The 70,717-nt window shown below is 45.7% G+C and overlaps 4 protein-coding genes and 1 long non-coding RNA gene across 5 annotated transcripts; 1 reads left to right on the top strand and 4 right to left on the bottom strand.

Moving 5' to 3' along the window:
- Window positions 1-11,650: 11,650 nt before the first annotated feature.
- On the bottom strand, window positions 11,651-24,409 carry LOC115317730 (gastrula zinc finger protein XlCGF49.1). Its single transcript, XM_029977431.4, has 2 exons — window positions 24,130-24,409; window positions 11,651-14,801 (listed from the first exon to the last, which is right to left on the bottom strand). The coding sequence occupies exons 1-2, from the start codon at window positions 24,155-24,157 to the stop codon at window positions 14,131-14,133; spliced, it is 699 nt and encodes a 232-aa protein (XP_029833291.3). The 5' UTR covers window positions 24,158-24,409; the 3' UTR covers window positions 11,651-14,130.
- A 3,163-nt stretch (window positions 24,410-27,572) lies between these two features.
- LOC8033024 lies at window positions 27,573-37,473 on the bottom strand. Its single transcript, XM_042286697.1, has 6 exons — window positions 37,346-37,473; window positions 33,808-33,883; window positions 33,622-33,697; window positions 32,689-32,871; window positions 31,494-31,987; window positions 27,573-29,126 (listed from the first exon to the last, which is right to left on the bottom strand). Exons 4-6 carry the CDS (start codon window positions 32,850-32,852, stop codon window positions 28,897-28,899), a joined length of 888 nt encoding a protein of 295 aa, XP_042142631.1. The 5' UTR covers window positions 32,853-32,871; window positions 33,622-33,697; window positions 33,808-33,883; window positions 37,346-37,473; the 3' UTR covers window positions 27,573-28,896.
- Window positions 37,474-37,733: 260 nt separating this feature from the next.
- Window positions 37,734-40,238, top strand: LOC115317734. The gene is made up of 3 exons (XR_005715510.2): window positions 37,734-37,941; window positions 38,636-38,698; window positions 39,711-40,238. It is a non-coding gene; the product is annotated as an uncharacterized LOC115317734 (long non-coding RNA).
- A 1,712-nt stretch (window positions 40,239-41,950) lies between these two features.
- LOC115317729 lies at window positions 41,951-51,021 on the bottom strand. The gene is made up of 5 exons (XM_029977428.4): window positions 50,957-51,021; window positions 50,278-50,924; window positions 49,260-49,445; window positions 46,503-46,628; window positions 41,951-43,479 (listed from the first exon to the last, which is right to left on the bottom strand). The coding sequence occupies exons 2-5, from the start codon at window positions 50,879-50,881 to the stop codon at window positions 43,241-43,243; spliced, it is 1,155 nt and encodes a 384-aa protein (XP_029833288.3). The 5' UTR covers window positions 50,882-50,924; window positions 50,957-51,021; the 3' UTR covers window positions 41,951-43,240.
- A 7,767-nt stretch (window positions 51,022-58,788) lies between these two features.
- Window positions 58,789-69,520, bottom strand: LOC115317728 (translation initiation factor IF-2). Its single transcript, XM_042286665.1, has 5 exons — window positions 69,099-69,520; window positions 66,426-66,608; window positions 62,676-63,143; window positions 61,003-61,140; window positions 58,789-59,816 (listed from the first exon to the last, which is right to left on the bottom strand). The coding sequence occupies exons 1-5, from the start codon at window positions 69,346-69,348 to the stop codon at window positions 59,596-59,598; spliced, it is 1,260 nt and encodes a 419-aa protein (XP_042142599.1). The 5' UTR covers window positions 69,349-69,520; the 3' UTR covers window positions 58,789-59,595.
- Between the last annotated feature and the right edge of the window lie 1,197 nt (window positions 69,521-70,717).

The following is a 70,717-nucleotide window of genomic DNA, read 5'->3' as shown; positions in this document are numbered from 1 at the left end:
TTTTTGAAAACCGGAGACGACGGACGAAGAAGGGGACAACACACAAAACGTCTCAACGTGAGAGTTATCCATTTCAGCGAAACCTTGATTTCGCAAAACTATTGTGGCTCGAGTCGTGGCTTCCAGTACTTGGAAGCCACGAGCGAGAAATAAATGACAGTTGATTTTGAAGGACAATCGCGACGTGGAAACCCATAAAAGAGAGTTCCAATAAGACGAGAGCTTCCCCTTCTCTTCAAGTGCGTGGGTTACGCTCTCAATCCTGCACCTGTGGTAACACTGCAGGCTCCTAAAATCGCTTTGAAAACGTTCCTGATCGCAACAAGTTTTTTTTTGTCGAGGCGCTATTTCATTTTTTTCTTCTTTTTGTCTACCTTGATACCCCATGAGCGCAAAAACTACCATAAACTAAAAAAAAAAAAATAGTGGGCATACAACGACAACGCACCCACTGGGACCCGAGTCAAGGCAAGAACAACTAACTACTAAAAGGGGAAAAAATCATGTTCGCATACACAGACAGAACACCTCCATCGAAAGAAATGAATCATGCGCTTGTTCTGCCAGTCTCGTTGTGCGTCTGTCAAAAGCCACAAAGGAGGAAGACAATCAGCGCCTACACCACTCCCCCCCCCCCCCCCCCCCACCACTACCACCCCTTAAAAAAATAAAAAAAAATAGGTTTCTTGGGCGCGCGCGCGGTCGCCCAAGCGATGACCTTGGAAGGGTATGCGATTGTAGCACGTTTGTCCCCCGGTTGTGCCCCTGTTTCAAATCCCACGGTCCGTTTCTCCCAAGTGCCCGTCTTATCTTCCCGAGTATCAACTCCGCAGTGATTCTGAATCATTCCGATGCTTTCCAACGTTGCAAAACTGTTAGACTGTTCGCAGAACTATCTAAGGCGCTAAAATTCAAAAGCGCCGTGTTGGATTCGGGAACTCGTGTAGGTTTAGCTCATTGTTGGGACATTCTTATTCGCTCGATGAACTCCACAAAACATGTAAATATTAGAATGAACTTTCCAGAGAACGATAGTTGTCGGGGTTCCAGGCGACCGGACAGGTCGCAAGTATTGGCTGATTAAAAATTTTATTTCATAATCACAATCGTATCATCACTTCTTCTACGAAAAGAGTTGCTGTATTCGTAGCACACACTGACGGAAACGGTTGAGACTGTGCCCAAATAATATCTTCTTTTGGCAGGTACTGCGCAGCGATTACACACAGTGCCTCTAACATAAACATGCTGCTCCACATGTCTATTCACAAGATGCAATACATCGTTCTACCAACTTTGTCGAAATGGGCATGAAAGCGCGTAACCGTCACTTTTTTGAAGTTCTACTTAGAGGTGAAGTGTTTACCGTAAAAAGTCGTTAATTATTTATTTTTTTCCGTTCCACTACAAAGCTCGATTCACTTAAATTTTTGTTTTTATATCGTCTCTACAGCGCTTTTACGTCGGTACTTTCGTGTTAGAGGACATCACATAATGTGCGAAAAAAAAACAAAAAAAAAACGGTAGGATCGATGCTGCATAGCCTTTTTTTTTTTTGTGGACATCAAGAAAAAAAAAAAGATAGTAGTTGTCTTCACTTCGCACTGCATGTTTTAGCACGGAAGTTCTTATTTGGTTATGATGTCTTTACTTTCTTAAAAATTGTATACAGTAATTTAAATTACCGAATTACAAAAACATCGAAATTGTATAATTGCTTTTCGTTGGGACGCCATGACGACAGCGACACTCGTGTTCCCTCGTGGTTTTCGCCAGCATTTCTACGATGAATTGCCAGGATCGCGAGATGCAACAGCGTGACACTCCGTCTTCTGTGACGTCATTTGCTGCACTTCGGGACCACTTTTGATGTATGGCCAGCATAAGACGCTAAACACACCAGTCGGAGACGCGCTGCAGGTGCCATAGTACAGCTCCTAAAAGTAGCTGTCACGTGCTTTGCTCCGCGACTGTGATTCCCTCACAGCAGCTCTGACTGAGGGTTGCCAAATTACGGTGAAACGGAGTATAGACAAAACAGACCGTAAACGAGCTGCCAGCATACGATAGTCCAACTCCAACAAAAAGGATTAGTTTCTTCCCAAGCTGGACGACATTTACCGGGCATCTTTAGAGCTGCGAAGCTCAAAATCACGCGTACTCATAAGATTTTTTTTTTCTCGCGTGTTTGTGATTTTTATGATGTCCTGCAAGCAAGAAAAAAATATATATGGTGAAGTCACTCCGAGGGGGTACCGATAACTGCGAGCCACGAACATGAAGGATTCGCTAACATCCGTCAGGAGTGTGAACGGTAAATCGTCACGCAAATATATTCTCACAAGCTGCAAATATTTATTTGGCTTAGCAAGTAGAACACTAGTATACTAACGACATGTGATTATTGTACACAAGATACCATTTCTCGGTTCTTCAAAACCATTTCCCTAGTCTGAACGGTCGCGCTACGGGCCGCGGCTAGCCGTGCCCTCGATAGACTACGGAGCTGCGTTGTGTCGTCTGCTACTGTACCGCCAACAGGAGAGCGATAGCTCTGTGTGCTCCACAGATGCGTGTTGCGGTATAACTCTGTACGTCTGTCCTAGAGGAAGACAAAAAGATAGGCTCTGTGACCCCCTCCTAAGCTAACAAAAACAAACAGAAGTATACTCGTTTGGACTGAAAGGTTTACAAAATAGTGACCAGGCATTGGAAAAGCATATGTCACAGAACTTGGTTTATGAAATGGCATCATTGTTTCGAGCAAGAAATCACCTGCTCACCACTGGGACGATGAAATCGTCACTATTTATTGCGTCAGGTATATTTGCGCTCATGAAGAAAAATCTGAACACATCCTTCTCCCAAAGTCCTGTGTCGAATAATAAACACTTTTTTAAACATCTATGCACAACTCATTTTTTTCTACACTTCTATATACACGTTAATTAAACGACGTCAAACCGCATTTTTGATTAGATCTTGATGTCTACACCAACTACATTCATATTTTTAGGGCTTTATTGAACGATAACTTCAACTATAGTTACTGGAACACGATGGCTCGATCTCAACAAAAACCTCAACGTGCGAAGCTTCCACAGACGGTCGGTCGCTTGCGAATATTCTCATTGTGAGATTTCAGAAGCTTTCGCTTGCCATAGGGAGCTTGCTTTCGACTACAGCACTGCACGGGCCCGGAAAGCGCGGAGCGCGCTGCTGTGGGGAGAGGTTGACTTACAAGATGACGCGTTACGTGGTCACGTAAGATGGCGTCATTTCGTGCAGCGTGATCACGTAAGATCACGTCATTTCGTGTAACGAGATCATGTAAGATGACGTGTTTGTGTCACGTGATCACGTAAGATGACGTCAGTTCGTATGAACTGACGTCACCTTACGACAACGCCAACAACATTAGTGCCGTCCGGAACCATTGACCTTAGAAACGCGCCTCTTCGCTTGAAGAGCTGATATGCGTTGATTGTTATTTGTTTCTTTTGCCTACTACAGACCATTCAAAAACTCGCCTTCTGGGTGCCACCAACTTCGTCTACTGGGCTGTAAAGCGCGTTCGAGCGTGCGCAATACCTCTCTAGGCCGAAAGATTGTACACTGAGTATGCGTTCACAGCTCAATGACTTAGGCATTTTTCGTCAGGATAGATGCTCCCACGAGAAGAGCGTAATGGATATGTGAATAGAATTGGAAATTTGAAATGTTCTTGTCCAATCGCATTTTTCTTTGGTTATCAACGCTTTTTAGCGTCATCACAAGACGTTCAACCCATAATACACTGGTGATTAAAAAATAAGCACCGAAAAACATGCACCGATTTTCGCTCAAAAATAAACACCGGAAAAAACATACCGTAATCATTCCCCATGTCACCTTTTTGGGTGATATGTGAATTTCCAGAAGAACAGCGAGTTATCACCCTCACCTAGGAATACCCTGACTACAGAGCAGGCGACCCGTTTTTCCCCGCGTTAGATTGCGGTGACCACGAACCGTACGGAGGTCACAGGACGTCCGTGAAAAATAAAAAGGAGGCAAACAACGATCTACTCTGTGCACGCTTCATCCCCGATTTCCACGACCCCAAGGCCGAAGGACGTTTGTGTGAAGGATAACGATAAAATAAAACTTTGCGTAAAAAAAAAAGCCAGTTTTTAGAAGAAAAAAAAAAAGTAGAAACAAGCACAACGCGTTGACGGACCGCGAGGTTGTGGAACACCTCGCGGTCCGCTTGCCACAGGACGGTTGTCTTCGACCCATAGCTCCAAGGTGAATTTGCCACTTGCGAAAACACGGAGACCTACCCAGCGAGAACCAGGAAAGCGAGACACGCACACTGACGCCTCGACGTGCAGAATGAAACAGGATACGGGCGCGGAATACGGCCGCGGAAGAACACCTCGCACAGTGCCGATCCGGCCGATCTCCGAACGGACGATTTCGCATTTCGTGGACAGCGAGCGCCACCGCACGGGAGAGAGAGGTACCTTAAAAACGACGAAAACAAGCACCGACACCTTGGTTCTTTATATTTGCTGTAGTTACGGAACAAATCGACTTACATGAATAATTTGAATATTATTCGATTCCGTAATAAATTTAGAAGATACTAAGCGCAATACCTCTTATGTTTGAATTTATATAATTTTGTAAATTTGCTCCGAACGCAAGAGTGCCGAATTAGCCGATTTTGACCATTTTCATGATTTTTTAAAGAATATAATTAAATTTATGATGAAACATTTGTTGCGCTTAGTGTCTCGATGATGACTCAATGTCTTTAAAGCCGAAATTTTCAAGAAGATCCGCGCAGCCTTTATTATGTGAGAATTTTTTTAATTTGGTGAAAAACCTCATGTATTCTCTATGGGGCTCTGAGGTGCGCCCCCTTTTAAGTTTGCATTATTTGAAGTTGATTGAATATATTTATTTTCCTCCTGCGTCAACATTGTAGGGTAAATTCGTCGATGGTACTGGATGCCGGCTACCTTGGACGCAACTGCAGGTAAGCGTAGTCAGACATATTATTTTGATGTTCTTGTTCGCATTTGGGCACTTGAAATCAAGTTCTTCATTTTTATATTTTCTTTGTGTGTGTGGTGTTCGTTCATTTTCCAGAGAAAATTGAGGGTGTATTTCGAGTAAATAAATTAGAGTAAGACACACAAGGCGCTTGAGTGTCATTTTCGGTCTGTTCTTTTTGTGTTTTCGTCCTTGTGTGTTGTTCTTCTCATGTCTAAATAAAACATAAATCAATTTCAATCTGGCACAGCACTTCAGCAAAAATATTTGCATATTTGCCGAAGTTCGGCAGTTAGGGTAGGCGGTCATGGGAGTCTGCTGTGGTACTGAATAGCTAATGTGGTGTAGCGCTCTGTGGTGTATGTTCTTCCTCTGTGCTTGTCTTAAAACGCAATCGTGTTTTTTTTTTCACGTACAATATCAACTCGCCCAACAATGAGCACTTGTATATACTAACCTGCTACAGTAGTTGTACCCCCTTGACTAAGATTTGCTAGTCACCTAAGTACATCGGGGTGACAAATTTAAACATGACCGGTGTATACAAAGTGCTTACTAATCTACGATTACCACCCGCCACGTGATATTTTTAGTCAATGGTGGTTAGTCAACAGTTAAACTGGTCACGTCTGGTATGGTCGAGGCTATACGCAGGCTGCACCTATCGAAATCAGTCAACTCGGTTAGGGTTAGGAGGGACGCCGGTGAGGGTCTAGCCTCAAACCTAGTGACTGGGCTTAAAAACAGTTTGCTGCCCCTGGGGTCGAGTGTTTCTTGGAAAAGTGTATCATGAAACTACAGTGGCTTAAAGGGGGTAGTGTAACGAACGAAGCCGGAGAAGCGGCACAGCGTTGGAAGACGGCCGCGGGTGGCGCTGGCGCTTGCAGCACCATCGTTCCGGCTATGGCTCCGGCTTGGACGCTTGGTCAGCTTGGCTCCGGCCAGCTCCGGCCGATTCGCAGCGGACGACTACACTGTCGTCTGTTAGTTTCACATTTTTGTTCACCTTCAAACACAAATCATGTCGTTGGAAGTTCACCGGAAACAATTGTTTTTGAGGTATTTATATTAGTTATAAGCGTGTTAGGGTGCCTCTATCTGCCGGCCGATGGAGGCACCCTAACGGTGCTACGGATCAAAGCGACACCTACACCGTCTTCCAAGGAGCGGCCGTTCCCGATGCATGGTGGAGGCTACGCGGTAACCACACTACCCCCTTTAAAGGGCAACGACGCTTCATTTATGATATTTAGAAAACTATGTAGCCCTCTTCAGTATCATATAGGAAGACCCCATGTCAAATATTACGATCTAATTCCGTTCATAAATTTAATAAACTGGCCAGCAAACTTTCAAGCGAGCCAAGTCGCCGAAATCTGCCAACTCTAGCGTGCGGCGCGAGGCGCAATCACCAGCGCAGTCAATGCCACGGAGTTGGAGCAGCCGACATTGAGCCACTACGTCAGAGGCATGACTACGTCATTCTCACGTTTTGCTTGTTTTTACTTCTCAGAGCGAAAGTGAACGATGACGTCATGAGTTTCTCTTCCCGCTGTTGGCTGACCGGGCGTTCACGTGATCACCGTAACGCGGATGCCCTAGTTTGCGCTGCCCTGCGCGCTTATCGGTCTGTGTCTCCGCTCCCCTTCTCCTCTTTCGTCTTCTCCCCTTTTCCCTCTCCTCCGGGCCATCACCGTCCACGCAATGCAAAGCGACCTGCCCGCGTCCAATAAAAAAAATAAAATAAAAAAAAAGACCTGCCCGCGTCGCGTGTCCTGTTTCTCGCTCCCTCCCGAACGTCACAAGACCACATGGTTCGACGTGACGTGGCCATGACTCTGACGACACGAGACCAATGTTGCCTGACGCAACCGAAGTTTCGGTTTCGGTATAAGCTGATGTTTAAATTAAGATTACACAAATAATATTCCACATTTCGCGAATCCGAAGATGTAGAGTTGTTTAGTAGTGCTTTGTGAATTTGAATCACATATAAGCCTAAATGTTTCGGAGTTGAGCGGAGTTGCCCTTTAAGCCACTGTAATGAAACGCTTTTCCAACTTTTTCCTGTTTAGCTTTCCTCCTCAACTCATAAATCGCGCATTCTACTAAACAGTTCAAGATGACGAAAAGAGAGGAGTCCCCTCTTGCTCGGAATCTCGTTTGTATACCCGGACAGAGCCATTGTCCCCCTAGAAGATTAGCCCGTCGCTCAAAATTCAGACAAAAGTTGCTTTCCCCACCCCGTTTACCCCGGAGCTGACAGTGCTGTGCAAGCTACGTGCTCGTTGGGCCAGCCACACTTTTGCCACGTGATCACGCTTTCCCGCGCATACCCACGCGCAGAGAATGAGGACAGGTGATGAAAGGAAGGCGACTGATTCCAACGCAATGTCAGCTTAGGGATGAAGGGAATAAGGGAGGTCCGGTATCATGTGACGTGCGTTTGGACCCGGTGACGCGCTTTGGGAACGGCGGATGTATCACAGTGAAAAGGCAGAGAGCTTACGAAGGGGAGGGGGTACGAAATAGTCCGCTGTGTTTCCAGATTTTCGCACTGAAAGTCAGGCTTTTGACTTTCTACCTTTTTTCTTTTGGCCCACTGAACGATGTGCTATTAGTAAAATCACAATCTAAAGTGATTTATACCAGCCCAAGATTCCTTTCATGGGCCCTTTCAGCACAAAAAGCTACACTGGTCATAATTAATGACACCAAAAAAGTATGTTAACATCATTTAGAAAAGATGTAAGAAAAATTGTGGCACTAGGAAAGCGAATCCAAGCCATTGAGTTTTGGCACGACATAGGCCGATATAAAAAGTGAAAAGTACACGAGAAATTTCTACCCCATATTGGTGATCACCGGATAAAAATATGCATAACATGGCCAAACAAACTATTTGCTATACATAGCGGAATTATAATGGTAATGAAGCAAACGCAAACAAAAGATTTCCGTGCCGAAAAAGTGGTTAAATAAACATGACCATTTCCCGATAGGTCAGACATCAGAGATGCAAATTTTAAAAGGACAAAGAGATATAAGCACAATTGTGTTTTCCAATGTAGATGCAAGTGCGACACGGGAATTCAAAATTTAGGTTTTTGAGGAACAAAGGGACTTGTGAGAACATACCTTTGAGATAACCTAATTTGCGGTTAGTGTTAAGGCCCGTTCACACAGTTGCGTTTTATTCCGCACGACTGAGACAAACACGGTTTTTAAGCCACTTGTGACAGCTTTTGACAGGCTGCGCAGCAATGCAGCTAGTCTTAAGCTGTCGCAGAGGCTTAAAAACAGTTATTGTCTCAATCGGTCGGAGACAAACGCAAGTGTGTGAACAAGCTTTTATTGTCTACACACCGCTGCACCATTAAAAAAATCCAGGTAGGGTCATCGGCTTCATTAACACCATTTGTACGAAGGGCAAACTGCAAACAGTGTTAATAGGATAGTTGTAATATTTGGGTATGGATTCATCCCATGACCATTAATTCCACCGCTAAAGATGCTGTGACCATTGTAGCTAACATGCTTGATCCTTGTTATGTCGGCCTGAAGCACACCTGATACACATGTGCTTCAGCCAATATGTCTACTATAAAGTTGTAAGCTATGCCTTATAGACAGTTGATGCAGTTATGAGCAAATGGGCTGACCAAAGTAGAAACACACTCAGTAAGGTCATTTAGCAGACAAGAAATACAGAGGCCAACGCAAGAATCTTGCAGAACGCTAAAATTAGTTCCGCTGACATGAACGAACAGAGAGCAATTTGACTCCGAGCAATACATTTAGATTAAAACCAAGTTTGCCAAGCTTAAAAAGCAAAGCCTTTGGGGAGACATTATCAAAAACTTTTTGAGGAGCCAAAAGTATGCAATTCTCTTGGTAACAGACCACAGTCATAAATATAGTGAAGCTCATGAGAAAACACAAACAGCTGCATTTCACATGAAAAAGAATTCTTAGGTTTATCTGGAGCACAACCAGAGTTAAACGAGTCTAGAAAGTTGGAAAGATGGGAGTGCATGGCATGCGAGGGGTCGCTAATAATAAAACTCACCTTAAAAAAACGTATTCAAAAACTTGCACATTGTACTGTTATCTCCTTTCGTGTACTCCCCTCCCGTGTACCTACACTGCTCCATGCGAATCTTCCATTGCTGAAAGCAGTGCTGTAGGTCATCAAGTGATAAGCCCTTCATGAGCTCCATCGCTTTTGCCTTTACAGCATCCACAGTAGTACCTCGATCCTTTCAACCCAGACTTCATCTTGGGAAATAGGAAAAAGTCAGAAAGTCACATGGCCTGAAATGTGGAGGAACAATTCATGAATCCTTCGAGACAACGTGCTAGCACATAAAGCCTTGTCGGTAATGTCTTTCCCGACTCAGCATAGTATCGCCGTGTAGAAGCATCCGCCATGCTCACCTGACCTGGCCCCATCCGACTTTTTCCCATTTCCCAAGATCAAGTCTGGGTTGGAACGAGCAAGCTTTGACTCTATTAATGCTGTGAAGGCAAAAGCAGTGAAGCTCATCAGGGGCTTATCACTTGATGACCTGCAGCGCTGCTTTCAGCAATGGAAGATTCACATGGAGTGGTGAAGGGACAGAGGAGAGTACATAGCTATATTTCAATCGTACAAATTATTTTATAATTTTTTTTTAAACATGAGTTGTCTTATTTAATGGTTACGCCTTGTATGTTCAAGGAGCTTACAAGGGATGCCGGTAACAGATGTAGGATCAAATTTAATGGGAATAAGGTTACCACTTCATCTGAGAACTGAAATCTGCTTTCAATTTTTACAAGAGGGCAACATACTGTGTTTAAGGAATCATAGAAAGTGTTTTGTCAGGATAAAATGTAATATTTCTATCGTCTGCATTTTCGCACTGCCAGCCTTGTGTCTGCTGCACGAGTGAAAACTTTAGTGCACCCCCATGCTTCAACAAGAGTCTGTCTAAAATTGAGATTTAGGGGTTTTTGCTGATGCTCAGCTATTTGAAAAGTTGATTTGTAAATTTTAACTTATTATTTACCTGATTAGTATGTTTTGCAGTTCCTAAGGTCTGCAATGGCTGGAAGCTCCTTTCCCAAAAAGTGCCCGGTATAACCCAAAATAATTTAAACAAGTCTGTTTACAGTCACAACACTCTTTACCAATACAATTTCTCAGCTTTAAAATTAGGAGCCCTTTGGTTAATCTACGACCAGCTGGAATAACAAACCAGCACGAACACCACCCCTTTTCATTCTTAGGAAATATAAATGCCATCACTCCTTGCCTCTAGTTTCCCATTGAGGCACACATGTTTGCAGCCAAGAGCTTTTTTTCCTTCATTTCAGGCTGCCAGTCTCCCCCTTAAATTACACAAGGGGCAGTAATACAATGGCTGCCAAGACACTGAAAAAAGGAATTTTGATATTTTAGAATTTGTTGAGTAAAATAGAAACACAAAAGCACAACAGTAAAACGCTATGTGAATGTTTACGCTGGGAAGATAATGCTTCGGCTAGATTGTTTTGGATCCATATGTGGTCTCCACTAGGGTCACTGTATGTTGCCAGACTATCGCATTCTAGAGTGTTCGCTGTTACTGTTCAATTTCAGCTTTGATCAGCCATTTTGGCACTGAAACGAATGGTGGAAGGAATTTCAAAAGAAAATTTTATTTACATATCTACAGGTTGTACAAGTTGTACACCGGCATTCATACTATATAACTGAAACATGATTCGAGAAAGAAATTTACACTTGAAAAAATTACAGAAGTTTATGCTTCTCTGTAATGTGAAATTAGAGTGCAGCTCTTCAGGTATGTTGATTTTGTGATATGCCGTGGTAGAGAATTTGAGAGAAATATATAAGTCAAAAATACATACTTACGGAGCTACTACACTAGGAAGTTTATTGTATTCGTTACGTGGTATATGTTATATGTTGTTATATATATATCTTTATATATATATATATATATATCTTTATATACATATATATATTTGATTTTTTTGGTTTGGTTTAGGGTAGGCCAGGGAGGACGAGGAGGGTACAGTGGGAGTCCCATAATGCAATGCGTGCAGTGTTTGTTTCAACGTGAAACGTTTTTGGCTAGTTGCTCCGGATCTCGTGAAGCTATGGCTTGTGATGTCACATGACGTCAGTTTCTCGGCTAAATTTAGTTGGAAAATTGATGCCACATGACCTCAACACCAATTCAGTTTCCTCGCTAAATTTAGCAGGGAAGATGGCGACACATGACTTTGTGTCACGTCACTTACAAACAAATTCAGTTTCGCCGCCAGATTTAGCAGGAAAATAGACGTCAGGTGACATCAACACCATTTCTGTTTCCCCGCTAAATTTAGCGAGAAAAATGATGTCACATGACTTCATGTCACATGATGTAAACACAAAGTCGGTTTCCCCGCAAAATTTAGCGGGAAAACTGACGCCACATGACCTCAACACCAATTCGATTCCCAGCAGGGAAACTGATTTGGTGTTGAGGTCATGCGACGTCAGTTTTGCTGCTATGTTTAGCGGGAAAACTGAATGCGCAGTGTTGTTTAATGGGACATCACAGACCTACAAACCAATTTAGTTTTTTCGCTAAATTTAGCGGGGAATTGAATTGGAGTATAGGTCTGCGACGTCCCATAATGCAACGTGCATGGTTATGCCGACGCAGCTATATGTGGAAACGGGCACCCAAGAGCTGCACTCTAAAATGGAACGTGGGCCACACTGGCTTTGATTCGAGGTGGTTCACTTGAACGCAGTGGAGTTTCGACTCCTAATCAGCAAAATAGAGTGGTGGGGGGCAGTAGCAAGTATACAAAGGGCCATACAAAAAAAAAAAAGAAACAAAAAAAAAAAAGAGACACAACCGAGTGGTGCAGACATTTAAAAAGGGGCGATGAGGGCAAAACTAGTTTTAAGACTTCGAGGGGAGACGTCCAAGGATTGGACGATCCTCCCCTCAACACACCTTTCTCAAGTCCGGCGCACGAGATGTCTCACGTCCAGAGGTGCCCGAGCGCGACATGCTGATGCGACACCTCTTGCCTTGGCGGTCCAAGGGAGTGGCTCCGTCACCGTCAGCCTCCGACGTCGAGGACTCGGAGCTGTCCACTGGTGTCACGGAGGCCTCGAGGGGGATCTGCCGAGCCACACCCACCGCATTTGCCGACGAGGTTGACGCACTGGCCATCAACTCTGCGCTCACCGGCGACTCATCTTGCGCAGGCTCGTTGATGACTAACGACCCGCTGTCCGAGGCGCCATTGACGGTGTCCACTTGGGCACCTAGGTCGACCTAGGGTGCCTTTGACACCTCGGGGCGGGCTGCCTCGGTGTGCACAAGAAGTCTGGCTTGGGGGGCGCCACTTGCTTCTCCACGGTCGGCGGTGTGCCCGCCGCTGTCACATGGGCCACGGGTTTGGGAGGACCCACCGCTTGAGCTACTGCTGAGTGGCCCCTGCATTGCATGCAGTCCGTCATGGCGTGGTTGTGGCCCCAGCGCTTGCACGGAGCGGTGCAGCCCTCGGTGCTGTGGCCAAAGATTCTACAGCGGTTGCAACTCGGCGTGCTGCATGCCGTTCCGAAGTGGCCCTTCTGGCTGCAGCGGGCACAGACTCGCCGCATGCCCCGGTACTTGCACATGACGCGGTGCCCTGCAGCGACATTGATGAAGTTGGACACCACTTTCGTCATTTCCAAGCAGACGACCCTTGAGCCGGTGAACAAGGTGAGACGGTCCTTGCACACCAAGTGAGAGACCCCGGGATCTTGCCGTAAGACCTGAGGAGTGCTTGAAGGGTGTCGTCCAAGATGTATGGTGGAAGTCGGAAAACCGACATGTAAATGGCACCAGGGCCCCACCTGTTCCAGTGGGACCATGACTTTACCCAGCAGCAGGTTGTCCTGCACTACCAACTTCTCGGCCGCCTCAGTGGAGAAAAATGCAGCGAGGAACTTGCTGCCTCTGTCGTGCTGAAGATGCGTCTAACCACCCTCTCCAACAAGGGCTTACAGTGCGCCGATCTAGTCGACTGGAACCTCCGACGGAGCCGAGAACAGGAAAGACTGGGCCTTCGACGGTGTAGGAACGATCTTGACGGACGGCAGAGGTGGTGGCCACAGTGATGATAGTGGACGTGGGCCACAGGCATGTGATTCACAACAGTACACTTGCTCGGAAAGTGCCAATGCCGACCCCGTCTCCCAAGTGGACGCGCCGCAAATTACCACCAAAGTTAGGACGCGCCCAAGTCAGGACACGCTACATGAAATCACTGGTGAGACATGGTTGTATAAAAACAATATTAATTGTGCCACAATACCTGTAAACTAAAATTTTATGCAAACGTCATGCTCCTGTCATCCTCTACTAATCTCCAACAAAAATTTCCACAAAAATAGCTTTTTCCGTTTGTTCTTATGCAAAAACATGCTTTCTGAATGCTCATGATGACCACAGTAGTAAAGAAAAAAAATTGAGCCGTCATCTTGGCACATCGAGTCTGGGAGTTTCGATACTGTGGGAACATTCAGTGACTCTAGTCTCCACAAGTGCTGATATGCCTTCTACAAGGGTATCCTCAAAACCACAAAACTTAACTAAATTTTTTTTTTGTTATTGTTTTTAGGTTTAAGTCACTTGATCTGAAGTCTTCAATTCATTTGAGAAAATTGCAGCCTCCCTAGGGACAGCAGACACACGTTTTACACAAGCAAGTCAAAAGAAATTTTTCCTTTTTTTTTTCTTTTCCTTCGATAAAATGAAACATATCTTCATATCTATCATGGTTGGCCTTCGTAATCAAAGTCAGCATTTGTAAGCCATCAAGGCAAAGATTTCCAACTAAACATTTGCGGACAATGCTGGTATCTTAAGGTCTATTTCCAGCCTCCGCTATTATGCAAGTGACCAATGGTTCACCAATCTCGCACGTTTGAATGCAGCTGCTCAGGTGTGACAGACTCGAAAAGAGCCCGGGACGCCGGAAGAATACGTGAGGCCTTTTCGTCGCCCCACGTTTGAACGTGCTCGGGGCCAAATGCTTCAAGCAAAGCCGTTAAGATGTCTGCAGCACTTGCGACAGCTCCTGCCCGTGCGTCTGAATGTGCCGGTTCAGGTTACTGCTGTTGATGAAGGTCTTGAAGCAGAGCTGGCACTCAAACGGCTTCTCTCTTGTGTGCTGCCGGGTGTGACTGGTGAGCGCCGACTTAAACGTAAACGCCTTGGGACAGTGCTCACACTGGAACGGCTTCTCCCCCGTGTGTATCCTTATGTGGCTCGTGCACTCCCATTTGTTGTAGAAGGTCTTCTCGCACACATAGCATGCGTGTGGCTTGGTCTCGCGGTGCCGTCTAGCGTGGCTCTGCAGGGTGGACAGCGAGCCGTACGACTTAAGGCATTGACGGCACTGAAACGGCCGCTCCCCGGTGTGAGAGCGCTCGTGGTCCCGCAGGGCGCGCTTGCGCCGGAACCCTGCTGGGCACACCGGGCACTTGAAGGGCCGCTCGCCCGTGTGGACCATGGTGTGCTGAATCCAGTTGTCCTTCCTGGGGAAGACACGGGGGCAGTGCTGGCAACGGAACTGGGGCTCCACGTGGGTGGGCAGGTGGGCCGCCATGGAGCGTGGCTCCTCGCTGCCATACTTGCAGAAGCAGCACTTAAACCGAAGATTCTTCCTGGCCTTCGGCGTGAGGTTCGTCTCCTCCAAGCCTGCATGTCCGTCGTCGTCTGTATTCAAAGAAAGCGGAAGGTGCGGATGCTTCAGGCACTCATCTAAACGTCGGCCTAATTCCCAGGCGAACATTGGCCCACTGGCAGCTGGATTACGGAGCTGGTTTCAGCTGGAAACGAGACAGTCCAGCTGAATCTATCTAAGACCACTTTCATAATCCAGCTGAAAGTGAAGTGATTTTCACCTGAGAATTCAATGCAAATGTTTCTTTTCTGTTAATCGCATGAAAGAACGAAAGAAAATGCAAAGTAGCTTCCAAGGTGTCTCACTCCAGTCCTGAGGAAACAAACTCGCGCCCTCCTCCATTTCTCTTTTGTGACAGACCCCAGAGGACTAGTCATCCCAGCCAGTCCAGCAGTACGAACGTATCACATAACCTTGCACACCGCACATCGCTGCGCCGCTCCCGAAGGTCATGTGACAATCACAGGGTGCTGGATTGGCTCCGATGGCTCATAGCATCCTCTATGGTCCATCTTAAGTTGAAACTGAGAGTAGAGGTGAGGCACTCTTAAATAAAAACAACTGCTGCACTGATGGAAGCGGCATTGGAAATTTTGTGGCAGCTTTTGTGGCCAGCAAAATGTTGGTTCAGAGCAGCCACTGATGCTTGTGGAGCAGACGTCAAAATCTGTTGGCATGTCGCTTGAAACTTAAAATGTGATTGAATGGCTAAATGAGTTCACATCTGAAAATAATCGAGGGTTCCTCTTTCATACTGAAACGTATGACTTATTATCGTGTGTAGTAAGAACAGGTGAGACAAAAATAATCACACAACCTTCTTTTTAGAAATAAGGCTGAGGTCAGAGTAGGTTCCATTCACAGTGGGTGTTAAAGAATGGATAAAAATAGAGCATATTGCAACACTTCAGCACCAATAAAGCCTCTCGCTCTTTTCTCCTTTTACACTTCATAGTTAATCTAGCCTGTAAATATAATTCCCGTAAAATGCCGGCAAAAAATCAGACTGTCCGCTGAAACTATCAATAAATATACGTCCCCCTAAGCATCATCAAGACCGAACTAAAGATTCTAATATTGTAAACCGCAAAATCAGCCGCCCACAAATAATATAAAAATCCACATTTGCATATTAAAATTGACACTGCGCTTTAGCAGCGTTGAAAGCAGAGTCGAGTTGAAGTCCACTGTCCTTTCGATCGACTGCTGCATGGAAACTGCAGCAGTCGATCGTTGCAGCCACGCCATGGAGGCATGAGGCACGCACTATAATCAAGTGATATCACCATGAATAAAAGACCCTGGATCTGTCTCATTACAACAGCCACTCACTATTTCACAAATTTCTCTCGCGACTTTACATTCCTGATATCGCCGACATCCTCTGTAAATTTAGAAAATGACGGGGCCAGTGCGGTTCAAGAGCAATATTTACACTTCGCTTCATCTGGAGTCAAAGTGCAGGCGACGCTACGGGTAAATGGGACCGACCAAGCAGCGTCGAAAATACAACATTATGGCATTCTTCGTCTATCTGTACGGTCTCTTTTATTGGCTACACCAATCAAATACTGCGCATTCCCCTAGACTTGCGCTTTTAGTATGTGTGTTCACGGCTATATGTGTTTGAGCCCTTGACTATGCTTTGACCTAAGGCTAAACAAACTATACTGGTGGGTAGAGATGCGGTGAAATACATATTTGTACCATTTTCGTTTCCCTCTACTTCTCAGAATATTCGAACCGACCAATAATAAAATAATGTCATTTTTTGCCGTGTTCAAGCTTACTTCGGCACAGGTGTGGCACACTTCTTAGCGAAAATTGCACTTTGGTGCAAGGTGTAGCAAACCTTGGTTGATGACACAATTTGGCACTAATGGCACGGCAGTTCCATCGCTGCTGCCATGACAACATTTCTCAACTCACCTCCCTTCCTCAAGCCTTCTCGAGATAAGATTGTCAGCTATGCAACATTTGCAACACCATTTAGATGATTATTAATAATACTGTCAAAGTTAAACAGTCAGGGCATGGGCAAGCTGTCTTTAGACTAAGATTGAGTCACTAGAAAGCGATGCCCAGGGTACCGACACTATTTTCCCCCATTATCCACCACTGCCACAACGGTCATTCATCCAATCCCAACACACGACCTTTGCTCACTTGACAGCAGCGCTGCCAGTTTGGTGCCCAGAGCTGCACCGGCATCATTTGTGACAGTTAAGTTTCTAAAATGCGACTCTTGAGCGGCAGTGTCAGTAAACGGCTATAGTACCTCTGGTTGCGGAGGTGTTTTTGTGGGGTTTATTTTTCAACACAAATTTAGTGTCTTTTGGAGCCTATGCTTCATATCAGCAAAAAAACGGCATTTATGAAGATGAGAATGCAATGCAGCAGAGGAACTACCCGGCCTCCAAAGGATAATAGCACAACCCAAATACCTGAAAAACATCCAGACACCGATAAGAATGTGAAACAAGACGAGGAGTGTGGATCCCGTAGAGCAGGGGTACTCAAACTTTGTGGTCTCATGGAACCCTCCCCCCTCCCCCCCCCTCCATATTTGCCGACCGAAAAGCAACAGATACACAATTGTAGACAATTTTGCTTGTGTTGCTTCCCATATATCCCCACCATATCAATCGCGATGTCAGTACAAAGTGAGATGAAGGCACTTTGCATGGTCCTGCCGCGCAGCCAGCGGCATGGGGGAGGGGGGAAAGAGAGGGGGGTTGCATAATGGGTGTTTGCGGAACCCATGAGACCAGCTAATGGAACCCGTGTTCCCCGGAACCCAGTTTGAGAACCCCTGCCATAGGGTAAAGAAGTCTTACAGGCAGTTCAATAAGGGCCATGTTCCAGATCAATGAAAATAAAGCTATAGATGAAGGTTTCTTTTCATGAAGCTTGGTTTTATTTCTCTCACTCAAGGACAGCTCCTAATCTAGGTTTTTCGGTTTTCCTCGATTCCGAGAAACTCAACTTGCGGGTTACTTTTTGAAGTTTATTGGTACATACCGGAAACTTGGGACCCTACATCCATGGCCTTTCCAGACACTATAAAAAGTACCTACATTTTTGTTGACTCACAGCCCAAGCAGCAACCACAGCTATTAATTTATCTACAAATTTTCCGATGAATGATCAATATAAAAAAGACTAACCGTACACGGCCCACCACAGCGATATGTTCAGTGAGTTCTACGGTGGCGGCCTTCAGCGGCAAGGTATGACGATCCCCGGACGTTTCCCATAGGGTCGTCGTGGCTGGAAAACTTCTCCACTGGCCGTCGCAGTATCACATGACATCACATGGCATTATGGTTAGTGTGCACTATGATTTTACACAGCGTGTGTGTGTGCAGCAATGTGAAGAGCCTCGGCTGCCACCGCGGTTCTTTTGTCTTTTATGTAACGGAACATCCCAAGATACTTCCGCACAAAAGGTATCCTGGGGTACAAATATATATATACATACAGAGGAGCAATTTTTTCAAACGGTAGTAGGTGTGGTTTGCGGCGAATGCAAATGATGTGCTCCTCGTGTTCCTCTCTACGTGAGTTAATGCACCTCTTTTCCCCTCAAACTCTTCATCCCTTCAGAGCCACCATCCCAAATGCCGCTACACAAATATTATCGGCCCCAGTGAATCACACTGGAGGCCCATCATTGCTTGCCAAGCATTACAAAGGGCGTCTGTCCAAAATGAACCTCGTTTTTCCACGCAAGTCCGTCTCAAGCTGTCAGCTTAAGTGCATCCGAGTCACCCAGTTTGGAGAGATTCGACAATGGAGCCGGACTTGTCCGCACTAAGGCACCCTTCGTCGCCAGTGACTTTAGTCTCCATTGAACTTGTGGCAACATAAGAGGACCATCACACAAATTTCCTACACTGTCCATTATAGTGACCACCCGTCTGTGCCACTCGCGCGACTGACCCACATTGAGGGCTTGTATCCCGCGTCCCACAAGAAATTCCCAAAACTTCAAAATGTCATGGATTTCATACTGTCGTAGAATTCACTCTGGAACTCATGGTGCTGTCAAACAACGAGGCACGGAGATACGTGGATGTCGCTGGTAATCCTGTGAATCACAATGGTATGCCATTTGCTATCCAAGCATTGCGGGAAGCGACCATTGTTCTTGCAGGAGAACAGACGCGCATGCTCCGTTGTGCCTCTCCACTTGGTGGCAAAATATTGCAAGGAAAATTAAGTTTAAATATAAAATACAATAATTATTTTCAAATCGCTGCATCAATGTAAAAAAGTTGCTGTAATTTTCTTTTTTTTTTTTTTTTTTTTTTTTTTTTTTAGTGAAGACAGCCCACAAGGCAAAAAGCCTGCAACTCACAATGGTCGAAAAAGACCATAATGTTAAAAATTTGTGTAGGACCATGTTGATAAAAGTAAAGGCCCGTTGACATTCTTGCAACCGAGTATGACCGAGAAAGACGAGACCTGTTGAAACGTCTTAAAATTTCTTAGGATGAGGAACAACACTGGCATTCTGGCGCCATCTATGTAGTGACCCGGGAACTATATTTCACAAGAGCGAAGGTTTTGCGGGATTTCCGAGGTCAAATGTGCGTAATACCTATAAGAAAGGCTCATTTATAACGTTGACAAAAGTCAAAAGTTTTTCGAGCCAAGAAAGAAAGGATAATGCACAAGAGAAATAGAAAATATGCTGGATTGCCAAGTTTACACTGCTCCAGAGTAGATGGCGCCAGTCTGTCCTCTCGTTGTAAGAGGTTTCAAGGCACCCAGCTCTAAGAGGTCGCAAGACTGTGAACGGGCCTTAAAGGGGCCCTGCAATCATATTTAAGCGTCTACCTTTTTCGCAGTTTCCACGTCCCCTCGGGGTTCGGGCAAGCCAGCGGGCACGGAGAGAGTAACTAAATATCAGTGCGTCATATTTTAACCGGACGGCGCAGAAACTTCTTCCAACAACGGGGGCGACCCGCGGTGCCGAAAGCGTGCAAAATGTGACGTCTTTGGTCGTAGGCTTACTACTGGTCAGAGCCGCTAAAAGCTTCTTTTTTGTCGAAATACAAAATAAAAGTGGCGCAAACCGCTTCAATTATTTATAAATGTAGTTTTTGTTCACTATTTTGCATCAGAAAAGAAACAAATGCAATTTAGAAAGTGTGGAAACAAGAAATGACCCGTCGACATACCCTCCGCCAAGCAGCGGAAAAGGCAGCGCATACTAGAAAGGTGTAGTGGGATCAGGTGCCAACGAGCGGCCAGCGTAGAAAGGTCCCGGAAGTACACGGCGGCGCTGCGGTTGTACGGACTAAAGGATCCGACCGGTTCCGAGCGTTCCCAAGGCCTTCGGCAAGCAGCTTTGGCTTCTAGTTTGGCCTTTTGGCGGCATGGCAGCGCAAAGTGGCTCCCGTTCTGAACTTATCTTTACCCCGTGTTTGCTGTCGTTTGTGGCCAATGAAGTGTCATGCCGAATTAGTGTTTAATCGCGCAGCAAATGCAATGTGAGCCGCCCTGGCTGCCTGCTTCATGCAGCCTAGCCAGAACATGCTTTAGTGGCGCCCTCTCGAGCCGTTGACACAAAGTGCGGCAGCCGTGAGCGCTCGAGAGCTCACTACCCTTCATCTAGTTCACGGCCACTCAAGCAACCAAGGGCGTCATGAAGCAGGTTATCTTTTGCTTGTTTTTTGTAATTTTAATTTGCCTATAACTTTTAAAATAATGCGAAATTCGAGAAAGAAGAAAAGTTTTATTAAGTTACTACGTTCAGTGCGCTCAGGTTCAGTGCAAATTAAAAACCAGTAAAAAAAGACCTTGCAGAGCCCCTTTAAGCGTTGACAGGAAACAATAACCCAAAAAAAGATTTACTGTTTCTGATTTCCATTTGATGCACTGAGTTCTGCTACAGTCGATTTTATGTTTTCAACTTCGACAGAATAACACATTTGGCATAAAGGGAGTGAAAATTATTTGAGATTAATCGCTGCAATACAATTAGCAGGTATACAAACAGCACAGGATATTAAACGTGTTAGCAGAGCCTTGTTTGGTGGTGTGCGTGGTAATAAATTTCCTTTACCCCCCCCCCCACCCCCCCCCTGCCCCGCATGTCCCGCATTTCACTTGCAGGAAGGTGGTCACCCTACTGTCCATTATTAGTGGCTTCTACCTCTCCACTCGCCCCATTTCCAGCATTTGCTCTGCTAAAGTGGAGGGAGTGGAAGGCTTTGTGGATGGAGCTTATCCTGCTGTTCTTGCAAGTGACCTCTCTTTTACTAGATAACAGAAAGAATAAATGGAGAGGACGAAGGACGTCCTCTCTATGCTTTATTCTCTGTTACCTAGTAACCTTTACCAACATGCTCGTTAGGAATAGGACCTTTCCTTAAACCATCTTTTTTTTGTTGTTGCCTTTTTAATATATATATATATATATAGGGGATCGCAATATCTGAGGAGGTTACGGAGCAAATTTGGGGACCCTAGCTTGCACCAAAAAGGCAGCCTTCAGGTTATCCTATAAACCAGATGGTTAATTTTCGACAACAAACGTAACAGGATACCAAAGCTCGGTGGAGTGTTGGAATACAATCAACACATCAAAAACGTGTTTCACTTCAAAAATACAAATATGTTTTTTTCAAAATTATGTCTATAGACCTTTCCAATGGCAGTCTCGAACGAAGCAATTTACAGCGCGCGTCCTTGGTTTTCAGAGGGTATGTCAGTGTTGCCCCACTGCGCTGGGCTGTGGGTTTTCTCGTCAGTAGGCTGTGGTAGCCTGCGTAGGCACGATTCCGGACGCTGGTGGCGGCTAAATTGCCTCGTTTTATTTTTTTGTTTTGTGCTCTATGGTGAAGAGAATTTCTCGAGGTTTTTAAGAAAGCATCGCACTATTTGTGGGAACAAAAACAAACAAATGAAAGCCATTTTTGGTGAGTCCGTGCACGACAGAACATATGCAACTGAAATGAGTGTTTCATTTTATGTTGACTTTTTGTAGCACCATACACTCAGCCGTGTCAATCTACAAAGGTCTTAACTGTCTAAAATATTTGAACACACCACAAGATAGCCGAACTGCATGAGTATTCCCCGCTCACAGCATGAAATTCAACGAGTCTCATCAATCGAACAGCATATATTGTACGTACCCCACGGTGCTGCGTTATCTGAACAGGATTTGAGAAAGGTCTCCAATAATACAGCATATCCCATATACAGTGTTGACGATAGTCACTTATGACGACCGGACGGAATCCGGCTTGTCTTGGGGCCCGTTTCGAAGGCAGTGCTTTTTTACACAGCACCAAAACAAATGAATGAACGTGTCTAGTGAGTCGCCATACTTTGAACCATATCAGCTATTTCTCGCCAGGACCGGGAACATAGCTGGGAAGGCTTTTAGGAGATTATCTCAACGGAAATAATCCTCGAAAAACGTTGAACGGCCCGTGTCGCGAGCGGCTTGACGTTTGCTCTCTTCGTTCGTTTCCTGCGAAGGCCGAGCAGGCTACGAGCCCTGGTATTCATTGGTTCTCACAGTGGAAGATAACACAAAACATTTAATCATCCTGAACAGGCAAATAAAGTAAAAACTTTCAAGGAAAGCCGGTGAACTCCGAATGCACAATGCAGGTGGGGAGTCGCGCTGACTGGGTTTCCACAGATCAGGCAGGTGGCAGAAATTTCGAGTCGAAAAATGGCAGCGGCCAGAGACCTCTTTTTGGACAGGTCTATACAGTGATGCAGGCAATCGACACAGCAAGGAACCAGAAATTTTTTGTCTGCGATCTTTAAAAATATGAGGAGCTTCTGGTGAACCCGTTTCCAGTGATCTTTTTGACCATTGAACATGATTGCAACTTCAATGGTTACACCGTGGCCCACTGTTTGTTTGTTGCGTTGAACAGAGACTGGGGGGATAACTGGGAGAGGTGTGGGCCTCCTTTACGAGGCAAGTCGCTGACAAAACAAAAAGCAAACAAATTAGTTGTTAGTTTGTTTAGACAGCGGGAGTTCATAGTCTGCCAGAGTGTGGCGACATTGGAATGCATCATACTGCACGTCTGCGCTCAACCGACAAAAGAATTGCGGGCTGCAAAGCGAGAGACGGAGGAAAGCTTATATGCTCCGGTATCAAAAAGAGTTTGTTTCTAAAAATAGGTTGGCGTTCTGGACGTGGAAATAATATCCTCTGGTCGTGAAAATAAACGCGCCTTGTTTGTCAAAACAGCGTGTTGTTTCTGTGCAGGTATGCGGTGACCAAGAGGGAACCATCGTCAAATTTTTTCATTAATTATACACATCCCCTACGCCCAAGAGGGGTGTAGCACGATTGCCCTGCATGCAGAATCCGTGTCGCAAAAGCCCCGCATTATTAGCCTTACGTTTCGAAAACCACGCGTTCCATTACCCCATTCCGTATTCCCCACATGCCAAATGCCCCGTCTTCATCGCCCCCGTCCCATATTCATCTTCGCGCTTCAACCAGCATTGTTCCATGTCCTAACATAAGATGTTGACAATCTACAAAAGGTCTCTTCAGTGGTGCACTCTGCTGCCATGGAGGAAGCTCAAACTCAGAATTATGGACTTTATCTACATAAATGGATACAAATATTTTTAAAATGGAACCGGTATTTGGTGTTGTGATAAGTATGGCACCACGAGTCGAGGTAAACGCTTTTGACAGAACCCACTTCGCAGGAATTGGGAATCTGCACATGCTTCTGAGCAGACAAAAGCTTTGATTCAATGCTTGATAAAAGATATCTAGATGTTTTCGCAGTGACTGGCTTAACTCTTAACGTCACAAGACTTGAATGTGTATAGGGCACGCCTGAAGAAGGTAAAACATTATCCAGCTATTCGTTTTTTTGAGTCCCGGGTGTGGCCTAATTACGTTACACAAGTTTGCGTGCACATGTTACACAATTTTAAGGGATACGCGTCATGGGCCTCTCAAACTGGGGCTTTTGAAAGCGGGGCGAAAAGGGCGGGGTGTTTGCCGCGGGGCATTTGACACGGGGCTTTTAACATCGGGTGCATTCGTGCACTCCTCCCCCCTCCCCCTCCTCTCCTCTCCTCTCCTCTCCTCTCCCCCCCCCCCCCCCCCCCCCCCGCACACACACACGCCACCCCACCCCTAAGAGGTCCTCAAAACAAGCCGCGGAACAAATGAGGAACTGTCATTTATCTACTGTCAATTTCGTCGCAGGAGTCAAGAGACCGAATGCCCCGGAGAATCGGAACTGACCACAGATATAACACATACGCTGTCTTCCTCTGTTCCTTCGTTAGGGTGTATCAACAAATAGAAGTGAATACGACAGCAGAATGCTTTGTTTACAAACTGACGCTTACCTCGCCCCGTGAACTCGATCGCATTCATTTGGATTGTCGTCTGCGTCGCACGGAAGCGGCTCTCAAACAAGTTGAAGTCCGAAAATTGTGGCGGAGGCAAGGCTCTCAGAACTTCCAAGTCATTCAGGAACACTCGCGAAAGTGAAATGCAGAGCTTCGGCTCTTGGTCTCACAGCGACAAAGGTTGGGGCGCCCGGAACGCTGGCCTAATCCGTCGCTCCCTCCTATAATCCTGTCTAATCCCATCGACCGCCATCGAAAGAATTTATTGGATCGTCTCGGCTTGTTGTGTCAATTGAGCCGGCATGTTGTGTTGCATAAAAATAAAACATTATTTTATAACAATTCCATCGATCTAATGACCAAAATTCGTCATTTACGTGAGAGAAATGTTATTTTATCGTGATTGTTTAGGTTTTTTTTAGTTGTTTCAGCTATGTTTCAGTGTCCATTTGGAATGCATTCCAACTTTGCAACATCCGGCTCTCAACAAACGTCTCGGTTTCGGTTTCGATGTTTGCCGCTTGTTTGTGCGCTTTGCATTCCTAAAGAAAACGTATCCCTGCATCTTTCTGGAAATAAAACAAGCTCCGTGAGTGAAGTGACCCACCCAATGGAAATTAACGAAGGAACACAGACAGTGCAGGCGAGCTAGTAGAAGTTTATCCAAACGCTTATGCACTTCGCCTGTGGGCTTGTCAGTCAGCGCGCCACGCCCGTTTGGTACTCTAGTTTGGTGTAAATAATAAAAATAATGTGTATTATTATTATTATTATTTATCTATCTACTTCAGGCCCAGGAAAGCCACGACACAGCAGAAAGACTGGAGCCCATACCATGCAGGCCTGGTGCGGTGGGTGAGAAGCACTGCCTCAATAAAAACCAAATTGGAGAGAAAAAAAGAAAAAAAGAAAACCTTGAACTGCTTTATTTATGGACACGAACAGCCACCTAAAGGCAGCCAATAGCCCTCTTGCAAAATCGTAGCGATCCTAGCATCTAGAGTAGCCGGAGCGGCTAGAGCCAAGCATCTTGGAAACAGTTTCGGTTTCGATTTCCCAAGCTCACTTCACGACATCCCGTTACAACCAAACAGTGCTTCCATTTTGAAATATGACTAAATTAATTATACTGTACGTGCTGCAGTGCTAGAGTTTGCGCAGATGTAGAGGGGTGTCCAAACAGGATCCGTTAGAACGCGTGAAGGGGTGTCCAAACAGGACACTACAAAACGCAAGACCCCGACAAATCGTGACAATTGAAGCGGACGCGCCCGCTTCCATTTTCACGATTTGTCGGAGTCGTGCGCTTTGTAGTGTCCCGTTTGGACACCCCTTGAGGTGACACTTCGCTATATGAAGTGAAAGCAGAAGTCCGGCCGTCCGTCTTGTTTGGACATTCGCCGAGCAAAAATAACGGCCTTTCCTCCTCGTCTCCTCTACTTTTCTGTGACCTCGGTCCCTCGGTGCTCGTCAGACTTGACGTCACACGGCACCTGCCAATGGTTTGCCCGCTGCCTGTCCATCTGTTCTTACGCGCCCTCGTAACCTTCCCGTTTTCGGTACTTGGACAGTAACGGAGTCCTTGAGCGGCTACTAGGATGAGGGGCTGATGTTGCGGTTGAAGAGGGCTAAGAAGACTAGGCCTAGCAGCGGTCATCACCGCTGAATTCAAAGTCGTGGGTTATCTAAGGCACACATGCAATATTAAAAATAGAAAGGAGTACACTTGGTGGGGTTCGTATTCAACTCGATAAACTTTCAGAAATTTATTTTAATTGCCATTTTTTGCTATCTCCGTGGGAGTTCCTCAGTTACCTTGGAAAAAAAAAAAGACACAAACACATTGAAAAAGTGCCAACGGGAATGGGAAATCGTGATCGCCTCGCTATAGCCGCTATTTCGTTATAACCGATTTCGTTGTAAACGGTCGCGGCGCTAGTTCTCTGAGGATTAGAGTCGACCAATAAAACTTTTTTTTTTAGCTTTAAGCTTATTTTGGCGCAGGTGTAACGCATTTCTTAACAAAAATGGCATTTTGGCACAAGACGTAACAGACTTGTTCATGGTGCAATTTGCACAGTACTTTAATCATTGAAGAAGTCTATTCTGGCCAGTTTTCGGGTGGAAAGAAAATGAATTTAGAGCCGCATATTATGTTCTGGGTAGTTGGGCTCTTATAGGTCATGTTCGAATAAAAACCTCGGCGACAATAAATACCTAATTATCCGTGAGCCGAGAGTCGTGCTGCACTCTGGAGTGCTAGCCAGGCCACCAGAAAGGTACAAGACGCAGCCAGTGCTCCTCGCTAACGCTAGGCAAGTCCTTAACGGCCGCTGGAGGCCCGTGTTTGAACGGGCTCTCACGAAGATGAACGGGTGCTATGCGAGCGAGCGATTTTATTTTCATGCGGTGCCGAGGTGCACTATTTCATCAATGGTGCAACGGAAACCATGTCCTTTCCTTCCGTGGCCGAAGAGGTCCTATAATGCAACGTGAGCAATGTTGCATGCAGGGATTTCTGGAAGTAGTGCAACTAAATGCTAAAGACATGTCCGCAGCACTTGCCTTCAGTGTCCTAGCCTGTCAAAAGTTGAGATGGCCACACCGAGACACCTTGGCTATGCAATTTTCACTGCTTGTAGCACATCTAAAAATAAGTTACTACTTGATCAACTATAAATTCATAATTGACACTGAAGTTAAATTTGCTGGGTGGAGCTTTGAACGAGAAGTTTGTCTGCCCCCAGGGGCATCCAATGTCTACGAGACTTTTTTTTTTTTTTTTTTTTCTATGCACAGCCCAAAACATCAAGTTCTTGTTTATTTGATTGATTGCATCATACATCTGGTACCCCTTCACTATGCCCACCATATTAAGGTGCTCGAAAGTGATAGACCTACCATAAAATCATGCATCCTCTCACCTTTTCCCAGTGCTGCTTAATTCAAAATAAGGCAATTCTTATGTGCTCTCATAACTAGTATTCCTTGGTAATGTGTTCAGGCATATTTCTGGCCGTATATAGGAAAAACAAATTCGGTATTCTCGAAGAATACCGAATAAGGAATGCTCCAGTGCACACATTCTAGAATGTGAATCCTAAACATTCATTTTGGACCCCACGCAAGTTCTGCTACAAAATGTTTTAGATTACCGTAATTTTTTGTGTATTGCATTACCACGGTAAGGTCTCATTAATACCCAAACCTAGTTAATATGAATACCCCGATATATATATATTTAATGTTCTTGAGCACAAACTGGGTAAAACATGCATTACCGCCTTGTTATCATGAACAATTCAAGTTATAAATGCTTTTTTGGTCGAGGTGTCCGTATCAACGAGACATTACCGTACATTACGCCCGCTGTAGCGTCCAGGTCACCCATCCGTGAAACCAGTAGTTCATAGAACACCTAAACAAGGTAATATCGAAAGCAAAGTTCGACTACACATTTATTGTTCCTCAATGTCCCCTAAAGGCCTCCCGACAAATACAGCACAGCACGAAGTCAGTACTGGAAATTTCACTGACCTGAGCACTGATGCAGCAGTGCTGGCTTTGCGCTGCACCAGTGTACGGTGCTGTTACAACGAAGCATCACTACTAATAATGTTCAAGACAGCACTAAGTCTATAGTGTTTATTAAGTACCGAGATAGCACTGCATTGCTTATGTGAACTGGCCTTAGCGTGACTAAGAGAATGTTTGATGCGAGACAACACATTGATATGGCCGTTCGACAAAACCTTTTTGTGAGTCACAGAGCTCATTCAAGTCCAGAACTTGAGGCTTGCTGCACCGAAGGGTTTATTGTTAATGCTGCCTCCTAACCGAAGAAAAACTCCAACTAAACTTTGAGATGCGGACACCGCTGCTAAAACTAATGCCAAATAAACAAGTACCTTAGGACACTGGCTTTTCAAACCTCCCCACAAAAGTCTCCACCCTTTCCACTTTAGCAGAGAGATCACTGGAGAGGAAGTGAGTGGAGATCAGCAGAAAGCTCCGCGGGAGGAGCTTGTATAACTTTTATTAACCCGAAACAAATTATGAAAGCCCAGGGTTTCAGAGAGCTCCTAAATTTCCTCGGCTGACCCTCCCCCCTAAGTGAACCTTCAGTTTAAGTACTGTTCTATTAGGTCTCAGCCATCCATAGATGCACATGTATCAGTCAAACACTCCCTAATGTGTGCATTGCCGTTTATAAGGCCTGTAGGCTTCTGCACTGAATTATTGCATCAGTGCCGAGAAAAGGAGGGGTCTCGTGGCTAATGATCGAGAGATTTTCACTCCTTGAGACCGAAAAGTTTGAGAACCCCTGCCTTATGTCACTGGCCCTGCTAAGGCCTTTTGTCCATGCACTTTTAACTGCAGGTTAGTGATTTAGAGCACTGTGGGTTCTCGTAAGGCTTCGCATGTGCATTCAATGTGCCGAAGAGGGTGGATTTCTGAACAAATGATTTACAAACTTCCTGGCACTTAAAAGGCCCGTCCGCGATGTGTGTCCTCGTGTGCCAGGCTGGGCCGGCCCCATTTGAGATAAGGCCATCAAATTAGTGGCACACTCAGAAGGCCTTTGACGTGCATGCCTTCGGACGCGTAACTCGGTGCACACTGTAGACTGAACGACATGGAACAGAGGTGGCACTTGCACTGCGTCTCCCTAGCATACTTACGAGCGCGACTGCCAAAGTCTGTTGTTTGTGAACAATGCTGCAGGACATGTTGGACACGCAAAAGATGCTCCACTGTTGTGAGTCACGGTGGTTTTGAGTCACGGTGGGTTGACTCCAGTTTCGCCTTCTCGGAAAAGGGCCCACGCAGTGCGGGCGCCAAGATAGTTAATTGATCTCCAGAATGGGCGATGAGGTGGCCGATTATGCCACGCTGATCCCTCGAAGCATGGCCGCAGAAACAGCAGCTGAACCAGGTGTCCTCAACGGTTTTTGTAAGATGGCTTGTCTCTTTCGAAGTCTGGCATCCAAGGCCTAAAACAAATACAACCTTCTATTGTAATATGACAAAAACTGCCATACTCTCCACTCTATAAGACGCACCCCCTTCTAAATGTTTTTCTCTCTTAAAGTTTACTATATTGTATGCATCCCACTTCTTTGTAAGGTTAGTGCAACAAGATAGCAACTGTAACTAGGCATATATGTATGGTGATTGTGATATGTTAACAAGTAGGAACCAGTTGCAATATTCCTGCCACCGAAACAAACAAGAAATATAACCCTTGTGAATATATCAAATCGTAGCTCGTCCCACAGTTTCAAAAATTATCGCCTGGCTTGTACTCTCAGAATGCGGGCACACTTACTAAAGTTGAAGCCTGGGCGAGTAGGTATGACATACTTAAAAGGTTAAAACAGCGCAAAAAACGACGGACAGGGTAAAGAAGGACACGGACAGAGCGCTCTGTCCGTGTCCTTCTTTACCCTGTTTGTTGTGTTTTTGCGCTGTTTTAACCTTTTAGGTAGGGCACACTTAACTGCAGTTATGCCAGGCTGCAGTTACCATTCTATACTTATGAACAACGTCCTCTGATTATGCAGTCAAAGATACGGGCACGTGTGCGGTTGCGCATCTTAGCGCCCTTTAAAGCTGCACACGTGCACTCTTTGATTCTTCCAAAATAGCTGTCCGGAAGTATAGCATGATAACTGTGGTGAAGCATAGCTGAAGCCAAGTGTGCCCGTGTAACCAGGGTATTAGACTTTTTGTCAAAAGCAATGAAGTTGATAGCACAGTGATGGGGCTTCTAAGGACCACTTCAGACGGGGCAACTTTTTCAGCAATTTTGGGGTTACTGGTGGTTGTTCCCTAACTTTCCCTAGATTGACACGAAATGCTGAGACCAAGTCTGGCTCGAAACAAGCGAGCAACTCGGAGCAATTTGAAGACGTTTGAAGTGGCAGCATAAATCGGGGGCGCAATATTTTCACGCGATACCCCGTGCCAGTGATGATGACATCTAAATTGTTGGTTTTGGTTTGAAATTGATTATTTTTTGGAAATAAACCATTTCAGAAAGATGAGTTAGTATCCCCAATTCCATTTAAATGTATAAGAATATGCTTGTAGCACGTAACAGTGTGTCTAAATAGTGCAAGAAAAATCAAATTTAATGGTGATGATAGCAAATTGCAGCAAATGGTTGCTGCGTGTGAATGAGGGCAGCCCGCTTTGCTGGTTTGGGACATCAAGTTGCTGTGAGAAATCGCCCCGTCTGAAGCGGGTCTAATGACCGGTACTTTCTGTAGGAATTCAGCAGAGAAAATTCCCGCTAAATGTAGCGGGGAAATTGCTCCGTCACATCACATCACATGTTGTCACGTCACATCACATCCGACGTCACGTGGCAACATAATCTGACACAATGCTGCGACATCGTCACAGCACGTAACATAACGGTGATGTCATGTGACGTGGGGACTTTAAACTGTAGAGTTTCTCATATTATAAAATGAGCGGGGAAAAGAGCAACTTTTTCGTGAGGGTTTATAACCCGGAGTGTGCAAATTACCCGATGTACTTTTATAATACTCTTTTCCCAAAAAATTGAGGCTATTTGTGAGGAACACAAGAATATGCTGAGCAATATTCACACATAAAGAGATAAATTAGGGATGGTTTTTAAAACTAGCTTCTACCATTTATGGCATAGTAAATAGAATGGCCAGATTTACTGTGCTGGGTTCCTAAGTAATGCCAAATTAACACTGAACTAGAAATGGTAATTGAAAACGCAACCAAAAATATGTCAATTCGAAATACTTTGCAGACAAAATAAATACTTAGTAGACGAAATGGCGGACTGCCACAATATCAGGCATGTTTGAAAGGTTTTCTTACCCTTTCAAATGGTGCTGATGGCATGTTTGTAGCGCTATCAAAATGTGCACAGAATGTTAAAATCAGGAACATGATAGTCGCACTCGTTTACTCCGCAAAGCATGGAATTCAAGCATGCCTGTTGGCGGTGCATTTTTTGTTGTGGCATCTCTTTTACTGTCTTGGTATCGAGTGAGCCTTTGAACATGCTTCCCTCTTTGCCTGTGCATTGCCTGCTTACACTTTGAAGGCCCTGAGCTTTCACGTGCCTTCTAAGTAAGTTTGCCATAGTGATTTCCTTTTTTTAAACAATTCGACCTTTTCCCACCATTAGGTACGCCCTACAGTGGCTTCCCAATGCTCCCTTTGCATATCGCAGACGCATTAAACATGCGAGGGATTAAAAAGAGGGTCTTTTTCTATGCTCAAGCTGAAGTGGGGGAGATGCGCTCATTGTGCAACTGCATTCGGTACACGAGTAAATATGGTATTCCTTACTGTGATCCTCATATGCTCACCTTGTTCTGGATACGCTGGTGTCATCTTTTGAAGAAGTTTCTTCAACGGGTCCACGTCTTTGCTCAAGCACTGGTCACGCCACAGTCTGAACCAGTAGTACACTGATGACGGCAAGGGGTTGACAGCGCCATTGGCAAGCAGAGCGTAACCTCCCTCTTGCACCAAAAGTTTGCTCTCGTGCAGCCTGATCGCCTCAGCTGGACACATCCCGTTATGAAAGTAGTCCTGGAATGTGCGCTTAGTCTCAGTCAAAGGACGAAGGCGACGAGGTGCATCTGCAGGGTCCGTGCTGTGAGTGTGGCCTTCTTGGTGGATCAGCTTGATCACGGCAGGCAGTGGCATGTCTCCTCGTAACAACGGGTCCGTCTTCTTGGTGTTCTTGGTTATCTTCTTGATTTTGATGTCGATTTTGGCTGGGCAGTCTGCGCCGGGGTTCCCCCGCACCTTACTTCGCTTGCGTTGGCTGCACCTCCATGTCTTATGAAACACCATTCTGCAACAAGAAATGTCAGCCTTACTGTAGCAGTAGGACGAACAAGTTACTATATGAAACAGTTGTAGTCTAGAAAAGTTAAAGGGGCCTGCCAATGATTTGTAAACCAGTTTGAGATACTCACTTAGACTAACCCCACTGATAGTAGGTGCATGCATTATACATAGCTGCATACATACATCAAACTATTAAAAAATCTCAATAAACGAACTGATTTCCTGAGAGTTGATTGTAGTTCTGGCACTGAGAAAGTGAAATTAACTGCTCTGGTCAAATTTATTCCGATTTTTGTGAGATGTAGTAGGACAAGGCATTGTAGCAAAGTTTGGTACAGCAACAGACCCCTTGTAAAACCATGCAGTGCAATCAACAGGCACCGAAAGGCAGGCCCTCTGGGAAACAGAGCGGGGAAGGGGAGGTAAGCGGCACGGCCACATGAAGGGCGCCTCGCCACCCCGTGGCCTTCCGGGATTTTTGCAAGGGGTCTACTACACCACTGACCTTACAATTAACACTTCAACGTTTCCATAATATGCTAGCAATCTGATTTAGACATGCTCAGGCAGACTGCTCCACTCTTTGAAGCTTGATCAAGGGGTGTGGCATCAAAAGTGTGGCATGAGAGGATAAAGATAAAGCAGCGTAACTAAATCCTTTTTCTTCCTCAATGCCTATGTATCACTGTAATACACACACATTACCTTTGGCATCTGTACGTTGATTTGATGAAGTCGACAATCCAAGATGTGTTTGTGCGGAGCCCATAGTCCTCCACCCACTGACCAGCGGCGACATCATCAGACAGGTTGGCGCGTAGGATTTCAACCTCACTCGATGGAGATTTATCGTCTGTGACAGACTCCATGGTCGTGAAGTTAGCAGGTCTGCACCCATAAATAAGAAGAGCCCACTCATAACATCCATTTATAGTGAAAGGGCAGACAATCATATTTTCTCCTTAATCAATGTCATTACATTAAAGTTAATATGACATACTGCATAAAACAAAGCTGTGCTAAGGGAAACAGCTATAATGCACTCCTGCTGGTGCAGAAAGCATGCTTAGCTACAAGACAGTAGAGGCTTGCAAACTCAGCAGAAGTGAAGAAAGCAAAGAGTGAAGAAAAAGTAAAAAAGAGAGTGATTTCTTTTGCCAAGACAAGATTAACCGTTCTGACAATTGTGAGGCAAATGTATCTCTAACCAGGGCCGTACCCAGAAAAATATTTCGGGGGGGGGGGGGGGGGGGGGGGGGGGGGGGGGGGTTTTCGGGGACAACGGCGGCCATTTTGAAAGTGTCTGTTGTCTTATTTTCGCCTATGAATCATGTGCATCGGTGGCATATAATGGAGAGTTACGGCGAACCGGAGAACCGGTCCCGGTTTGGTACCCGGTAGCCGACCGGCGCCACTGCGCGTGCGCAGAGGTGGAGATTAAAATCGGCTGGCTGCCAGTGCACCGACCAGGGCCGTACCCAGAAAAAAATTTCGGGGGGGGGGGGGGGTGGGGGGGGGGGGGTCAGAACCTTCTATCCCCACCCCCCCCCCCCCCCCCCCCCTGGTTACGGCCCTGTCTCTAACCAAGGAATATGGTGTAATGTCCAGAACGGACCAAGAGGATAGAGATGAACGCACCTGGGGTCGGTCGCACATGGCCGAAGAGTGCCTGCCCATCTCTTCAGGTGGAGTAAGTCGTAACAAAGGACCAGAGCTGAGAACAAGACAGGTACGGTTGAGGTACGAGGTAGGGATTAGGGTGCGCACAGAAGTCCCAGAGATTCCCGAGAAGACAAGGAACCAGGAGGACAGAGATGGACACACCTGGAGCTGATCCCACATGGGCCGAGGAGTGCCTGCCCGTCTCTTCAGGTGGTGAAAGTCATGATGAAGCCCAAAGCTGAGAACAAGGCAGACACAGTCAGTATCTGCCTTGTTTGCAGCACATGGTCAAGGAGGAAGGATGCACGGTATAGTCAAGGCTAAGCTTACGCTGTTATGTAGAATTAATGTTGCAGTGTGCCACCAGCTGGTGGATTAAAACTTGGGTTTGGGCGAGTTGGTTCATACTGATTTAAAAGGTTAAAAAGTGCCAACCATACAAGCACAGAAAGGCACAATAGCGCCTATCCTGTCATCTCTGGGCCTATATTGTACATGTCTTGTTTACATTTTTTAACCTTTTAAAACACCAGCTGTTGCCAACAGGCCAAAAGGAAAATGCAAGTGCTTTCCACGATCTATCGTCCTGCGTGCGAAAACAATTCGCGAGAGCAGAACGGCGCCGCAATTAGTCGACACACGTGCGGATCTAGCAACCAAAGTACGGCGGCTAGAAGTCTCATTGCTAGACGCCTGGTTTAAGAGAGGAAACTGTCACTGGTCAGCGTATCTCATTTAAAGGGGCTAGGTGTAACTTTAGTAGCTAACAGTTTAATGCGAGAAATACAGACCTGAATTCCTATCCTTCGGTGTAACAAGTAGCAAAATGCTTGAAATGAATTCGATACAGAAAAAACCCAGTGCTACCGAGATCATACTTGTAATGAAATGGGTAGCTTGGCATTGGGGACATATGGGAATAGATCAAATGAGGGAGTACAGGGGGATATGAGTTGGGCATCTTTCGAGAGTAGAGAAGCAATCAGTAAAGTAAACTTTGAACAGAGACTAGTTGAATTTGAGGATATGCAGTGGCGAGGGAAGGTGTACAAGTATCTATATAGACCAACACGCGGCCCTGACGTCACACAGCTGCGGTGGCGCTGTCGATGGCACTGCACATGCGCAAACGCTTCAGTTCACGCAAAATCGTTTTCTGAGCACACGCAGTGCCCACACCTGGTGTGGGCAAACGCCGGCTTGTTTGTAAACAGCGTGTCGGTCTATATCAGGGGTGGCCAAGCTGCGGCTCTTCGCGTGTTAAAGTAGGGTTTGTGGCTTCCTCCCCTAGCCCTCTTCCCCGGTCAGATGAGCACTTCCCCAAAAAAAGAAATGAAACGCATTTTAAATCGAAAGACAGGTTGCGGTTTGGCAGTTTCGTGCTACTGCTACCTTACGTACAATTTGGACTTGGATAGATTGAAATTAATTCGAGTTTTGTTTATTGTTCTTGAAAAAAGTTTGCCCCCCCCCCCCCCCCCCCTCCACAGCTCTTGGAAGTTCCGTGGTTTTGTTTGCGGGTCTTAGGCTGGGACAGCCTGGCCACCCCTGGTCTATATGAAAAGTCTAAACACTAAGTGGACAAACCGAACCCACAATGAGATGGGGCTGATCAGAGCATATCAGTAGAAAAGGGAGTAAAGGAAATGAGGAAATAGTGGGAAGAGAGAATGCAGAGAAATCAGCTTTAACAATATACATGGCACAAAAACAAGAAATAAAGAGGGTACAGCTGTATGATAATTCGGTAGGGAGCTCATTGCTGTTTGAAGCTAGAACAGGGGTACTAAGAACGAAAACATATAGGGCTAAATTCCAGGAAATAGACACTCTATGTGACGTGCAATCGCTGAAGGGAAACTATAGGTAATTAAACATGAGCAAGATACAAAGAAAGGGGGGACGTCCCCCCCTTTCTATGCATCTTCCTCATGTTTAATTACTGTTACCAACACGCTCGTTTTGTACTTACTTACTGAAACTACAGGATGTGTAATTGTAGGATGCACGGGGCTTTGTCCCACCCTCTTGGGGGGAGGGGATGACAAGGGATTTGGAGGGGGCACTGGGATTTGCAGACATGGAAGGACGAATGGATAGGGAAATAATTGTGGTAACTAAGAGGAGATTGGAAGACTGGTGGAAAAGATCTAGGGACAGGTGAAATTACAAATAAAAATAAGCAATAGTAACACTTTAACGGGGGAAAGGGAGGGGGGGGGGGGGGGGAGTTTTGTTCAAACAATTTATACAATTTTTTTAAAAAAGAAGAGATGACGAAATGTCAGGCTAGGTGGCGCAAGCTGCTGCCCGTTACAAATGGTATAGCCACTACCATCCATACATCCAGCTGTTTCCGCAATACACAGACTTTTCCCGCCTTCCTCCCTCAGCAACCATCGTGATATGTAGGAATCTTCAAAGTGACAGCTCTCAATTCGAACATAGATCGTCCCAACATACTTGTGCTAAAAGTAATTTTAAATGCCTTCTCCAGCATTGCAAAACTTTAAGTGTTTCAGAAGTGTTCCAAGTTGGGCGAGTTGGTATGAAGACATGGTGAAGAGAACAGCGCACAAAAAGGCAAGGACAGAGAGAAGGAACATGCACAACACACAGGCGCTAACTCGCAACTGAATTTGTACACAAAAGGAAGAAGACGACTTTCTGAAAGACACACAGGTCACGCAGTGTATGTCACATGCAACACAACACCATTTAACTACAATGTCTTTGCCTCATAGTCCGACCTAAAAGCAAGGTTTCGTTTGAAGCACTGTCACTGATGAGTGGCTAATGCAGCAGTCCCCCCAATGCGCTTCCAAGATTTCTCGAGCCGTCTTGTCTCGATAATGTCTAATTTTTGTTGTGCCTTTAGGAATTGGAGTAAACGAGCATGAATTGCAATGTACGGGAAGATGACCGCCCACCATAGATTTCAGTAAACAATCATGCTCGAGAAGGCTATTGTCCACGCACTGTACAGTTTGGCCCACATAGCCGAACTGGACGGTGCGTGGACGATCGCCTTCTCGAGCATGATCGTTCAGTGAAATCTACCGTGGGTGGTCATCTTCCTGTACATTGCAATTCATGCTCATGTTCTCTGATTCTTAAAAGGCACAACAATAATTGGACATTATCAAGACAAGACGATTCGCGAAATCTTGGAAGCGCAATGCATCAACAGCTAGGGGGACTGCTGCATTAGCCACCCATCAGTGACAGTGCTTCAAACCGAAACCTTGTTTTAGATCGGACTATGTGCCAGACATGGTAGTTAAATGGTGTTGTATCGAATGTGACACGCGCTGCGTGCCTTGCGTGTCTTTCAGAACGTCCTCTTCTTTGTTTTGCGTATAAATTTAGTTGCGAGTCAGCGCTTGTGTGTTATGTATGTTCCTTCTCTCTGTCCTTGTCTTTTTGTGCGCTGTTCTGTTCACCATATTAATGTTGACGTGATAGACGCCGCCACTTTCAACCTCGTTGGCGACCATCCAGTTTAACGGTTCAACTGAGGGAATTTCGGTTGTGCCAAACTGTCACAAACGAACCAGCGACCGTTAGCCGCACCCTAGCCAATTCAGATTGATCGAACTCATCGAACTGCTGTTATTTCATTGGCAGTTTAGGGCGCTCGTGTGATCAGGGTTATTGTTCAGGTGAGGAGTCTCAGTTAAAAGCATAAAACCGGACATACCTCACGCAATCAGTTTCAGCCGATTGAAGCGTAGTCAACTGTTAACCCCCGAACCCCCTCAGTTGCACCGGTTGCACGGTCGGACCAGAACAGGGGTGGAACCACAGTTTAGGATGGCGCCTCCCACTGTGGCGCCACCATCGAGTGAACAGCAGCGCTCGCGTGGTCGGAGGTTGGTCGAAGGCAACGTTATTGTCGGAGGCGCTCATTACTAAAAACTAAACAAAATAATAATTAATCAAACGTCATTTAGCTCTAGTTATAACTGCATATTATTTTAAGTTTGTGTACTTTCTTTTTTTGTGTGTGTTTTTTGCGCTTTCAAAACGAAACCGCTGCCTGTGCGCATGCACGCTTGCGCTTTGCGCGCTTCGAAACCGTGTCATCGTTGTACGAAGCGTTCGTGAGTCTGCTCGGTGCTTTCGCTTTCGCTCGCCTTCGGTGCGTCAAGCGTCGGCGCCGCGATCATCGCACTGCGCGAGCCTCGCACTTTCAGGCGAGTGGAAGGCTTTTCGTGTCTTTGCGGTTACGCTAAGTGGTGCCCAAGCAGCGTCGGGACCAGAAGCACCCGTTCGTTCGGATCCCAACTGACGACGGTGAGTTTTTCCTAAGCTGATCTTCCAGCCACAAATTGCACCATTTGAGGGCTTTGTACTCCTTTAGGTAATTGAATATATCGTTTCATTTTTGAAAGTCACAAAATATGCCACCGTGGTTTCATTGCAATTCACACGTTTCGGCGAGAGTTTTTAGCACGTGGATTTTGTGGATGAAGACTGCGTCCTGCATATATTGTATGATTTGTATGCTGTTGGCGAAATCTCACCTCCTCTACCTCTTGTAGATTTCGTGCGCAGCGTAAATCCCCGTCGAGTAAATTGTAGTCTATATATAAATATTATTCTGACAGTTTTATAATATTTCACAGAGTTTATATCTTATATAATATATCTGCCCGTTTTTATTAACACAGCCCTGCGAGTAGTTTGCCATGTTTTCTTTCTTTCAGAAATAAATAAAAAGCTGGATAGTAAAATAATTTAATTTCGAAAGACACCTTTAAAATCTCGAAGGATTTACTCATAAAAGGGCAGAATGCAGACATCAGAACTTGATCGCGAAATTTACTGCTGTCCGTCCTTCTATGTGTAATTCTTCCGAAAGTTTTTACACCTACCAACGCACTCTTTTCAAAACCATTAAAACTCACGTTAGGCTTTTTTTCTTCCCCCGTTTGTACATAAAATAGCAACATTTGCATTATGTCTTCTTTTTTGTGTATCCATACAGATTCTCAAGGCATGAAAATCACTCCAACAAGTCTGAGGGACATGAAACCCCAATAACCAAAAGGTAGTGTCCGTGGTAGTGATGCAAAACTATAGATAAATTGACTATCGATACTATCGATAGTTTTTCCAAAACTATCGATAGTGTCGCAGAACTATCGATAGTCGACTATCGATAGTACTATCGATAGTTTTTCGATAGTCGACTGTCGATATTACTCTCGATAGTTTTCCGACAGTCAACTATCGAGAGTTTTTCGATAGTACTGTCGATTCCTTTTTTTACTATCGATACTCAGTTTTCTGGTGACTATCGATAATACTATCGATAGTTTTGCACTACTAGAGCGAACACAGTTGCCGCACCGCCGCTCGCTTCCCCTTCCTCCTCTTTTCGGCCAAACTCCCGTCTTCGTCACCACTGAAAGCTGAACCAAAGTTGGGATGGTAAGTTCTTGGGCTAGTTGGTGTCCCATTTGAAAAAAAAAAAATAAAGCGAGAAAAAGAGACGAGGGAGCGACGCACACTACTAATGTCGCATAGCTATCGATAGTAAACTGTCGACAGTACTATCGATAGGTTTACGATAGTCGACTATCGATAGTTTTCTGATAGTCGCTTAACAACAATTTTCCGATCGTCGAGTATCCATAGATTTCCTATAGTCGACTATCGATAGTTTTTCGATAGACGACTATCGATAGTACTATCGATAGTTTCTTTTACTATCGATAGTCAGATTTCTGGCGACTATCGATACTATCGATAGTACTATCGATATTTTTGCACCACGGACTCCGTGGTCACTTTTTTTGTGAAGTGCACTTGATTGCTGGCCAAACTATCAAGTTGAATATGTAACCACCACCATGCTATGTTCCGCCATAGTAATCTATGCAGTCTCATCTACGGTCAACTGTAATGTGAAACGAGAGTGGCTGGTGCAGAGAGGATGATAACAAAAGGATAGTAGGAGCAGCACCTCTATGGAATGTTTCATAGCCATGTTTCTCTTCTGTAAGTGTGTGTGTGTTGCGACGAGACAAACTAATGTGTTCTTACAATGTCTTGTGCAGATCTTGAGAGGATAGAGAATACACATACAGCAAAAATAAGAAAGAACAATGAAGTGGCTGGTCCATCCCATGGGCATCATGGGATCTCGGTGGCCAGACCGAGAAAACCTGGTTCAACCCATGATTCACCTTGATGGTGCAAGCGACGAGTGTCGGAAGCTCATCAAGAGGCTAAGAGGAATGAGAAATACCCAAATAGTCTGCAGAGAGCAAGGTCTACACAGTATTAAGGAATATGTCTCTAAAGATTTTGGTTCAGGTTCGTAAGGAAGCAATGAATAAGTTTGCCCGAATAACAATGCATTGTGTTAACTTTTTATTTGCATGGACCAGTCAGAATGACACAAGTTTTCAACTGGTCATGAAATCTTTCGGCTGTGCTTCTTGAGACCCTTGAGAGACAATGTTGTCCACTGCATCAGCAGGTGGCTCCTTGCATGATTTTTATGGAGCAAGATCATAGGCTAAAAGAAGCCTCTAAGCATCCACTTTGTTCAGACAAGTTGTTAGTCTGCTGGTGGCCAACAACCTTTAAACAATTTTTTTTTTTTTTTTTCTTTTTTTTTTTTTTTTTTTTTAGAGGGAGGGGGAATATTTGTTGCTTCGATCTAGTGATAACAGGATCTTTTGCAGCTAGAATTCAAACTACGTACTTGGAGAGTTTCACTCTTCGAGATCAAGTTTTGCTGGATAATATCTGACCCACTAAAATTTGCGTTATTCTTATTACACAGGTTGAACAATTGATATTTTATCAGTGATCTACGTTCAGGTTGGTGTTTGAGATTCCACAAACAATGACCATTTAAATATATTTTTAGACATACGTACCTCACCGATAGGGCCGTTTGCATACAATTCTCCGGCCAGGGCTGCACACTTCTTCACACTGGGCTTGCTTCTAAGTAACACGTATCAGAAATTATAATTATTGTGTTTTCATGCCACAGACACATTTATGTTTGCTATTACAGTATTTTCTCTTTAATCTGGACATATCCAGTCATCAAAAGAATTCTCCGGTGTTAGTCATCGATAATCATGAATCAATGCCAAGATCTCCAATAATAAACCATGAAGGTGGTATGTTGTTAATTTTTGTCATCTGCAACTGGGATAGCAAAAGAACTGCAAGTGATTCAGGCTGGAAACCCCTGAAAGTTTTAACCATTGTCAGTCACCATTGTCTTATCTGAAATTGGTGAAGCTCCGGGTAAATTCTGTAACCGAAGAGCTTTACTATACTTTTTGGTCCCACAAATATTTTCTTTTTCTTTTCTTTTTGCATTTGTCTTTACAGAGACCACAATAAAAAGCTAAAGACATGTATTTACCCATTTCGTTTCCAAACTAGCTGTCCATAGTCCATACTCCAGGTCTCTGTATTAACGTAATGAAAGTTGTGCTTTACATACGGCTTCACGCACATTGCACTCGCAAAACATATCCATACGGCGTTGATTCTTGATCGGTATCCAAGAGTGCAAAGGTGCAGAGACGCAGCACTTTGAAGTGCCAAGGAAGCTTTGATCCCGCCGCGAGACCGGCGAAACTTGCTTTTGACGAGTTGTGCTTTTTTTCCTGCGGCAGCGCGCTTTCGTAAAAATTTTTATGTGTTCACAACAGCCAGCCTCAATGGTTTCACAGGGTCTTAAAAAACTTCTTTGGCGAATGACGACGAACGAATAGAAAACGTATCTTCAGCAAGCTGCCGCTAACCTCTGCAACGCTAGCAAAACGGCAAATCGTCTACGAGCAAGATGGCCGTCTGGTGGCTTCACTTGCGCTGCAGCGAACAAGCGGAGAAGCGCAATCCAGCAATTGTCATAGAGATCAGTGAACCTGTCGAGCTTGATGTCACAACACCAGCCGCCCACATTCACACGCAGCAACCAATTACTGCAATTTGCTATCATCATCAATACATTTTATATTTCTTGTACTATTTAGACACACAGTTACTAATTTTCGATTACGGTAATCTTTTGTGTGTTGCATTACTACATTAATAAAAAACCTCAATAAAATGAATACACCGATATATAGACAACATTTTTAGGCACAAACTGGATAAACATATGCATTACCACCTCGTTATTAAGAACAACTCGGGTTATGAATGCTTCTCTGGCCGAGGTGTCCGTATCAACGAGACATCACTGTACATTACGCCTGCTGTAGCGTCCAGGTCACCCATCTGTGAAACCAGTAGTTCATAGAACACACAAACAAGGTAATGCTGAAAGCAAAGTTCGACTACACATTTATTGTTCCCTGTTGTCCCTCTAGAGGCCTCTCGACAAATACAGCACAGCACTAAGTCAGCACTGGAAATTTCACTGACCTGAGCACTGATGCAGCAGGTCTGACTTTGCGCTGTATCAGTGCACGGTGCCGATACAACAAAGCATCACTGCTAATTACATTCAAGACAACACTACGTCGGTGTTGTCCATAGTGTTCATTGAGCGCCGAGATAGCAGTGCATTGTAGATATATGTGAATTGGCCTTAGCCTGACTGAGAGAATGTTTGATGTGAGACAACACAAGGAGATGACAGTTCGACAAAAGCTTTCTTGTGAATCGCAGAGCTCATTCAAGTGCAGAACTTGAGACCTGCTGCACCGAAGGGTTTACTTATTGTTAAAACTGTCTCCTAACCGAAGGAAAGCTCCAACTAAACTATGCGAAATAAGCAAATACCTCGTGACATTTGGTTTTAAGACCTCCTCACAAATCTCTCGAGTCCTTCCACTTTAGCAGAGGGATTGCTGGAGAGAAGTGAGTGGAGAGGTGGAAACCACCAAACATGGTCAACACAAAACTTTGTGAGAGGAGCTTGTAAAACTTGTATTAACCCAAAACAGACAATGAAAGCCCAGGGTTTCCCTGATCTCCTAAATTTCCTCAACTGGCCCCCCCTTTAAGTCAACCTTCAGTTTAAGTACTGTTTTACAAGATCTCAGCCATCCATTGATGCATAGGTATCGGTCAAACACTCCCTAACGTGTGCATTGCCGTCTATAAAGTCTGTAAGCTTCTGCACTGAATTACTACATCAGTGCCAAGAAAAGAGGAGATGGGCACTCCTTGAAACCGAAAAGTTTGAGAACCCCTGCCTCACATCGCTGGCCCTGCTAAGGCCTTTTGTCCATGCACTTTTAACTGAAAGTCAGTGATATAGAGCACTGTAGGTTCTCGTAAGGCTTCGCATGTGCATTTGAATGTGCCGGAGAGAGTGGATTTGTGAGCAAATGATTTACGAACTTCCTGACACTTGAAAGGTCCGTCCACGGCGTGTGTCCTCGTGTGCCAGGCAAGGTTCCTTTTCAAAGAAGGCCATCGGACTAGTGGCACACTCAAAAGGTCTGCGACGTGCATGCCTTTTGCGACGCGACGGCTCGATGCACACCGTAAACCGAACGACGCCAACTAGAGGCGGCACTTGCATGGCATTTCCCTGGCATGCTTTCAAGCGCGACTGCCGTGTTTGTCATTTGTGAAGAATGCTGCTGGACATGGTGGACACTCAAAAGATGCTCCACTGTTGTGAGCCACGGTCTGTTGACTCCAGTCTCACCCCTTCGGAAAAGGGCCCACACAGTGCAGGTGCCAGGATAGTCAGTCGGTCTGCAGAATGGGCGATGAGGTGGCCGATTATGGCACACTGATCCCTCGAGGCATGGCCACAAAAACAGCAGCTGAACAGAGCGCCCTTTACGGTTTTTGTTGGATGTCTTGTCTCTTTCCAAGTCTGGCATCCAAGGCCTAAAGCAAAAACAATCTTATATTATACAACAAAAACAACCATTAAGAACAAATACCTCCGACTTGCATAACAATACCAACAATTTATCAGACGTTTCGTCTCCTATGCGGGAGACATCATCAGTGCGGCGTTGGATTGCTGGTAGCTAGTCGGGTGTTCCCAGGCCGCACTGATGATGTCTCCCGCATAGGAGACGAAACGTCTGATAAATTGTTGGTATTGCTATCCAAGTTGGAGGTATTTGTTTTTAATTATGAATGCCGGCTTTTGGAACATTTTTGTATAAAAACAACCATACTTTTTACTTTATAAGTCGCGCAGCCTAGAGCCACTAAATAAGCTACGCTACAGAGAAACGACACTTACCAAGAATAAATGTTTGGCAAAGTAAATTCCCAGGTATTTAGTTGCTGTTGCATATGCTAGTGGTGTACAGCAACAATTCCTGCATTCCGCTGAATATAAAAAGATGGGTTCTGTGAGGTCAATACGCTTTTGATGGGTTCTGAAGCACATTAGATCAGTCTTCTTTTCATTTACAAAAATAAAGTTTTTAAAGACCAGTTCATTATTTGTCTAAGGACTATGCCCCGAAAACGAAGTGCCTCACCAGATTGTGCAGAAAGATGTCAAATTTGAGTGGACTGACGAATGTGAGACGCCATTTCGGAGATTAGTCCAGATCTCTTCTGACCCGGTTCTATGTCTATCCGACTTGTGGCTTTCTTTTGGGATGAACACCGACGCTCCTCATTACTGCACAAGCTGTCCCATACCAGTGGGATATCACACAGCAAAGTCATTGGCAAATGCGGGTTGTTGGCTGTTGCAGCTGCACCTTTTCAAAGCCAGAGATAAACTACACGACCAGCGAGGAGGAGGCGCTAGCAGTTCTGAAAGCTATAAGGTACTTTTGCTCGTACCTAGAGGGAGCAAGATTTAAGTTGTTCACAGACCAGCAAGCCCTCCACACATCTGCTCAACATGACTCAGCCTGAAGGACGATTAGCAAGGTGGATCAACCAGCTCCAACAGTTTGACCTTGAGATATCCCATCGACCCGAGGTCTACTTGACAGATGCGGATGCTTTGTTTAGGCTGCTAAACTCACAAATTGTGGACAGCCCAGGAGCCATAAACCAGGCGGAACTCTGGGAAGGTACCGAAACTTTGATGGAAGGTACCGAAACTTTGATATTTAAAGATGGAAGGTACCAGGTATGTACCATGCTTCCAGCACACTCGTTCCCAAAGTACTGATGCTCTAGCATGACAGCCCAGAGACGGGCAGTCGCGACTGATTTCTAAGGACCAACAAAAAACTGTCAAAAAAGGTTCTCGTGGCCGAACATGAAAAACGAGACGAAACGGTACCGTATTTACACGAATGTGGGTCGACCCATTTTTCAATTTTTGAGAATCTGAAGTGGGGGGGTCGACTTATAATCGAACCGAAGCATTCCACCGCTGACAAAAACGAAACAATCGCAATATTAACACCACCTTGGCTTGTTACGAGTTCAGCCGGCTGTACCTGTAGCATTGCGCTATTCCGTGCGCTCATTTTACAAATTCTTTATCTTTTTTTTTTTTTGCGCTAACGAGTTTTATTAAATTTTCCGCCTGCAAGTAACGAGTGCTCGTGTGTTTTGAACTCTGAGCATCCAGTATCAAAAGCAGAGCGGCCAAGCGACGGCTCCGACGGGCACACATTGCAGCAGACAGAGATGCTCTGCTCACTGGCATTTCGTATGGCTATGGCGCTGCGCTGCTAGGGCCGTTCTCTCTACTAGCCCTGCACTCGAATGGCTGCGCATATGACTTCACCATCAGTGGATTCCCACCCAGCCCCAAGCGGCAAACATCTTGAAGCTCGTCAAGAGTCGCCGCAAAGCGTCAATTGAGCGCATCTTGGTGTCCCGAGCTAGCGTCACACTAATTGCGAGACGCTGCACCACGCACTGGCGGCGATAGTCACGCAAGCGAGGTGGCACTGCATGGATCCACCAGTGATGACGTATGGGGAGGGGGGGAAGGGGGGGGGGGAAGGTGCAGGTCTTGTCTTCTATAGTAAGTTACAGCTCAAGAAGGTAGGGCGAGAGAAAGGAAGGCTAAGGAGGAAGAAGCAGACTGAACGCTGGAGAGGAGAGTGGGAAGCCTCTTCCCCTCTCCAGCGTTCCGTCTGCTTTGTCGTCCCCGGCCTTCCCTTCCCTCGCCCTACCTTCGTGAGTTGCAACAAACTATAGGTGGCACTGATACAGCACGAAAGTTGTGCTGCGCGAGAGCAACTCATACTTACTGCCTTAGCTGATTAGGCATCCGATAGACATACCCTTCCCACAAAGTAATGGTACATACCCACAGTGAAAGTGACTTTGACACATCTTGAATGCAACTCCGGCCGTTTGGCAAGAACGTAGACACCACGTCGTGTCACTTCGCCGACCTTCGAACAGCTCGAAACGAGGCTCGTGACTGTGCGGCGTCCCCTCTGATATTCCCCTAAAGAAATACTCAACCAAACACTTTAGTGTTCATAATAGGTGGCGCACATTTTTTCCACGAGCCACCAGCTGTTGCCTGTCATCTTAAGCGTGAATGGGGGACTATAACATCAATTTCGTTGCGTTTGCTCGCACACACCAACGGCTGCTGGCTCGTGGAAAGAATGTGCGCCACTTATTATCGACACTAAATTGTTTGGTTCAGCATCCCTTCAACTTTCTATTGTCAAGTGCTACTGGCACAATCGCTTTCGTAATTGGAACAATGACATTAACGGAAATATTGAAACTGAAATGTCGCGAGTGACTGCGGATCAAACTTCTCCAGAGCTAGCGGCACAGAGGAATCCGGATCGCTCGACGTACACCACCACTTTCCCACGGGTCTGTTGGAGCTGCTCGGCGAGCGCTCCACCGGCTTCAGATCTATGAGTGCCGCTCGGTAAATGCATGCTAAGCGCCCACTATTTGCCAGGGGAAAGGGTTATTAGACAGCACTGATACAGAAAGTCATTTACCAGCATAGATCAGAAGATGCGTGATTATGTTCTGCTGGGCACTGGTGACATAGGTGCAGGAACAACATCCGAAGTGGAGGTCCTTGGTGACTCTCAACAGGCAGCTGGACTCCTCACCATCTGAGTCTTCAATGTCAGAAAACAAAAATTATATTGTCAACAGCATTAAACGCAAACACAAAACAAGACAACAATACATGCAAGAACTCTAGAGGGCTAAAGAGTTTCTAAGTGAAGGTTTTTTCTTATACCGTCTATTGCTAGCGCAAAACCAAAAAGTTTAAAGGTGTGGTGAACTTGGGAGCATAGGAACTCGAGGGCAGTTACAAACCATGCAAAGTCATCAAATCATTGTTGTCTTTATTTCACTTAATTGTCCGTACATGGCCTGCGTGCTTGATTCGCAGGCAATTGTTTCCTTTTACTTGTATCACTTCAAAGCCGAGAATGGGTATATTTAAATATACCTATTCTCGGTTCTGTGACAATATTGCAACTTGAATGACGTCACTCGTAAAGACAGCTACCCTTCGCCTTGTATGCAAAAAGCCCTGCAAACTTTGCACAGAGGTCAGTACTTTGCTTTGTTGGACCTAAAATCAGGCACTGGTAGATTTTTATGTCAAAATCTGAGAATCTCAGACCAGCTTTCATGTCTCTCTATGTCTCTCTATCCTGTATCGCTTGGCTTTTGTAATACCCTCAAACATCTGAGGATGATTTACTTCATTTTTCAAAGGCAAAAATGGCACACAAGTCACTGTTGCCTATATCATGCTATTGTGTACTTTCACGTTTTAGAGGATGTTGCCTGGCTGTCCAACATATATTGGGGATCGCTGAAGGGGGTTTACAATTAAACAGAAAGCGTCCCCTTGCTGCCATTGAATGAAAGGCTCGAGGCCATTTGATCACACACAACAGCAACTGTCCAGTCCCGGGTAAACTAAGAGAAAAATCCTCCTCTCCTCGGCCTGCTAACGCATGGCAGCTAAAAGGTTTCTTCAAGATTATGCTCACACTTCTGTCGTTTAATTTGCGGTTTTGTGAACCTGGCTGGTTGACTTGCTGGTTCAGCCATTTGAAGCTCGGGCAAAAAACACGTAGGTAAGTTGCTGGCGCTTGCCAGAGAATCACCAACACTGCACGCTAGCCAAACTATCACCAAACGAAGGCTATTGCCAGGAATTCGGCTAAAATGTGCCAAATTCACCATTAGACACACCAAAAACTATTTTCTTTATTGATCAATGAAATAATGTACGATAACATTCTAAAGATAAAAACCCGGCCCCATGATTGCAGGTTTACGGTGTCCCTGATATTGGTTCCCTATTGCACAAAATCGTAGCGGCAGCCGGCGTTGTTCTTTTTTTTTGTTTGTGTGAAATTGTGCCCTCTCATCCCCCAATGATTGCCTAGCAAATCTTTTCCAGCTTGTCTTCACCCTAGGTGTGCATTTTTTGGGAGTGTTACGACGGGCGGCATGAAGCTGTGCACCTGAGTGATTTCCAGTGGCAGCGACAAGGTTGCCATTTGCACCTTCGGAGTGCTGCTGTGTGTGTAGATGCCCTATCGACACCACTTGGTGTTCCTCAGAGGGGGGGGGGGACAGGTCATGGTTGCAATTCACTCTCTGAAGAGGGTAATTGCAGGGAACTGCAATGACCCCCTTCAGAGGGACCTGCTGCAACAGGCCAGGCTCTCAGCTGCAAAGCTTTCTCCTGCAGGCTGGTAGGACTGCAGCTACTAAACAAGCAAAGCAGGCTGATGATTGTGTCAGCTTGCCGGCACTCCCAGACAGGCTTCTTTTTTTTACTTGTTTCACATTTTAGCGAAAGCGAAGTTAATATTTGCGTTACGTGTCCGTAATTGTAATGTGCCATAAAATTTAGCTAAATGTAGCGGGTTAACTTCTAAACTTAGCAAATTAGTGTTTAGCTAAATTCGGCAGGTTAATGTCCTGCTAGATTTAGCCAGATGCCACAACGAATCATGTGGTCACATGGTTTGTGCTAAAATGAGTCGTAATCACATAGTTAATGCTACTATGGGTCACACATATGACGTGTGTAAGACCATGTCAAAGCATGTGGCATCACGGTGTCACATGACTCGTGGTTAGGGTTGCCACCTGCCCAATCTTGGGCCGGTATGGCCGTTTTTTTTTTGGATAGCAGGCCGGTTACTGGTCTGTATCTGAAACCGGCCTGTCACTTAACAAATTTTTAAACTACCCACATGCATTTCTTTTTTTTCTTTTGTGGAGGGGAGGGAGTTTATCAGCACATTCTAGACCATCAAGCAAAAACTACCTAGCAAAAAAAAATGCTTGTAGACAGATATTTTTTGAGAAAGAACGTGACAATGTCATGTGCTGTCACGATATCATGTGACTGTGCCACATGATGTGGCATCACCATCTTGACACTATGACTGTCACAATGTCATGTGACTGTGTCACATGGTGTGGCATCAACATCATGCCATATGTCCCACATGACGTGACACCAACATCATGACACGACTGTCAGTGCCATGTGACTGCCACATGATGTAACATCAAGTGACACTATGACTTGACATCATGTTACGTCACGTGAAACCATTACTTGAAACTATGATGTCACGCCACATAACACCATGACTTGCCACCATGATGTCACATCACATGACCACGTCGCATGCCAGTGTGGGTCGCTTGAACCTGTGCACATGGAGGGTTTCTAGCAATAGCTACAAAGTTGCTATTAGAACCTTCAGGGGGCTGCCGTGTGTGTGGGTGCTCCATCGACCCATCTCGGGGTTCCTCAGACAACGGGGACAGATCTTGGTTGCTGGCCACTCCTTGCAAGTTGTCATCGCAAAGGGTTACGAAGGGAACTGGCACCTCACAAGGCTGGGCTGTCAGCTTTGAAGCTTGCTGCTGCAGGCTGCTAGGGTCTGCAACAGCCAAACAGGCAACCTATGATTATGGCAACTGGCCTGCACTTTCTAGCGAGACTTTTCGGTCCTTAAATTTCGAGTTCGGTACAGGTTATTCCATAGGCTCTGTACAACTAGGGTCTCAACACTTGAGACAGAGTTCATTGGCTTTCTATCAGATATTTGAAAAAGTTAGCACTAAGCCAGTGGCATAGCCAGGAATTTATTTTGGGGGAGAGGAATCATTTAATGATTATGTATATTACAGGGTTGGCTGCATTTTGTGGGGAAAGAGAGCAGGCTCAGACTCCCCCCCCCCCCCCCCCCCCCCGGGGGCCGCTGATGCGTTTGTTCTGAGCAATTCTTTACACACTGGTATATTTCAGTGTATGTACGGCAATAGAGCAAACCTGCAAATAAAGCACGGTTGGTCAATTGCTTCCTTCATAAAGTAGGAGACACTCACAATTCAAGCTCACGTTTCATTCCGTTGCTCGCGGGACGCGATTTCTATCAGAAAATCTACTTTTTTTCCTTTCGGTTCCGCGACACATTGTAGCAGACGAACCCTCGTCGTCTGCTCTCGCTCCTCGCAGGAGCGAGGCATGACGGGATTGCATTTTGGCGCACTCCCGATTTTCTCGGTGCAGCGAGTGCATGCACGCGTGGGGTGCCAGCGCTGAAACGAACTCGGAAAGTGCGATCACTCGTGGAGTGTCGGCTGAAACGAACCCGCTCCACGCTGGGAGTGGGCACGAGTGCCGTGAAACGAACTCGCTATTTTTTTTTTTTTTTTCTTTCGCCAGGCAGGGTTAGTTAATTATACTGAAAACGGTCCAAAGCTGGTTACCTGTGACGAAATGAGCCCCGCAAAATCGGGACTGCCCGCTTAGCTCCCAAGCTTCCGTTGGGTCTGTCGGGTGAACCCCAGGGTCGAGCTTCTCGGACGGGGACCCGGGAATCGCGGGTTCGAGCGCCGCCTGTCGCTCTCGCTCGTACCGTCGACGACGAGCTTCGGCATCCTTCGCCCGCTGTTCGGAAGAGCGGTTGGCGTAGCGTTGCCGGTTTCTCGCGGCTTCAACGTGTTCTTCGTAGCGTCGACGACGAGCTGCGGAGTCCCTAGCCCGCTGCTCGGAAGAACGGTGGGCGTAGCGATGACGGTTTCTCACGGCTTCGTTGTGTTCCTCGTAGCGTCGACGGCGAGCCTCGGCGTCCTTCGCCCGCTGCTCGCACGAACGACTCACGTAGCGTTGGCGGCGACGGGCAGCCGCCGAAGCCCTCTCCTCGGATGAGGCGCTTGCACGCCGGGCTCGGTCGGCCTCGGTCTTCCGACGCTTACGCGCGCGTTCTTCTTCGTCGTCCCCGTACCTCTCCTCCGGGGGCATGGAGAGCAGAGTTTTGAGGATGCTGCCATTTCCAGTTACTTCGTGAATATGGGTAACTCGGGAAAACATTCCGCGTCTTCGTAGCTCGCCCTTGACATTTGGTTTGTTTTGGCAAAGCCGCCTGTATGGCGGCTTTGGTTTTGGTCACTTGTCGTCAGCTGGGCCAGGCCAGAGCCCCGGACATTTCCCCCGTAGAGCCAGTAGAGTCGACTTTTGTACAGTAGCGCCGAATTCCTCGTCTGTGGTGGGGGGGCTCTCATTGCTTGAACGAGTCGACATATCATTTTATCTTCGGTAAATTATAAAATCATATCAACAACTAATCATGCTATTACTAAAATATCTGGCTCACTTTTCAAAATGGCTTTTTTATAACACTTTTGGAACGCTTTGAAGCCGTTTCTATACCAAGCCATAAAGAATCCAACATAGCGCCCTTTAATTTTTTTTTTTTTTTTTTTTTTTTTGTGCTTGACGTGCACGATTACGAGTTGGTCGTGGTTGGGTGGTTGTCGTACGACCGCTTCGGGGTCGTGCTGGAGCCAGGCTCCTGAGCATCACGCCCGGTCCCGGTAGTGTGATAACAGGGACTTCGAGCTAACCGTTACCGTGTTCCGCGTACCGCACTATCGGAGCCTTTGAAGCATGGTTTTCAGCGCGCGCCCCGCGGTCACGGTATCACTCCGGGCGCGCGTGCTTCAAAGGCTCCGATAGTGCGGTGCGCGGAACATGGTAAAGGTTTGCTAAAAGCCCCTAACGTATTACACACCCACGATGTGCGATTTCGCTTTCAGCTGAATAAGATACGTGGTCGTGCATGTTCGTTGTTCTTTTGTCTCGAGACGTCGAGACGTCCAGCCGTCCAGTAAGGAATCGAGAGCTGCGACCGAAATATTTCGAGGCATATTTATTGCACACATGCTAAAACGAATTAAGTACAGGGTGTCACAAAAAAATTGGGTTGTGTGTGTGTTTATACAGCCTAAAACTTGGTCTGCCTCACAGGGGCGACGAGTCTCCCAGCTGTAGATGAGAAATTTAGCCAGTGCGGTACAGCAAAAGAAAATTTACACGGTCTTTTTTACCGCAAAAATAAACTAGGCATCGCCGAACGCTCATTCTCTGCCCAAAGGTAGTGCTATAGGTCACAACCAGATGCCAAAGTTTCAGCCCGATCCGATAGTTTAATCAAAAGTTATTAGTGATATTCTGAAAATTTCAATGGGAAAATGGCGGCCGACGGAGTTTTCAAACACATGGGGCTCTATGGCACCAGAAACCGGGCGAAAATGGGCTCCATTTTCCCATTGAGATTTTCAGAAAATCACTAATAACTTTTGATTAACTTATCGGATGGGGCTGAAACTTTGGCATCTGGTTGTGACCTCTAGCTCTACCTTTGGGCGGAGAATGAGCGTTCGGCGATGCCTAGTTTATTTTTGCGGTAAAAAAGACGGTGTAAATTTTCTTTTGTGACACCCTGTACATCACTGCATCTCCATACGCGCTAAGATAAAACATCGACAAAATCACTTCGTTGCCCTCACCCCCAAGCTTTAGTTATAGATTGCCAGCACCTCTCTCATATATCTGCACGATCTCATAACTTCATTATTACATGCGGCGCCGCACACCTTCTTGGGAATGGGCTTTATCACAAATTTTATCACATTATCACTTCTTGGGAATTATCATATATATCTATACAAGCGTACGCATTGACCCACATAATTACGCATTCAACATGCCAAGTTGGATCAGCTATTCACTGAAAGTAAATAAGTTGTTAACTTGTATGCCACATAGGTAGCCTCCAGCAATCATTAGCTTCATTTTTACATATTCAAAGCTTCTCACGCAAGCAAGATGGAAAGGTGGTAAAGCAAAGCTTCGGGAATTTTGGCACTCAACAGGCTGTAGAACTGGTTGGGAACCTCGAAGTGTCTGAAGCTTTCTTCCTCCATGAAAAAACGTTCAAATGCTCGTTCCATGTCCCAGCAGCTATAATGACAATATTTATTTATTGTACTTTTCCGGTGCCCCTAAACAGCCAATAGGCCTACATAAGGGTGCACCGTTGACACCTACATGCAGTTTTGCATAAAAAAGATGCACGCAAACGCATACATAATTTGAACAAACAAAAACGTGAAATATAAATGTAAATGAGAAAAGTGCATAAAGTTGAAAACAACACTGTTTGCCAAAAAGACTGATACAAGAGGGCGTCACATTATAAAAGCACTAGCAGAGACCGCAAACTAAAACTTTCCCCGCAAAAAGATGTCTACTTCGGGCGTGTTTGCGACATTTGACATGTTAAAATTATACTGAATACGCTCAATGGGTCTTAAGCTTTTTGGATCAGAGGAACCGAAAACACGATGGGAGCGTAGAGACCTGCCAGGTACAGCAATGAGTACGGATGAGGTTAGCTTGGGGCAATCTATGAAACCGTGAAGACATTTGTGTAAAAATAAAAAGTCTCGTGCCTGCCTCCTTTCGGAGAGGCAATGCAGGTTTAAAATCTTCAACAATCGCTCATGGCTGAAATAAATTCGCCTGTTAAAATAACGATCGTAAAGTAGTCGAACAAACTTCTTCTGTACATTTTCAAGTTCATTCGCGTTTGTCTGGTTTAAACGATTCCAAACAACGCTAGAGAAATCCAGTTTAGACAGGATGAGGGATCGGTACAAATGCAAAAAGCAAGAATATCCTCTAAAGTTTCGAGTCATTCTGGTAATTGCGCCCAAAGTACGGTAACATGTATTGCTCAAGTATGCCACATGATCAGAGAATTTAAATTCACTGTCCAAGAAAACTCCTAGATTACGTACAACTGAGACGCGCTCAATCGAGCACTTGTTCAAAGTGTAGTCAAAGGTGTTAAAGAAATGTTTTCTCGAAAAAGATATGACTTTTGTTTTAGCAGGGTTGAGAACCAACTTGTTGTCCTTGCACCAGTCTGCCAATGCTGTAATATCTTGCTGTAGTTTGTTGCACTCAGAAATGTCCACAATAGCTCGGAAAAGCTTAACGTCATCGGCAAATTGTAACATTTCCGAGTGATTTATGCATGAGCAAATATCGTTCACGAAGATGTTGAAAAGCAGAGGCGATAGGCTAGAACCCTGCGGGACTCCCGATTTGGAGAGGTACGCGGTTGATTGTGCACCACCGTATGAAACAGAATTCCATCTGTCATGCAGATAGCTCCGAATCCATTCGCAAAGTGGTAAGGAGATACCATAGGACGCAAGTTTCTTAACTAGCAGTGAATGGCTCACAAGGTCAAATGCTTTTTTAAAATCAAAGTAAATTGCGTCGACCTGCTGCTTCGACCCTAGTTTGGCGCCCACAAATTCCGTAAACGCTATTAAGTTTGTTTCCACAGAACGATTTGGCATAAAACCATGTTGTTGCACGTTTATACGTCTGAAAAAAAAATGCATGATATGACAATGCATGGCCTTTTCGAACACCTTGGCAAACGAACAGATCAGTGAAATTGGACGATAATTAGTGACAGTTAGTGCCGACCCATCTTCGAATATTGGCACACGATATTCAAAGATGTTCACGATATTTAGAATTGTATACTAATTTATATCGTCGGGACACAAAACAAACTTCTATTTATAGAGAACAAACTAATGACAAAGAATGCCGTTGTCGCACCCGAGACAAGAAATAAATAAAACTTTGAATAAAAATATAGGGAGTCAAACTCTGTCTTTATTGCCCTCCGTCTGTTTGAGGACAGCCAGAGATCATTTTCAAAATTAAACCCTATTGTTATACTTTAATTATAAAGTTGTGCTTTAATCAAAGTTGGACTTCATTAAAACCGTAGTAGTTCGGGGATTTACTTTGTGGGGAATATCAGAAAGCACATGTTTTTACTGCGAGAATCGAGCCTGCCTCTAGTACGGTCAACCCGCAAACTAACAGGTATGGGCAGCAAAAGTTCAATGGTTAAGTTCGCTGAGCAAATAAAACTGAGTACGGGAAGTACATACTCACCAGTCTTTTGTTGAAAAAACAAACAAAAACTTGTAGGTCTTGGCATTAGCGGTGTTCGTGCACCATTTGGATATGGCCACGTCAAATGCATCCCTCAACAGTCTCTAAAGTTTCCACCAAAAATATCCATCGAGTTCGACAGGCTTGTGGAACGCCGGAGAGCGGAACCACGCTCGCACGACCATCGGGTAAACAAAACCATGCTACAACGCACAGCCGCACAGCAACACTGCCGTTACGAAGTTTCAAATTTGGGAGAGGAGAGCGGCGGCGCCGAGGGCCGAGGCCCGGGTCGCCGGCAAGGCGAGCGAGTTGACTGCTCATGCAACCTCCGCCCGGTGGATTTGGAGTTTTGGTTTCAGACTGAAAAAGAAATAGACAGAAATTAATATATAAAATAAATTGCATTTTATTTTCATGGCACGTTGAAGACGTTTTGTTGAAGTTATTGTTAGCAAACAAAGTTTCATATGTGTATTTTTATATTAATGAGAGCCCCCCACCGCCAAAGCGCTGCTGCCGGTGGCGACGCTATTCACAGCGCCGCCGGTGGTGGCGACACTAATGTCAACGCCGCGAAACTCGGACTGTGACCGGGGGTCGACTGGGCGGTTGGGCCAATTCCCACGACGGACTCTTACAGACTATTTTACAACAGCGCCGAATTCCTCGCCCGGGGTTAGGAGGCTCTCCTTACTTGAACGGGTCAACAATTTATTTTATATTCCGTAGATTATAAAATAAGATTAACAGCGAATGAGGTTAATGCATGATCAAACACATAACTAACTTTTCAAACTTTTTTTTTTTTTTTGCTCTTAATAGGTTATTTTTAAGCCGTCTCAATGCCAAGCCATGAAGGATCTATCATGGCGTCCGTCCCCGACTCCGGATTGAGCAAGGAGGATAGAAGGGGTCGACCGCATAGCCTCCACGAGCCATGCTTCCTTGACGCCTCTCCTCTTTCTGATTTTCCTCCTTACCCTCCTCACTTACCAGGCCAACATGACCATATCACGTGACCGCAGCTAGCCTTCCTCCAGCCGGTCTAGCCTTTGATCTGATAAAACCTACCGGACGGAGCGCGCGCAAGCCTGCAAGGAGTCCTTCTACCAGCAACCATCCATCTCGCACGCGACATGTCACGCGCACCAATTGCCAGAGAGATCTGCGGTCACGTTGGCCACAACATCGTTTAAACTTTTTATGACTAGGCTTCACCAATATTGCAACGTGCCCCCTCCTAGTACTCGTAACCTCCTTGGGATTGAGGCTTGGAAATTGGCGTTTCAGACACGCATGTTGTGTAATTATCAGGGACACTGGTGTGCACGTTCAGCTTCTTGGCTTGAAGTTAATGTAATTTAACCAGCAATTACTAAATTAGACTGCGTCGAGCAACGCAAGTCTGAAACTCGCGAAACCTCTTCTCTACAGTAGATGACTGGCTATCCGGCCAGCATTGAAACCGTGCAGCATAAATTTTGCCGCGGTCACGATTCACGATCGGTGTTCAAGTGTGCGAAGGCACAGAGACGCAGCACTTTAGCGTGCCAAGGAAGCTTTGATCACGCTGCGAGACCGGCGAAACTTGCTTTCAACGAGTTGTGGCTTTTTCCTGCGGCACTGCGCTTTTGTAAAAATTTCCGCATATTCTCAACGGGTAGTTCCGCAGCTTACACGTGGGTTCAGAAAATCTTCGGCGAATGACAACGAAAGAGTAGAAAACGTGTCTTCAGCACGCTGCAGACACTTTCACCAGCCTCTGCATTATGCATAAGAGACGACCACGAGACGACGATGCAAGAAACTTTCCAGGAAAGGGTATGCGAGATTAAGCAAGTGAGAAGTGTATCTTCTAGGTTGTCAACACATAGCTTGCACCAAGATCAGTGACCAATTCACCAGATATTCGGCGCACGTTATATTATACCATTATATTTCTTTGTTACTGCTGTCAACATTGTACTCTTTGTTTACTTTGCGGCACTTGGGAGCTCTTTAGAGCGCATTCGCGCAAGCCCACTTGATGTTGGAAGAAGGGAATCGGAATAAATGGGCTTGTTTATTCATCACCGCCTATTGGGACTCCCTTTCGTTTTCGTTTTGGAAAGTGCGCATAGCTATGATCGGCGTTGAGGATGTGCTTGATAGCCTTCATTACAATGTGTCTGAAAGCTTTTATTTGATCCCATATGGCCACTATAAAAAATCTTTGAATATTTCTCTTTATCATTCTTTTAATAAGGTATTAATGTGATGTTATTTTTGGAAAATGTAAGACCACTAGGACAGATCCGTTATTTTACCAAAGGGGGTCAGAAGGTGACAACTCTGGAGCTAGCTAGCACCCACAACTCTATATTTTATCCTCAAATAAGCAATGAAAGGGATTACGACAGTTTGGCCTCCCACACCCGTCGGATTAATTAATGCCCTTTGACATTTTTGTATAAGGAGCTTTTGCACATGATCAGGTAGCGGAACTAGTACTTATATAGTTAAATTACCAGTTCACAGACCTCGGGTTCTGCTTCGGAGAAGTAATATGCACAAGCACGAACTATCATTCAAAATCACAGTAGTGGCGGGGCCATTCTTTGTGCTACAGAAAAGCTATACCACACTCAATCAAGGATGAGTTTTATTTACAATATTTGTTCTCTGGTGCGACCTCCTAAACTACACATGGCTTTGTCCTCTTTGCCTTTAGCCTTTTGATTTAGAACTTGACAACCGCCTATGTCAAGGCATGTGAATGCCCGGAGCAGCCCACACTTGGTACCTGCCCGAGGCCATGAACAATCTCCTTGACCTACTGTGTGTGTAGTCTCGGTTTGCTGAATGTATGTGTCAGTCAGTCCTTTAGAGTCTGGATGAGGGCATAGAAAGCTTTAGAAGGATACAAGTGCCCACCCAGGTCCCACTCCATACATGCCTCTGATGGCAGGTTGGTGGGCATATTTTCTTTTTCCAATAGGCATTTGGACTTGCAGAGCCTTCGGAAGCTTGGGAGTATGCGCAGTGGCTTCACTAGGGTCAGCGGAACCTGGAACAGTGACCCGCCCCTTTTTCCCTTTTCACTGCCCAGCTGCACCTCCCGAGCGCTGCACCCGGGGCGGTGCAGCTGGGCTTTTCGTTCTGGGCTATTCTGGCATTTATTACTGAAAAATCGGTGAAATGGAAAGAAAATACAATTGGCTTACCTTTTCTTCACTTCATTCGGCCCAAACAAGCATCCCATTGACACAAAATATTATTTAAGTGTACATGCAAAGTATATAAAAAACATAGTTTTGATTTTTTACAATTTACTCGGGTGAACCAATCTTTCCACAATTTTAGTGAAAGCTTCCACCACCTTCCGGCAGCTCTGTAGCAGATGCTAGCGCGATATGTTAGGAGCCCGATTTATGCGAGCCATCCAAAGTTGGATCGAAGCGTTAGTGTAAACGCTGTGCGGCGGCTTTAGAAATAAAGCTGTTGCCATGTTGCAAAAATTTAAAACAACCGAACGCCAATATGCCGGCGTGTCCACCACTCATCTCTGGCACGGAGTCTGAACCTAGCCTCGCAATAAAAAAAACGGAAAAAAACACCCTGTCGTCCAAAATGCAGTGGTCACGGATGGCCAGTATGGAAACGTGGGGAGATCCGCCGGGCAATCATCTTAATGATCTGGTGATAGAGAAATGCATTGGCTTGAAAGCGGAAATCCGGTATTTGTTATTGTTTTTAGGCTAGGTGGTGCAAGCTACTGCCGGTTACAAAGGGTGCAGCCATTATCATCCATCCATCCATCATCCACATGGAAAGCTAAGAAAAAGCAGGGCCTTGGAAGGCATTGTGAAAAAAGTGAAAGGGCTTACATGGCGTGGTGCGTGGGACAAAGGACGTCGAGGGCTTGGGACAGGCGGACATACCGACGAGAGAAAACACGTCGGACCAGATCGGAGTTTGGAACAAGACTGTCTATTTACAATATATTACAAAGCATCCGGAAACGGCGGGTGCCGCTGTCGGGCACGTGGCGCCATCTCGTATCATCACACTATAACTCGAAGCACCATCTGGTGTACAGATGGCATACTACAAGTTTAAACACTGTTTTAGAAGATCTCGGTCATTCATTGATGCATAGATATCAAGATATCGGTCAAACACTCCTTAACGCGTGCGTTACCGTTTATAAAGTCATAAGGGTTCTGCACTGAATTATTGCATCAGTACCGAGAAAGGGAAGGGTCTCCTGGCTAACGATCGAGAGATGGGCACTCTTTGAAACCGAAACATTTGAGAATCTCTGCCTTATGATATCACTGGACCCTGCTAAGGCCTTTCGTCCCTGCACTTTTGAATACTTGGTCAAGCTGAAACTGCGAATTAGTGATTTAGAGCACTGCAGGTACTTGTAAGGATTCACACGTGCATTCGAATGTGCTGGACAGAGTGGATTTGTGAATGAATGATTTACGACATTCCTCGCACTTGAAAAGCCCATTTGCGGCGTGTGTCCTTGTGTGCCAGGCGGGGCCCCTTTTCAAAGAAGGGCGTCGGACTAGTGGGACACTCCAAAGGCCTGCTACATGCATGCCTTTCGACGTGATGGCTCGGTGCGCACCATAGACCGAATGACGTGGAACAGAGGCGACACCTGTATGGCATTCCCCTGGCATGCTTCCGAGCGTGACTGCCAAGTCTGTCGTTTGTGAAGAATGCTGCTTTTCAATGGCGGACACTCAAAAGATGCTCTACTGTTATGAGCCACGGTGTGCTGACTCCAGCCTCGCCCCCTGAAAAAGGGGTCCACGCAGTGCAGGCGCCAGGATAGTCAGTCGGTCTGCAGAGTGGGCGATGAGGTGGCCGATTATGGCACGCTGGTCTCCCGAGGAATGGCCGCAAAAACAGCAGCTGAACCAAGAGTCCTCTACAGTTTTTGTTGGATTGCTTGTTTCTTTCCAAATCTGGCATCCAAGGCCTAAAACAAAGACATGATCATCTATAATACCACAAAAACCGCCATACTTTCCACTTTATAAGTTGCACCTCCTAATATCAGTTTTCTTTCTTAGTTTGCATACTATACTGCAGGGGACTCAAACCCATTTGAGTGAGGGGGCCAGGTAGCCCACCCCTAAAAGCTTGAGGGCTAACCTAAGAAAAAGAGGGGAGGGGGTCAAGAGATTTTTCAGAGAGAGGACCTCGTGCCTCCCTTTTCTTGTAAACTTGCAGTTTTGTTACTGACATCTTTAGCTTTGATATGTGTACAGGACTACTTTGGGCCCTTGCCTGATGTGATGACAAGAATTAAAATAGAACAGTTTGTACGAGAGCAAGCACAAAACTGTTGTTTCCGTTGATCAATTCACTCTGGAATTAATCAAGCTCAACATGTCTAAAAAAAGAAAATCTCTTCATATGACAGTTGTTGCTTTCCTGGCGAGCTTTATAGCAGCAGTCCGAGAAAATACTTGTAGCTTAATGGTGATAGTCGTTTTGCTGAGCGAGAATTTGGGTAGCCGAGGTGAATCCTTGAGCGAAGCGCTCATGCTTGCGGCCTAGTAGCGGAATAGTACAGGTGACTACCATGACAAAAATCTGGGATGCAAAAATTAAAACGAGACACAAGCCAAATGAAAATAGAATAGTACCAACTATGTAAATATGTTACAAGAGCAGAACTATCTCTCGAGACAAAATAAATTGGCGACATGAGATCATTTTGGCACATGCCATTTCTAGCGCCCACAACATGGGAACAGGGTGTCGCAGCCAGTTGTCTGCGGTCTGCGTCCGAACGGACCGCAGGCCGCATTCGGAACAAGTTTGAGTCCCCTGCTATATTGAATGCACCCCACTTCTTTGTAAGGTTGGTTCAGCAAAATAGCAGTGATCACTCCACATGTATGTATTGTGATTGCAATATGTCAACAAGAAACCAGTTTCAATATTCTTGCCACCGAATCGATTGAGAAATATAGCCCCCAAGGTTAGGTCAAATCGCAGCTCGTCCAATGGTTTAAAAAATTATTGCACACTTAAAGGGCAGACTTAAAGGGGCACTAAAATGCTTTTTGAGATCCCCAATTCATTGTTATAATTCAATGTACGAGCCCCGCGCATCCTCAAATACTCGAAATTACATTCATGCGTGGCCAATTTACCTGCAGCATAGGCGAGGAGATGCGTGGTTATGCTCCACCGACCACTCGTGACAAAGGCACAGGAACAACATCGGAAGTGGAAGTCCTTGGAGAATCTCAACAGGCAGATGGACTCCTCGCCACCTGTCTCTTCAATGTCTAAAAAAATGTAAGAACAGTGTCAACGGCATTAAATGCAAACGCAAAAGAAGACAACGTAAACATGAGAGAACTCTAGAGGGCTACAGGGTTTCTAAGTGAAGGTTTTCTTATACCACCTATTACTAGCACAAAACTAAAAAGTTTAAGAGCATGGAGAACTTGGGAGCATAGGAACTTGAGGGCAGTTACAAACAATGGGAAGTCATCAAATCATTGTTGCCTTTATTTTACTTAGTTGTTTGTACATGGCCTGCATGCCTGATTCGCAGGTAACTGGGTCCTTTTCCTTGTATTAGTTAAAAACCAAGAATGGGTATATTTGTTTTTGCGACAACTATGGCAACCTGAATGATGTCACTTGTAAAGAGAGCTACCCTTTGCCTAGCAAAACTTGTACGGGGGTCAGTACTTTGTTTTGGTGGACCTAAGATCAGGCACTGGAAGGTTTTTATGTCAAAATCTGAAAATCTCGGACCAGCTTTCAAGTTTTTTTAAGGGGCACGAATGTAATCTTTTATCGCTTGGGTTTTGTAACTGATTTACTTCATTTTTCAAAGGCAAAGATGGCATACAAGTCACTGTTATCTATATCATGCTATTGTGTTCTCTTCAACGTTTAAGAGCATGTTGCCCGACTGTTCAAGGCCTTATTGTAGATTGCTAAAGGAGGTTTGCAATTAAACAGAAAAGCATCCCCTTGAATGAAAGGCTCTAGACCATTCAACCACACACAACAGCATCAGTCCTGTCCCAGATAAACTGGGAGCGAAATCCTCTCCTCGGCCCGCTAACGCACGGCAGCTAAAAAGTTTCCTCGAGGTTATGTTCGCACTTCCGTCGTTTCATTTCTGGTTTTGTGAACATGGCTTTCATCCAAGGTTTCGTGAAAGTAGAACACGCCAGCAGCGTGCCTTCATGCACTCCCGTTGATCTGCGGTGCCTGCCAGCAATGCACCACATTTGTGGCAAACCCCTGCAAGTTCTAGTTCGAGCTCATGGCAGCACTTGTATTAGGCAGGAGGCTGAATGCTCACGCTCTTAAACGTGACCCACATGGAGAGTTTTTGTGCACGGTTTGCACGCATCAATGTCGACGCGACGTCATTTTCGACACGTGCGCACTCGGTTTCGTCAACGCGCCAGTTTCTCGCCAAGCCAGAAAAAAAGCGCGCCCCTGGCGCCGACGTCAAAGTCGGCATCTGCTATCACCAATGAAAGGCGTGCAAACAGTCACATGATTTCAACATTTCCGCTTTTCGTGCTGTGCGCAGTCATTACAACTGTGCCTATTTGCAATATGTTGTTGGGCATCATGGTGGACAAGACTGCGTTCAGTGTAGTATTAACTTTTTTTTTTCTTTCTGTTCTCAAAGAGTACCTTAAAAGCTGAGAGACGGCATAATTAAAAAGTTCTGAGGACACCTAAGCACTTCTTACGAGTTGTGAATGCGAAAGCATTAATGTCTAACTGAATGCCGCTGTGTGCTCATTCGAGTTTTGCACTGCAAGTAATGTTTTCGAGTTTTGCTCACATTTCGCTACTTCCGAGGTTGCGGCCGCTGAAAATAGAGATGCTTCTTGCCGATTAAGAAGCTTTGGTTTCAAATCTGCTTCCGCCTCCCGCTTTCGAATGGGCAAGATCCGTCTCCCAGCACGTTGTGCCGCTGCTCGTTCTGCCCGCTGTATATTTGGAGACTTGACAACGATGGTGGATTTGGCTGCCTTCCTCTTCGCTCTTTTTGCTGCATTCTTCCGCTCCCTTAGTTCGTCTGCGGTGTACTGACGCGGAGGGCCAGGTTTCGCTACGGCCGCGGGGGCGGCCGTCGACGATATGGATGCTTCAGGCGCCGCCATGTTCCTCGGCACCGAGGAGAGCAGAAGCGGCCGCAGCGCCGGCATGGGGTGCGGCGATGCGCCGCGCAGACAGCCCTGGCTCGCTGGTGACTGCTGCGCCGCTGGGTGAGGCAGCAGCGGGAGTGCGAAGCTCGGCACGGCGCGTGCTGAAATCACGTTTCCTCTCATCACCATCATGGCCCTAGCTGAGGGTATCGGTTGACGACGTTAAACCTCGAAGCTTTACGTTAGGCCTAACGACAGGCCAGCACATTCCCGCATCCTCCCTTCCTGCTGTGCCACCAGCACTTCGGCTGGCTCCTTAGCATTGATGACGCCGTTGCTATGGAGTCACATAACGTGTCATAGCCAATGGGAATTAAGTACCGTTTAGCTTAGCCAATGGAAATTTAGGTGTTCTTTTACACTGCTACAGAAAACGCCGGCTTGGCTCCATGGGACAGTTAATGCTTTCGCATTAATCACAGTGATCCTGCTCCTCCTGGAATGTCATGACTGCTGTTGGTAAGGTTGTGCAAATTTTGAGAAAAAGCCAATGAGTGAATAAAAGATTTGCTGGAACGATGCACACAGATGTCTGTAGAGCGTCCATTTCGAACTCTGTGTTCGTGTGCCGTCCACACCAACCACGAACGCCGCCTCGACCCGCGTTGATAGCGCGCCGTGCACGAGCGGGCGCGTGCATGCACCAGACAAGAAAGTTGCACAAGAGCCCATTTCTTATGATTGGCAAAGCGCCCAATTTGGCCCGACGCCAAAGTATTTGCCAACGCGATTGCCGGCTTTCCTGCTTCCCCAGCATCACTTTTCGTCGTCTCTTTAGCCTGCTAGCTCGTTGTGCCTGATCGTTTTTTTCTATTTTCTTGTTGACTTTTTTTTTTCTTTTCACTACTGAAGAGGATGTAGCGGTGTTAGAAACATGCTTTCACTGAACAAACATTCACGCGGCATGCCGATCGGCGGTGTTCATCACGTGTATGCAAGCGACAAACTTTGCAATAGTAAAACATTCTTTCATAAGCATTTCTTGCACAAAACAATGCAACTAATTTGAGTTTTGAGTCTCTTGTGCAGCCGCAATAGATGTAAACAAAAAATTGGCATTATTTTTAGATTTTTTTAAACTTTTACTACGACGAGATTGAATGTTGCCAACCAAGCTCTCGTTTCCCACTGATTCTAGCGTCGCCGCTAACTTTTTTTTTTTAGTTTTTGAGTTACTTTGGCGCAGTGTGGCGCAATTTCGACAGATTTCGCGTTTTTGCGCAACTAAGTGCAGAAAATTGGGTTTGTATAAAAATGGCGCAATTGGCGCAGATGTCACACCCCTGAGAGTGCTGAAAAGTTGCTGGAGGATCACCACCCAAACACTGCATACTAGGTAAACTCTGACAGGGTGTTTATCAAACTGCCTCTCTCATGTTCCTTACTTTCCCAGATTTTGCCAGAATTTTTCGACTATAGATTCCCCGGTCATTGCAAAAAGAAGAAAATGTCAAGGATGGGGTTGCAGGAGCCGTTCATTTTGTTCCCGTTTAATTCGGTGAATCGGGCAACGACTTACGTTGCCTAGTGATGCCGTGGACAACTGTTGACCTCAGTGCAAGGCCATCCATGCCACTGCACGCTACAACTCCTGTCTTGCCTCATGTAACTGCACCACACACATCGCTCATTTTCCCTGGCTTGGCTGACTTTTTGACGATTTCCCAGACGATTCCCAGACTTTTCCAGGTGCTTCGAAATTCCCCTGCCCTGTTACTTCGGGTGTGCTGCAAGGTTCCGTCCTCGGCCCCCTTCTTTTCCTCATATACATAAATGACCTCGTTAACAATGTCCAGTCATCCATAAGGTTGTTTGCAGATGATTGTGTCATTTATCGTGTAATCTATTCTGATACTGATACGTCTTTTCTTCAGACTGACCTAAATTCCATTACTAACTGGTGTGACGTCTGGAAAATGCGCCTTAATGCCAGTAAATGTAAAGTAATGAGAATTTCACGGAAAGCTGCCTGTACTAACTTTCCTCAATACAACATTGGTTCTGTTCTTGAGCAGGTGACTTCGTACAAGTAGCTAGGTGTCCATATAACATCTGACCTCTCCTGGCAAACTCACATTAATTTTATTGCTAACAACGCTAATCGCATGCTAGGTTACTTACGCCGCAACTTCTCAAGAGCTCCTTCATCATTAAAACTACTACTGTACAAGACCCTCGTTAGATCCAAGCTTGAGTATGCGAGTTCGGTGTGGGACCCAGGCCATGAATTTCTAATTAATCAAATTGAATCCGTACAAAATCGTGGCGCACGTTTTATTTTGTCTAATTTCTCGCGTTTTTCCAGTGTATCATCCATGAAACTAACTTTACATCTTTCGAATCTTTCATTGCGTAGAAAATTATCTCGTTTGTCCTTATTTCACAAAATTTATCATCACAACCAGCATCTAAGTGAAGAGCTTTTTTCTGAACCATCGTATGTATCCCATCGAAATGATCATCACCATAAAGTCAACGTTCCTTTCAGTCGCACGAAGCTCTTTTTTGATTCTTTTATCCCAAGAACTACTAATGACTGGAACCACCTGCCCACCTTCATCGCCACAATCACAGACGCTCCTGCATTCAAGTCTGCCATTGAAAACTATTATGTTAACTAATATGTGTTGAATTCTATTTTTTGTACTTTTGTTTTTCCCCCACTCCCTTCTGTAATGCCGTGTGGCCTTGAAGGTATTGAAATAAATAAATAAATAAATAAAACTCTAGAATTTCTGGGTCGCTCAACATGACCAAGCCTACCCTATTGCTGGGTGCCGGGCAAAAAGGTGGCGAAACACTGACCACCTGATTGATGAAATCACATGCAACAACAATCTTAATGGCTGGTTCACATGTTTGCATTCAACTGTGACCGAACTAGGATCACTTGCAAAGCTCACAAGAGCACAATGGTGCCATCTCTCAATAGGCACGGGGACACCTCCCAACTCCGTATAGTTTAACTATCATTCCTCCACGATAGCCTCAAAATAATTTTGTTGAGAGACCATTTCTCATAGACAGTGAGTAGATATGATCTCGCAAATGACGCAAAATCCTCAGGGTTACAGGACTACCTAACAGACGGCGCCAGTGTCTTCCCACGTCGTAAGTCATTACAGGTACTTGGTGCGCAGTCGACCACATTCAAACAGACGTGTGTGAACCAGCCTCTGAGAGCAAGAAACAGAACTGTAGAGTGCAGGTTTGCCTTATCACCATATATCGGTTTCCGGTAGCACCATACATGAGTAACAGCCGGCGTTTTGATCGCTCTTCTGTGTGTAAAGTTGCATTCTCTCCGGGGCGTTATGGTGAATTGCTTGTACCTACGCACATGAAGGGTACCTAGTGATCACTGCAGAGTAGCAAATTCCCACCTTCGCAGGGCTGCAGAATGTGCGGTTGCCCCGTTGACACCGCTCGGGATCGCTTGGACGCCGGGGGCGGGTGTCTATTGCTGTCCACACCTTGTAGGGGGTTTCCGCTGGGGGGTACGAAGGGAACCGCTGCTGCAGGAGGCTCTACCATCAACTGTGCTCTCTCCTGCAGGATTGCCGAATCTGCAGCAATCGACCGAAAAAGGCACAAGCGTGATTATGCCAACTGGCCACGGCACTCTCTGCAGTCTGTCGCAGGTTAATAGGGAAAGCTCTTTCCGCAATGCCCTCCGCTCTTGACACTTCAGCAGAGGGAATGCTGGAGAGGGGGTTAGAAGAGAGAAGGAAACCATCAACCATGGTGAGCAGAGGGCTCCGAGGGAAGAGGCTTTTCTTCAGCTTATGTTGCAACCTTCTATAACGAAACTGTCTTTTTTTTCGATATTGAGTTTGGTAAAGGTCATTCTCAGCTGTGCACAGCTAGGGTCTTGGCAGCCAAGACAGAGTTGTCTTGTTTTCTTTTTGACATTTGGGAAAGAGTGCGCTGAATACACATACTCCGGCGAAATGCAGCGACTTCTGCGATTCGAATTTGCCAAATTAAACATGCTGCAAGTTTAGTTACACATGATGTATATGCTGATGCCTGCAGCACAAACTTTTCTAATGCAAAAACCCAAGAATAGCACTGCATATGCTTTCATCTACACCTTATTTTGGACATTTACTCCGAACCTTTTGTACCGATAAGGCAAGCATGTGCAGCATGTGCACCTGCATCCCTAGCATTCTTTATTGCTTTGGTAACTTGGGAAAAGGTCTATTATCATCCAAGTTGTTTTTTTTGTACCTGATGCAATTTTTTTCTGGTAATGTATTATGCTATTTATATAATTTGGGAATAGTGTAGTCTTTGAACACGACTTTAACTGACCACATGTTCATAACAAACATCCCAGAAACCACATTTACTGGAAAACAAGGAGGGCAGGTAACAAAAATTGACAAAGAACAACCTTCTTGGCCGTATGCACTGCCGATTTGCATATCAAGGAAGCGATCACCAATTGCTACACTTACCTTTCTAGCAGAACGAGAGATGGCGCTACCGAACCTTGCTGAACATGGTCGAACAACAAACAGCGCTTGTCAGCCACTCACGAGCGATGGGTTCCCGCATAAACGAGCGGCCTATCAGTCCCGCTCGTCCGCGCAGGAACTCATCACTCGCGAGTGACTGAGAAGTGCCGTCCCTCATTCTACCATTTTCAGCAAGGCTTGGTAGCGCCATCCGTCGTTCTGCTACAAGGGCAAGTGTCGCAATCTTTGATCACTTTTTTTAATATACAAATCGCATGAATGTAATGTAACTTACATTGGCGAGGCAAAGTACCCCCCCCCCCCCCCCCATCAAAGAATTCTGCGACACAAGAATGATGTGAAATTTGACCAGACGGCTCTGGAAAGCTATAGATTAAACAAAAGAGTTATTGCCAAAGAAAGCATTTATGACAATTCTAGGGGAAGCTTATTGCTGTTTGAGGCGAGGACGGGTGTTCTGCGAACCAGACCATACAGAGTGAAGTACCAGGAAATGGATACAGTGTGCACTGCTTGTGGAGAGGAGGACGAGACGGCTGAGCACTTGATACTCTACTGTAAAGGGCTTCACCCTATGCCTACCGAAGACAACATAGATTTAATAAAGTCATTGGGTTTTAGAGACAGCAAAGGGAGAGTGGATTTCAAGACTGTAGAGATTACCAAGCAAAGATTAAGTGAATGGTGGCAGAAATCGAGAGAAAACTAGGTATTTTCTTATTCACTGATGGCAAGGGGGTTTCATAGTTTCACTTTCTTTGCACTGCCGAGTGGATATAGATTTCACATTTAAATATTCTAAGCTTAAATGGGAAAACAAAATGGCTAGGTGGCGTAAGCTACCGCCCGATCCAAAGGGCTCAGCCGTATTCGTCCGTCCATCCATCGTCCGTCCGTCCCCACACCTCAGTGTTTACTCAACACAAAGCCTGTGCACATGCCCATAAGTTTTATACGCATGGGGCACAGTGTAATGTAAAAATACGAACAATAAACAAAGTGATGTTAAATGCCGGATCTCTCCCGAAAACAGTCGTCGGAGAATGCGAGCTTGACCCACTCCGGCTTTTGTGCTGAGCTGGGCACCGTGCATGCTGCATTGTTCATGCAGGACGGAGTGGTAACAAAAGAGCCCCTCCTCCCCTTCACCAGAGAACACGAACTTCAGCCGAACGCTGACACCGCGTTCGGTTATGTCAGCCGAGCGTTGAGTCATTTTATTTGTTGTCCCCATCCGTGTAGTTCTAAAAGTAACCGCTTGGGGCGCCATACTCTGATCTCCTCCCCAATAGCATTGCTCTATGTAAATACCTGCATTAATTTGTTTAAAAACATTGCTCGGCGATTGTGTACCATACACGAAACTCGGGTGGCACTCAGTTGATCGAATGTAATGCGCGCGCCCCAGTCGTTTAATAAAACCAACGTTGGCTAAAACGTCGATTCCCTCAAATAACCGCTGTTCGCTAAAACGTCATTCGCTCAAGGTGAAACTTGCTAAACGTTTATGATGCTCGAACGTTTCACGTATGCAGCACAATTGCCTAGCAGTTTGCAATCCATTTTGATTACCCCTGGCTTCACGCTGAGCTGCTCGCCTGGCTTTTTGAGCTTGACGTCTTTGCTCACGTCGCTGGTCTTCAGTTGTAATCCTAGAAGCTCGTGCAGCCCGTTCATCAGCTCGCCTGACCCGTTGAGCTTGTCGTCTCCGCTCGCGTCTCTGGTCTTCAGTCATTGAAGTTCGTTTGGCAGCACGTCTAGCCTGTTCAGCCAGACGCCTACGTTCGCGGCGCTCTTTGTCGGATAATTTAACGCGTGGCATATTGATCTCCCAGGACCATAGTGGATATCACAGTACGTAATATATACTAGCCCACACGCCGCCGAGTAACGATAACCGAGTAAACCACACGACCATACCGACCATACTGTGCAGTATGCAGGATTGGATTGGATTGTTCAAATTCCCCCTTTGGATTCTGGATCTAGCTAGTGGTCACTTCTGCACTTCCTCTTCCGCTGGGAGGAAAGATGGCGTCTCGCTGGTGCGGCTCGGTTCAGAGCCGTATATGGCTCGGTTTGATCGCTCCAGGGCGGCGCGCGATTTCGACCGCGGTTAGAAGCATAGAGATCATATACTAAATCTAGAGGAAAAGGTCCGCCATTTTCCCATACATTCTGGCTGCCGCAAGCGGCGGACCATGCAGGCAGACCCTCTGGGTCCCAAACACGGTTACATCATCAGAGCAGTTTCGTGAACTTCAACAATCCACGAACTTACCGGTGGAAAGATACTCGCGTTCTTTTCGAAGGTTTCTTTTTGCATAGCGCGCAGATGTACGGCCTCGCGTTAACGCTAAACTAAACCATATACCCGGCTTCGCTGGTGGGGCGCGGCTGGGCGCGGTTGAGGAATACGAAACTGCGCAACCACCAGATTTCCGAGATTTCGACAGAAGGGAAGTTAATGCAGCGTAATGACTTTATTGCTTTTTATAAGCGTTAGAATAGCTCAGAATTTAGTTTACAACGTTAAATTATCACTGTTTATATGCTGAGAGTTTTCACTCTTCGTGTTTACCATGGCAACGTTGCTTTCTTTCTCTCGTGTTCTGTCGCTCTCTTTTGCGATCGTTCACTCGGGACCCAGGATGTCGGCGCACGGGATTTGCCACTCCTCCTCACCCACCTTTACCCCCCTGGTTAGAAGTTTACGCTGTTGGTGAGGTGTCATCAGAGACTATGCGGCAAGAGCTCTTCCGTCTTCATCCTCGGCACCCCTGGGGATGCGATTTACTTTACTACTTCGTAATTCAATAATCAGTGGGACAATCAAACAAAAAAAACTGTGTGCGAGTTTTTTTTTTGTTTTTTTTTCCCCTTCCCTTCTTTTTTTTCTTCTTCTTGAAGAGAGCGACGGAGGCGCCGTTGGAGTTCTGAGGCGCACGGTGTATAAGACCCAGGGCCCACATCGATGCCCGGGGAGCAGGAGGACCTCGTCGACCCAAACGCCTCGCCAGCGATTCGGGCTCGGCTGCTGGTAGCGGCCCGCGTTCGCCAGGAGACGAAGGGGTTCTCCAGGGGGGCTATGTTGCGCTTTTTGCACTCCCAGGAGACTAGGGAGAGGGAAGTGACGTCAACGACACAGCAAACGCAGATTGGGTGTTGATTTCGTTTTCTTCTGTCAACAT

This window comes from Ixodes scapularis, unplaced genomic scaffold, assembly GCF_016920785.2.
Source record: "Ixodes scapularis isolate PalLabHiFi unplaced genomic scaffold, ASM1692078v2 PGA_scaffold8__174_contigs__length_109621045, whole genome shotgun sequence".
Lineage (NCBI taxonomy): Eukaryota > Metazoa > Arthropoda > Arachnida > Ixodida > Ixodidae > Ixodes > Ixodes scapularis.
The sequence above is the reverse complement of the archived record's forward strand: the minus strand, read 5'-3'. Positions and strand labels throughout refer to the sequence as shown.

What these genes read in the sequence shown, in the direction of transcription:
- LOC115317729 (XM_029977428.4), bottom strand. Translation starts at nt 50,881, where the DNA reads ATGTTTTCCCGAGTTACCCATATTCACGAAGTAACTGGAAATGGCAGC. An exon ending in CACACGGCAGCCCCCTGAAG is followed by an intron (nt 46,629 to 49,259) that starts GTTCTAATAGCA and finishes CTGACATTGAAG; the next exon opens with ACTCAGATGGTGAGGAGTCC. An exon ending in GCATCTTCTGATCTATGCTG is followed by an intron (nt 43,480 to 46,502) that starts GTAAATGACTTT and finishes TTTTTGCTTTAG; the next exon opens with GCCTTGGATGCCAGACTTGG.
- LOC115317728 (XM_042286665.1), bottom strand. Translation starts at nt 69,348, where the DNA reads ATGCCACGCGTTAAATTATCCGACAAAGAGCGCCGCGAACGTAGGCGT. An exon ending in AGCTCAGCGTGAAGCCAGGG is followed by an intron (nt 66,609 to 69,098) that starts GTAATCAAAATG and finishes CGATTGCTGCAG; the next exon opens with ATTCGGCAATCCTGCAGGAG. An exon ending in CATTCTGCAGCCCTGCGAAG is followed by an intron (nt 63,144 to 66,425) that starts GTGGGAATTTGC and finishes ACGTGATTTCAG; the next exon opens with CACGCGCCGTGCCGAGCTTC.
- LOC115317730 (XM_029977431.4), bottom strand. Translation starts at nt 24,157, where the DNA reads ATGAATGCGATCGAGTTCACGGGGCGAG. An exon ending in GATCGAGTTCACGGGGCGAG is followed by an intron (nt 14,802 to 24,129) that starts GTAAGCGTCAGT and finishes CTTTGAATACAG; the next exon opens with ACGACGACGGACATGCAGGC.
- LOC8033024 (XM_042286697.1), bottom strand. Translation starts at nt 32,852, where the DNA reads ATGGAGTCTGTCACAGACGATAAATCTCCATCGAGTGAGGTTGAAATC. An exon ending in TCAACGTACAGATGCCAAAG is followed by an intron (nt 31,988 to 32,688) that starts GTAATGTGTGTG and finishes TTCTTGTTGCAG; the next exon opens with AATGGTGTTTCATAAGACAT. An exon ending in ACCAGCGTATCCAGAACAAG is followed by an intron (nt 29,127 to 31,493) that starts GTGAGCATATGA and finishes TATTTGTTTTAG; the next exon opens with GCCTTGGATGCCAGACTTCG.